Source organism: Miscanthus floridulus, chromosome 1, assembly GCF_019320115.1.
Source record: "Miscanthus floridulus cultivar M001 chromosome 1, ASM1932011v1, whole genome shotgun sequence".
Taxonomy (NCBI): Eukaryota; Viridiplantae; Streptophyta; class Magnoliopsida; order Poales; family Poaceae; genus Miscanthus; species Miscanthus floridulus.
Window position 1 is genome coordinate 110,926,582 of NC_089580.1, and position 72,089 is coordinate 110,998,670.

A 72,089-nucleotide genomic window follows, 5' to 3' on the forward strand; every position below is an offset into this window, starting at 1 on the left:
GCCATTGTCTACCTTGTCCATTTGATGTGGTTCTAACCTACTCCAACTTTTTCTGAAAGTACTTGTCCTCAAGATATCGAGCAGCCTCCTGGAACAGATCAAAATTATCCTTCACACCATCCTTCCTAGAGTAGATTCTCAGCAAGGTATCGAGTACACCAACAATGGTGCAAAGGTGCATACCCCTCTATCTGCTCTCGCACGGCATTAAGTATGCCCTAGTGCCTATCAGATATGACGCCAACCTCCCTACTAGGCCCAACCACATGTATCTGGACAAGCCTCAAGAACCATCCCACATGTTGGGTTCTCCCTGCAATATTCCCATCAACCGCTTGGCAATGAGGGTAGATGTCAACTACTGATGCTTCAGTGTTAGCACATGGTCAGCACAATTGTGTGGCCCGACAACTTTTGTGATCTTCCACTTTTCAGTGACCTTTTGCTTCCTTGCACAAACCCTCCATGGGCAGCGTTTCTTGTCACACACAACTGTGTAATGGCACTCCGCATATGAATGCAAGACCTTGTAAGGTCTCTTTCGTATCACTGCAAATGCCTGCAACCACCTCTTCAATGCAGGGAGGTCCTTGAATACCCTCCCATTCTCAATTACCATGTTAGGACCAGCCTCAGGAGCTTCTAGGAGTTCATCATCATGTCCTTCTACACATGCCTGATCAGAATGAGCAAGATCGCTGAACTCATGAACTCTTGGATTACGGTGGCCAGGAAAGATACGCCTTAGCATCTCCACATCACTCTCTGCCAGCTCTCCAACAGGACGATCATCATCAGAATCAAGAGATCTTGCCATCTCATATGGCTCCGAATCATTCATAATTTCAACACTATTGGAGCCACGGAATCCATCTCCATAGAGCACTTGTGTAGCAATAGTGGGCACATCCACATTGATAGGAATGTCTACTGCAACATAAGTTGAAAAATGAGGAAAGAATGAAAAATTGGATGTAAGGAATGCGGTAAGCTCCCAATAACCATGCAGATAAGACACTTACTCGGATGATTCTGTGTCAAAGGGATCTCATGAGGAGGATTTGCCACAACATCAAGAGTTTGACAAGCATCTCCAACTAGCATATTGGGGGCAGATTGAGCATTAGGAACCGTAGGTGCAACCTCCACATCCATATCAGGTTTCGGGATGGGAGGGTCAAAGTGTGCCTGCTGACCCATTGGTGGGGAAAACCCATGAGGGATGAGATCAACTAATACCCGACACACAACCACGTCCAAACTTTGGAACTGGCACTTCATAGCCGATCTCACATAGTTCTCCCACTAGTCTGCACACCCAATTGGGATCATCTTCCTAAGGATGTTGGGAGGAGAATCTAGGTGAAGTACACCCTCCACTGCGATGCCATCATCATCATCAGCTCTATGGCAATGTAGCTCCTCTCGAGCCCTTGCAACCAACTCACTAAACGATGGCTTCTCATTGAATAACACAGGCACGCTTTGCATCTCAACAAACTCAACATATCCATAGCGATCTCTTTCCACGGTGCCTCCATAATATATGCTCACTAGATTGTCCATCTAGTAGTTCAAACAAAAATTAAAATATAGTTCGTTTAGTCCAAAGTAGCTGCTATATAGTACCTCTCTAATACATACTAACCAACTACACCCTAAATAACTTTGTCACTAGCTATCTAACTATATTTATCTCACTAACTAAATCAACTAGCTATCTAATAACTATATCTATGTACCTATGTCACTGGCTATCTAACTATATTTATCTAACTATATCTATCTCAGTAACTAAATCAATTACCTACATCATCAAATTTACTAGAAACTATCAAATAATCAAAGTAGACTACAATTCAAGCTAACTAAGTACCTACATTGCATATTCACAAATTTTACCTGTCCAAGTCAATGCAACGATGTGACGCGGGCGCAGGGCCCGGTGGGGCGGCAGTGTTGGCGGCGCGGTGGCGCGGGCGTGGTAGAGAGGGAGGAAGAGAGAAAGGAAGGGAGGGCCCATACGTAAGACAAGGCTCGGCGCCAAGATCTATGGAGCCAAGCTCGGCACCAAGATCTACGGCGCCGAGGTGCCTACCAAGTCACCGCCATGTCTGCACCGAGCCCAAGACCTCTGCACCAGAATCTATGGCGCCGAGACGTGTAAGCTTGGCACCATCAATGATGGTGCCAAGCTAAGGGTACAGATTTTGAAAACATACCTCGAGGGGCATATTTATGAAATTTTTCAAAAAAAGTGATAAAAATAAAAAATTCGGGTCGTTCTACCAGATATGAGCTCGTAGTGCTGTAGCTGCTAGCTTCTGGACTGCTGTAGCTCGGATGCTTCATGTAATTTTGGGGAAAAAATAGAGAGCAGAGGGAGAAGTGTGAGCTGCTACTTCTGGCCTGATGTTGATCTGCTTGTGATGAATAAGTAGCAGAGAAAGAGAGAAATTTGCCTAGGTGCAGAGGGGTGTAGGGAGGTGCTAGCTTGCTGTGCTCATGTAGGAGTGGAGAAGGAATAATTGATAGAGGTATATGCTTGCTGCTTGCTTGTTTAGTGCTTAGTTGGGAGCATTTTGGTCAGTTGCTTCCATCGATTTAGATGGTAAGAGAATGGAAAATTGATTTTATCTAGATGGCTAAAAAATTGAAAACAATCATGGTTGTTAGATTTCTCTTAGTCAAAGGTAGCAATGTGTACGGTGCTATGCAAGTCCAGTCTGTATCATTAAAAATCAGTACTGCCATGCGCTAATTTTTGTTATATTGAAATATTCAATTTACTCATTGTGGGGCCTTCAGTTCTGTTAAGGAAGCAAAATATTTTTGTCGAGACACATTGAAGCACACTCCATATGTGATCTTGCATTCTTTAATATATACTAGGTAGCGTGCGCGTGCGTTGCTACGGGATAGCTAACAATTTATACTAAAAACACACGGATCGTAGGATAAGATAACAATACTATAAAAATTAAATATCAACGTTAAAGTTACATTAATCCAAAAAGTAAAGTTTGTGAAATTAATAGTCACGGAGAGCGCGACACCACAGGCTTACAAACTCTACTTTATAAACCTTTCCATGATGCGCCTAAGATAATGTTTTATACCGGCATGAAGAAATCTCCGATATCCATTTTTTCGTGCGCCAATAAATCCACGAATAAGTTCTGCCACATCTCCATACCATCCTGTACACAGGCTCGAGTATATATGTCAATATTAGTGCCTGTCGCATGGGTAATACTGCATTTCTTAAAAAATCTTTCACAAAAACTTAAAACAAAGTGTTATACTCACCGTATAAATATATGTGGCTTTTGGTCTATTTCACACAGACATATACTGTAGAATAAGATATCCACTTAAGTGTCTGTGGCAAGATTCACGATCAGCGATATATAGAAATAGTTAAATCATAGGTATTATTATTGCAAGCCATAGTGACACTGAGTTAGTTACACATCTATGTCCTCTACAATGTTTCATTCTCATCTGAATTTCCATTTGAAGACATCTTCATTCCATCCAGGAATATGTACATTCACCGAGTCCATCGTTCCGTCCACCCTCCATAACACTTCCCGAACCACACCGACAACTTGCTCGCGGCACCTCATGCACTCCCGGTTGGTCCTGCTAGCCTCTGGCTTGCACCCGTGGGCGACGTCCTTGCCCTCCACCTTCCAGATGTACTGCTCGGCCTCGTTGTCCTAGTAGAGGAGGATGCCAAGCATGTAGGCCGCCACCGTGTGGTCAGCGGCGGCCACCTGTCTGAGGCAGGCAGTGCCGACAGGGGTTCATGTGGCCCTACGCGAAGACGAGCCTGCGACCGAGCATGAAGCAGGCCTCTGGGTTGTCGGCGGCAGCCAGTTTGTCGACGAGGGCAAGGTAGCGGTTGGGGTCTTACCACCTCATGGATTCCTCCTGCTCTAGCGCTACGTGGCTCCTCACGACGCGCTCCATGCACGCCATGTGTAGGGTCTGGCTACTGCAAAGACACATGCACGGTACAGGTAGACAAATTAAATGTGTAAGTAATGCGACTCATGCGTGGGTGGACTGCGGACACGTATGTGCCATGGAGGCTACAGAGGTCCTCCATCGTGTGTGGTGAGGTCACGGCGACAAGCCCGACGATCTCGATGACTATTTCATATAGGAGCACCAGTAGTTTTCCGCTATGCCACCCGCGAGGAACTGCTCTAGACAGAATTCGTCAGGGTCTGTCCATACCTTGTTGTTCCTCCTGATCTTGTGTATGTCCATTATGACGCTCGCTGGCATGCTGTCAATGGATGCTGGTGTTCGAGCGATCGCCGCGTCCATGGCACTGACATCGCATTAATGAGATACTACTTGTGCAATATTTAATTGAATAAAAAATGCATTGTATGTGTTAGTAATGTTCTGTTACCTTACCTATGGCATTAGAACCTCCTTAAATACAATATTCTTCATGAAAGTTCCATCCACTATTGGGGTCTTCTTATCCTTATCTTTTTTATTTGACGCATTCTTATTTTTTCCCTCGCCGTTCTTTTTAGCATTTTTCTTCTCCATCTTTTTGGCCTCCTCCTCCTATGCATCCGCATCAGGCGGGAGGGCAAGGATCTTAATATTCGTTCTTGATGTGGCTCTGGACATCACAACGTATAACTGACCATGAGAGAACACCGGTGTGGGCAGGTACACACCCACATTCGAAATAGTTTGGCCCTATGACTTGTTGACCGTCATGGCAAAGCTTAGCCTGATAGGAAATTGCTTCCTCTTAAACTGGAACGGGAACATCTCGTCATCGGACGGGCATAGCAGTATTCGAGGAAGGAATACCCGCTTCCCAGCATGCTACCCCACCACGATTTCCACATCGATTGTATTTCTTTGGAACCCCCGCACCACCAGCCTTGTACCATTGCATAGCCCATTGGTAGGGTCAATATTCCTAAGCAATATGATAGGACACCCGAGCTTGAGCTTCAAGACATGTGGAGGCAGCCCCATTGGGGGTCAGACTGTTAAGGCACTCTGATGGATAGTAGTTATGTGGATCATCTACCGCGGACTCAAAACTATGATACACCGTCTCGCCGCCCTAGAACATATCAATCATTTTGATATTGATCATGTCAACCCAATCATTATGTGTAGATAAAATCACTCTGGTGGTGATGTAGTCTTTGTCCACCATGTTTGCATTTAGATCTAGAAAGATGATGTCAATAAATCTATGAAGATCTTTCTTGGCATCGCCAGAGTACGGGACATAGATCTCATCTAGAATACGTACATTGCCATCTTTGTTAACCTCTTTTGTTCCACCACCAATGCACAATAGATAATCTGCAAACCATGGGTCACTCTAAGCCCTCATGTTGCGGACGAGCTTTAGGTGACACATGGATTCCCAAAGATACGACCTTCATAGAGAAGCACCAACTATTTGAGCCCTAGATCTTTTCCGCACAATAGGGAGGACCTATTTGAAATCCCGACCAAGGACAACAGTCTTCCCACCAAACGGTAGGTCTGATCGGCCCATTATATCCCGTAGGCTATTGTCTAGTGCTTCCACATTTTGCCTCTTTGTCATAGATGCCTCGTCCCAAATTATGAGAGTTGCTTGCTGCAGCAACTTGGTAGTACCACTCTATTTCATGAAAGCTACAACAACCACTCTCTTCAACAGTGAGGGGTATCTTGAAAAGCAAGTGGGCAATCCTCCCGCCTGGCATTATGGATGTTGCAACTCTAGATGTAGCTATAGCCACGACAAGCTTGTCCTGGCTACATAGTTTTGCGAGAAGTGCCCTATACAAAAAGGTCTTTCCTGTCCCGCTAGGTCCATCCACAAAGAATAGCCCACCTTGTTTGCTGTAGACAGTGACCATTATCTCATCATAGGTAGATCTTTGCTCGGTGTTGAGTGAGTCGCATAATAGCACATCTTTAGGATTTTGCTCGATGCTAGCTTCCTCAAATATCTCATGAGGTATATGGCTAGCATCGTCGTATGAGTGATCAATATCTGGAAGAGGAAATGGCCTTATGTCCTTCCCCATAGACTGCAACATGTTTCTAATGTCTATCAAAACCATCTATTGCACCAGATCTAGGGGATGGATTATTGCGGCTATAGTCCTCTAACATTACATCGTAGTGTTTTTTCCATAACCACATCACATCATTCGGCTCGCAGAATACCAATATTTTTGTAAATAGCCTTCATAGAGAGGAAGGCATCTGGAAGAAAGTAGCTTCACTTAGACATTCATCTAGTGTATTGTCTTCTTTGATTAGACCCCTCCTTTCTATAGCTTCACAAACGAAGGCAGTAGCACGCCATCAACCGTCCTAAGGTGTTTGTATGAGGTAGCACCAGCAACATTGTTTAAGAGAACACAAAGAAAGTAGCGTTCTCCCATAGCAGGATGGGCCAAGATGACTCTACCAACTTGGAAAATAGAGTTTTTCCTTTTCTGTCAGAATTTACCATTAGACTACCAAGTAAAATGCTCCGGGAAGTCCTGATACAAGATTCGACGGGCTTCCTCACGCATCCTGTTTGCCTCGAAGTATGCTGTCAGCATTGACTCTTCTACACCTGGCCTATTAACGATCCATTTGACCTTGTCCCGTTTATGAAATTGTAACACCCTAAAATTTGCAACTTTGGAAATAGGGTTAAAATGATCTATTTATGAATTTTTGTGCTCATGAAACATAGGAGAATAAATTTTTTTCCTTAAAATAAAATTCATCATAGGGTTTAGCGACTTGTTTGTGCATTCATGCTGATGCATTTGATTCATTGAGATGGGTGGTTTTATCTAAAACTTCAAAATGAATTCAATTGCTTTTGAAATGTGTTTAAAAATAGCTTTGAAATAAAAGAAAAACAAAATAAAAAGAGAAAATCCCTCCTTCCCCATTCTGGCCAAAAGGCCTAGCCACCCCCCTCTTTCTCTCCCCCTCAGCCTGCTCTCCCTCTTTTCTCCCTACGGGCCTTGTTTCATTTGGCTCGGAGGCCCAGCACCCACTCGCAAGACCAGCAGCAGGCCAGCCTACTAGCTTGGGAGCCTAGCGTGCCAACACCGGCCCAGCAATGCCCACACGGACACCACCCTCCCTTCCTCTCTAACAGATAGGTAGACCTTGTGCCTTGAGCCACTAATGCCTGGGACCCACATGTCGGTGTTGTCCTCCACTTCCAGCCCATGCCCAGACGAGACTATGCCCGAGTAGGGACTCCGCCTCCGCCCAGATTCCTCGTGGCTTGATGTGACCTACACGCCGAGCTGCCCTATAAAACCCAGATGCCTGCACTGTAACCCGCCACCTCCATCTAGCCGCTTTAGAGCCGCCTTCGTGCCCTAGCCGCTGCCTGAGAGCACCATAAATCCTAGGTAGCCGCTGCCGCCGTTTGGTTCGCCGTAGCGTTGCTTCATTGACTTGCCCAGCCGCCTACCTTGCTTTGCGTGAAGGTATGGAAGCTACCTGAGCTACGTGCTTGTTCTCTCTCACCCTCTGTCACTCTCATGCCATCACCGAATTTGCTGAGCCACTTCGCCGTTTAGCTTGTTGCCGCCGTGCCACGTCAGGCCACCCCGATGCCCTGATCAGGGTTGCCATCTCCTCTGCTTGCTCCCTGTGTTTTGCTCATGGTGAACTGAGGCCTCTAGGGCCATTTCCAAGTTCACTAATGAGGTGCTCGTCACCGTCAATGGCGCCAAACCGCGCCGCCCTTCCTGTTTCGGTGGCCAGCTCTCTCTCCCCCCACCCGATCCAATCACAAGCCGTCCATCTCTGATCCAATGGTCTAGATCATCCCGTACCCCTTCGCATGCCATCTTTCTAAAGAGCCCCTCAGTTTCTTCAAAATAGAACCGCGGTCCATTGCGTATTTGATAGATTACGCCTTGTTCTTTTAAAAGCGTATTTTGTTCGGTTGACTTCAAAAATACATTTTCACCTATTTATAGTTTTGCCACTAGTTTTCTTTAGGCCCTCACTTCTCCGTTTTAACTCCGAATTGACCCGTTTAGCTTGCGTTGGGTTCATAATTTCAAAATCTACATGTTCATACTACTGTTAAGTAGGTTTTCAACTTTTAAAATTCGAAGTTAGATTTAATCTATTATTTTAATAAAGGAAAACTTGTTTATTTCATATATTCTGCTGTTTTAGCTCCATTTTGACCCATTCAAGTTGCGTTAGATTCATAGTGATGAGATCTACATGTTAGTAATAGTGTTTATCATATTAGTATTTCTAAAACTTCATGGTTTAAATCATATCTTGATTAATAATTTTAATAATTATGCAACTGGATTTTATAAATAAAATATGATTTGTTTTACTTTATTTTTATAATTCAAATATAAATTTAACTTAATTCAATTTATATAAGCTTTTATATTGTTAAAACACATGAAGCTTATAGTTTTATATTTTCTCTTTACGAGTAGATCTTTCGTTAGCCGTTTCTCTCCAACCGTAGCTCTGATTAGCGTGCCTCTCACGACTATGTGTTTGTAGCGATGCGTAGAATCGTGTTTCAAACTCTTTTACTTATTTTTCTATGATTGGTGTACTATTCTAATCTAGATCTCTTGTTTGCTTCATGTATGATTGCATGGATGCTTATGTGGTGCTTTATGATCTTGTCCAGTCGGTGAGTTATACGTGGTGAATCAAGAAGCAAATCTTTGAAGTTTTGGACTTAAAGAAGGATCTGAGTTTAAGGCAAGTATAGCATAGGATCTTTCTTGTTGTCCTATACACCATTAATCATTTAATTCATACTGCATGTGTCTTCCTTGACTACCACTAAGGATGTCCTAGTACTTTGTACCTTGTGCCTTGATACCTATGGGGTATTGCATTGGGTAGTATGATGCTAGTGCTCAACTGGAACCATGATCTTGTAACTTGACTAATGGTATATGCAATAAACACTAAAAGATGCTTTTTAGCAACATGGAACCAGGGGCTAGAGCATTGAGCTGTTTTATGGTGCTCTAGATTCCTCTCCCTAAGGACTTATCTGTAAGTGATCATCCGGGACTTACAGTACAGTTGTGAGGGCTATATGGCTCTAGCTTTAGCTCAGTATGAGGACATTTTCTAGCTTGTTAGTGGTTACCTTTATAGCGCAAGAGGGGCTCCAATTTGTATGATCTTGGCCTGCCAAGAGGGTGCACTTTGGTTTCTTGGTATTTTGTTAGTCACTCCTTGGAGGGGGGGCTCATGCTTATTGATGGGGAAACCTTAGCGGCCCTAACTTGTTAGATGAACCTTTGAAAGGATTCATAGTGAACCCTACCGACCTTCCTTGGTAGTGGGTCAAGGGGCGGATCACCTCGGGCGAAAGGGTAAATCACAACTCACAGTGAAAGTGTACAACCTCTATAGGGTATAAAACTGGTATATCAGCCAGTGCTCATGGTCATGAGCGGCCTTGGAACATTTACAAAATAGATGATGAACACTAATGATATGGATGATGAAGATGCTCACTAATAGTTAATTGTTTATGCTATTCATTATTCATGTTTATCTAATCATGTGTTATATGGGCTTGAGATAAACTTGTTGCTACTCCTATGCTAAAATTGTGACCATTAAAAGCTAATCACAGTTAAACCTAGTGTCAGCCTTTTGAGCCTCACGAACCCCATGTTATATTTGTTGAGTACGGCATGTACTTATGCTTGCTTTTTTTTAGATATTTGGATAAAAATCCTGGATGGGTACCAGATTGCTAGTTTGGAGGAATTAGGCTTGTGATCAACCAATTCAGTTGTCCCTATGGAATTGGAGTCTTCACCCTGAAGATCAGAGTTGTCTTTTCGCTTTTTGCTGTCTAAGGTTATATCCTTTATACTAAGTACATTTTATATTGAGCATTGTCTTTCGATATTACCCTTATTTGTAGCTATATGTGAGATTTGACTTCCTAGGGCTCACATATGGTGTGTATCTAGTTTTGTCCTTAAAACTGGGTGCTACAGAAATGTCTGCCATGTGCAAGTCGGGTAGATGAAGCTGCAACTGCTGTACTGGTGGATGGTTCTTGCTCAAGTCAAAGCCATATATCCTCCATAGTGCTTCTGGAGGCATCACCCACCGGGCGTCTCTATACTACTTGATCTCATCAACGTTGCCTTTCTCGTCTACTTTGTCAGGTCTCCCTCATCACCACCGATGCCCTATCATGTCCCTTGTATATGTACTTGAACAGATACTTTATTGATTTGATGCTCCCACATGCCTCAACATTTATATGGTAGTTGAAGGTACATAGTAGGCAAGGGTTGTAAGGAACAACCCATTGATTGTCTAGGTAATGGCCTCAAACTTTTTGCGTATGACCGTAATTGCGTCGCCGATAGATGGGGTACGAATCCTTTCCCTGTAACGTGGCCTCATAGAATGGGCACGGGTAACAGTTTTTGCATGACCCGCGGCCCATTGTGCATGGAAAGTATGGATTAAGCATCCCACAAGGACCATGCATCATATGCTTTGTGACCATCTTGTATAGCTTAGGGTACATTTTCTTGTTTGGTAGCTTTGCAGTGATGATCATGTCATATTGCTCAGGACCTGTGAGTTTGTACTTTCGTTCTATTATTAGCAAGAAGTGTGCATGCAATGAGCCCCTCTTCTAGAACTCCACTACATATACATAGCCCTTCACCTTCCCAAGTATGTCTTTCTCCATCAACATTTTTCTCATCACCTCAAACTTTGCTCTGAAGACTCGTGTGATGAGATCTAGGTGGTCCTGTGGTGTCTGGCATGGATAAAGTTCATTCTTGATCTCATCCAGGTTAGGGTTGCATGTCATTGTGAGGAAGATATCAAGTTTACCATACTTTCGCACCAGAGCCATTACATCCATGTACCGACGCCTCATATCACAGGGTCCTCCGATGAATGACGAAGATAGGATAGTACACCTTCCGACATTCTTAGCAGATCCTTCATGTAACACCCTAGGTGTTAAGCTTGCATAATTTGACTTGCATTGCATGAGCATGAGCATCGAGCATTCATATATAAGCTCTTACAATTGAAACATGGGGTTGAAACATATGAAACATGCTTGATATTTTATGTTTCTTTGTATATATGCATATGATCATGAGTGAATACATGTAAATGGTTGATGTGAGTCACTAAAACTTATTAGCTACACTTAGGATGACTAGTGAAACAATGTTCATGAAGATCACTTTGCATGATCAAGTACTTAAGTGATGCCATGCATGTTGACCTGGAAAGCTTTATGTGTAACCCATGTATGAAATGATTGTGTGACCTTATCAATAGCTTAAACATGTTTAGAGTGTCATTATGAATAACTTTGGTATTCATGGCTAGGGTTAAATTGGTCACTAAGTGATAGTTTAAGTACAAGTCATCATTTGAATGTAATGGGTTTGACCAAGTTTGAACTATATGATAGAGACCTTGCATGGATGTGGTCACTAAAGCAAAGTTGTAGTATTTGATAAGGGGAACAACTTTTGTTTTTGGGTCATAGACTAGTTTAGCTCCTAACATGTTTGAAATTGGCTCACAAAATCAGCTTTTCATTGTTTTCAGCACTTAGCAAAAAATTTCTAAGTCAGTTATCTGACAGTGCTAACAAGCTCACCTTTGAGATGATTTTACTCACTAACCAATTAGAATTAGGCCTTGATCCTTAAATACAAATTTTAGCTGGTACATAGAGCTACAACTTTGGTTTAGATCGTTGGCACTAATTCTTCACGGTTTAGGTGATCGAACGCTTTCAAATCACGCTGTCAAGCTTGAATCGGGACAATGATGACTGAATTGAACTGGCCTTCAGTGGCCGACCGACACTAGAGCATGGCCGCCGTGTGGTGGAAGCGAAGCCGCACGTCACCGGTGTCCTGCCCAGCGCGGCCGTGTTGGGCCAGAGTGCACTATATCGTGCCCGCACTCGCCCACTCCATCCATGCGCTCACATTTGCATTTCCCTGCTTCCTCCTTTGCCGTAGAGCTCATCCGCAGCGCCGCCGAGCACCGCACCACCTCCACCAAGCCCACCTGCTCTCACCACCGCCCCATTCTCCAATCGGCTATGCTCGAGGCTCCGCCTCACTCTGCTCTACCTTTCCCACCTTGTAGCGCCCACAGTCGTGCCTTTGGTTCGCATTACGCCACCACAGGTGTGTCCCGCCTGAGCTCCGCCATGGCTGTCGCCGTGGCCATGTCTCCTCAGTGCACCTCATGCCTTTATTTCACTTGTCCTAGAATCACCTATGAGCCGTGGTACTTGTGGACCTCACTGACCCCATTATTACTGTGCGGTTCCGCTGGAACATGCCACCGGCGCCGTCGTAGTAGCCATGCCCGCCGTGGCATGCGAGCTTGCCATAGTGCAACTTCCCTGCCTTTGTGTCCCCCTTTCATGAGCACCGAACTGAGTAACCCTAGGCCTAGTTATTGGCATGACAGAGACCCTTGTGTCGCCGCCGATTAGCCAGAACGGCGACGTTGCCATTGCGCTCTATGCGCCGCTGTGCAGCGGTGCGTGTGGCCGAGCTCAACCGTAGCACCCGCAACGTCCTAGTCGCCTCCTTAAGATCCGTTGGAACTCCTCATAGGCTAGTACACCATCACTTTACTGGGTCTTGGCCAGAGTTGGCCGGTGTACCACCGTGCCATTGCCGCCATCCACCATGGTCGTCGGTGAAGGGCTTTCATGCTTCTTCTGGCCATGCAAAGGCCACCACCGGGTGCGGGTGGATGAGTAGATCATTTAGGTGTAGTCGCTACCACCGGTGAGCTCACCGGCGATGAGCTTTGGCCGAGCCACGTCGATCCAGTGCTGCTACCCTATTTTGTCTCGCTGACATGTGGGGACGACTGATCAGCAGGTCCCATCTGTCAGTGACTATAGAGTTATAGGATAGCTCAATTATTTCCAAATTTCATGCTATTTTGAAAAATTTATATCTGGAGTTTGGTAGATCCAAATTTGGTGGTTTAAATTTTGTTAGGATCTTGGTGAAGTGTAGTATTTAGGAAAAATATAATATTGGCACTTGTAGTAGAGTTTCTAGAAGAATTAAATTGAAACTTGAAATGTGTTTTTAAATGTATGCAAACTTGTGTAATTTATATCTAGAGTTCCTCTGCTCCAAAAATTATGAAATTTATATGGTGAGCTTTTCTTGATAAGTATAAGCTCTGGTAAAAATTTAAGGGTCAGTGCATGAATAGTTTTTGAGTTATATATTTTCCTTTTATAATTAGGTGATCCTTGTGTGAATTGTTATAAATTATCTATGAATCCAATACTCATGAAATTTATTGGAGGTTGTCCTAGTACCTTATGGATGCTACAAAAAATATAAAATCTGTTGCTTGACACTTTTCACTAGGGTTTCCTATTTATGTTATTTTAAGCCTTTATGCCTTGTCATTTTTGCATAGGATGTTTTACTTGGTAAAATGGCATGAAACCTTTACAGTAGTCTACTGGCAGCTCTAGTAAGCTACTGTAAATTTCTAAGAATTTATGATGTACATTTGGTATATGTTTATTATTTAACCTAAGTATCTTAGTAAATTGATAAAGGCAATTAAATAAATAGTTTGGGCATGGCCATTATGTTTTCTTGAGTGTATTTGATGTCATTGTACTATTGGTATGATTGGTGAGGTCAAATTTGGAATGTTTATATGCAATAGAAATATTGTTGCTTTATAATTTGGGTGAGAAGGGTTTTCGGACAGATTCTGTGGTTTGGTATGTTGCATAGCAAGAATGATGCTTGCTGTAAAAATGGTTAATAACAAAGTTGTACGTAACTTTTTTATATATCTTGTGTCAAAATTTCAGGACAATACACTACTAGAGAACAGACTTTAGAACGATGTCCCAATTTGGCATTAGCCTCGGCATTTTTTGCCCCTGGGACTAAAGGACCCTTTAGTCCTGGTTGGTAATACCAACCGGGACTAAAGGTCCCTGCCCAACGGTCGTCCGCGGGGCAGGGGCCTTTAGTCCCGGCTGGTATTACCAACCGGGACTAACGGCTGGTAATACCAGCCGGGACTAAAGCTTTTAGTCCCGGTTTGGGTGATGCCCCGGGAATAAAGATTAATCTTTAGTCCCGGTTTGGACCCCTAACCGGGACTAATAATCCTGGCCTATAATTCAGCTCATTTCTTCCTCCCCGAGCCTGAGCCATTCCATTCAAACTCACTGTCTCTGTTTTTCAGCTTGCTGTTGTTCTTGCTCTCTCCCCCTCCATTGGTGTTGCTCTTCGATTTTGGAGGTAACAAACTTAATCCTCTTATGTTTTATCAGTAGCTTATCTCATTTTGCGATGTAGATGCATGTGTAACTTTATATGTTGGACTTTATTATGATTTTATATGTAAACTTAGAAAATTGTAGAAAATCCGTACTAGTTGAACTTGCGGACCATGTTCAAGTCGGCGAGCATGTTCTCTGCCGAGCGGTAACGGACGTCAAGGAGGAGCTTTGATTCTACGAGGGAGAGCGGCAACGGTCGTGGAAGACCGTGTTCCCTTTCTCGTAGAATTGGAGCTCTTCCTTGGCCTAGTACGGTGCCGTCCGGTGGAGAAATGCTCACCGAGTTGATCACGTAAGCAAGGTCAACTAGTACAAATGGTTATTTATTGAAACATGTTTTTGAGCTATAATTTGATGGATATTTAATAACTTCAGACCTACAAATGTCATCTACAAATGTTACTATCCTCGGCAACCTAAACATCCGCGAGCTCACCGATATCGAGCAGGTCACTTAGAATTATTTTTTCCATGAAATAAACTACTTAGAAATTATGTCTTTTTTTAGAATTAAATTTTCCATGAAATGAAAAACTTAGTAAATAGTTAGAAAATTATAGAAAATCCATACTAGTTGAACTTGTGGACCGTGTTCAGCTCGGCCAACATGTTCTCTGCCGAGCGGTAACGGACGTCAAGGAGGAACTTTGATGCTATGAGGGAGAGCGGCAACGGTCGTGGAAGACCGTGTTCCCTTTCTCGTAGAATCGGAGCTCTTCCTTGGCCAAGTACGGTGCCGTCCGGTGGAGAAATGCTGGCCAAGATGATCACGTAAGCAAGGTCAACTAGTACAGATGGTTATTTATTGAAACATGTGAAATCCGTACTAGTTTTGTTTAAATATATCATTTTAGAAAATATGAAATTTACACTAGTTTGCAAAAATAAGTATAGAAAGTAGATGACAACTGGTACCGGATCATCGGTCTCTTGTTCGGTTGCGAAACGACTGAGGCCAGAACTCCCTCTCATTATCTGCGGCAAGTGTAAGCAGAAGATTGTGATGGAGTACCGAGTCAAGAGACAGGGACCCAACAAGGGTCGTGTTTTCTACAAGTGCTCGGATCGCGATGTGAGTTTCTTACGCATTTTATCTTTATGGCTAATTGACCTGCTTTTCTTGAATATTTTTGACTAAATATTTTTTGGCTTTAATTACAGTGGGAGGGCAATGGATGCGATGGTTGATACAGGGAGGAAGATTATGCTACATACGTGCAGAATTTGGGTGCGCTTGAGGTAGCGGCTGCTGCTGATGAGGCAATGAGCCAGCAGGAGAAGCTTATTGATATTCAACAGAAGAATGATTTGTCTGTTTTAGTTGCGTACGATCACGAAATAATTATGTTACTGAAGTGCATTGTAGTTTTAGTTTGTTTAGTGATAGTTGGGATTGCTTACGTTGTAGCCAGACTTAGTTAATTAATCAACCGTGTGTGTGTCATTTATGTTGTGTAATAAAATACTAAATTATGTTCAAGGTTTTCATAATTTGTCGTGTAATACAGATTATGTCACGCTATTGGATGTACAATGCCGATCGCCGCTCCCAAGACTTTATTGAGGGCTTGCACTATTTCTTAGGTGTGGCCGAGGCAAATAAGCGGGATGGTTTCATGTGCTGTCCATGTGCCCTATGTAAGAATTTAAAGGAATATTCAAGCTCAATGAGTCTTCATTCACATTTGCTTAAGTCAGGTTTCATGTCAAACTATATATATTGGACTAAGCATAGAGAAAGCGGGGTCATGATGGAAGAAGGTGAAGGAGAAGATTTAGACATTGATGACATTATTGCTTAGTATGGTGCCTTTGATGATACTACAATGGGGGGAGATGAAGAAGAGGTAGCGGTAGAAGATGATCTCGGTGATGCTCTTGGTGATGCCATTCGTGATGCACAACAAGAATGGGAAAGTGAAAAAGAGAAAGTTAAGTTCGAGCGCATGCTTGAGGATCATAGGAAGTTGCTATACCCGACGGCCGAAGAGGGGCAAAAAAAGCTAGGTACAACACTGGAATTGCTACAGTGGAAGGCAAAGAATGGTATATCCGACAAGGCATTTGGGAATTTATTGAACCTCATAAAGAAGATGCTTCCGAAGCCAAATGAATTGCCCACCACTACGTACGAAGCAAAAAAGGTTGTCTGCCCATTGGGATTAAAAATCCAGAAGATACATGCATGTCCTAATGACTGCATCCTCTACCATGGCAATGAATACGAGAATTTGGATGAATGCCCGGTATGTAAAGCATCGTGGTATAAGATCAGGCGCGATGATCCTGGTGACATCGAGGGTGAACAACGTCCTAGAAAGAAAATCCCTGCCAAGGTTATGTGGTATGCTCCTATAATACCACGCTTAAAATGTTTGTTCAGAAATAAAGACCATGCAAAGTTGTTGCGGTGGTATAAAGAAGACCGTAAGGTAGACAATATGCTGAGACACCCAGCTGATGGGTCCCAGTGGAGAGCGATAGATAGGGAATTTCTAGAGTTTGCAAATGAGGCTAGAAACTTAAGGTTCGCCTTAAGTACAGATGGTATGAATCCTTTTGGAGAGCAGAGCACTAGTCATAGCACTTGGCCAGTTACTCTATGTATCTACAACCTTCCTCCATGGTTATGCATGAAGCGGAAGTTCATTATGATGCCGATCCTCATCCAAGGTCCGAGGCAACCTGGCAACGATATTGATGTCTATCTGAAGCCATTAGTTGAAGAACTTCTAGTTTTATGGAACAAACCAGGTGTACGTGTCTAGGATGAGTACAAACAAGAACACTTTGACCTACGAGCAATGTTGTTCGTAACAATCAATGATTGGCCTGCTTTAAGTAATCTTTCAGGTCAGACAAACAAAGGATATAATGCATGCACACATTGTTTTGATGACCTTGACAGTATATATTTGAAAAGATGTCGAAAGGTCGTGTACCTTGGCCATCATCGATTCCTTCCGTTGAATCACCAAGTAAGAAAGAAAGGGAAGCATTTTAAAGGTAAGCCAGACCATCGGAAGAAGCCTCATAACCGAACCGGGGAAGATGTACTCGCAATGGTCAAGGATGTGAAAGTAGTATTTGGAAAGGGACAAGGCAGTGAATCTGTTCCCAAAGATGCTAAGGGACACGCACCCATGTGGAAGAAGAAGTCCATCTTTTGGGAGCTACCCTATTGGCAAGTCCTAGAGGTCCGCAACGCAATCGACGTGATGCACCTAACAAAGAATCTTTGTGTGAACCTATTAGGATTCATGGGTGTGTACGGGAAGCCAAAGGATTCACTTGAAGCACGCCAGGACTTGCAGGGCATGAAAGAACGAGACAACCTTCATCCAGAGAAGATAAATGATGGACGTCATTACTTAAGTCCTGCTAGCTACACGCTTAGCAAAGAAGAGAGGGACAGCATGTTCGAATGTCTAAGCAGCATCAAGGTCCCATCGGGATTCTCCTCCAATATAAAGGGTATAATAAATGTGCCAGATAAGAAATTCCTAAACTTAAAGTCCCATGACTGCCACGTTCTTATGACGCAATTGCTTCCAGTTGCTTTAAGAGGAATTCTACCTCCACATGTATGTCTAGCCACCGTGAAGCTATGTGCATTCCTCAATGTAATTTCTCAGAAGGCAATCAATCCAGTGGAACTAGCTACTCTACAGAATGATGTGGTTCAATGTCTTGTCAGCTTTGAGTTGGTGTTCCTTCCATCCTTCTTTAATATCATGACACACATCCTAGTTCATTTGGTGAAGGAGATTAGTATTCTTGGACCTGTGTTCTTACATAACATGTTCCCCTTCGAGAGGTTTATGGGAGTCTTGAAGAAATATGTGAAAGTCCGTTCTAAGCCTGAAGGAAGCATCGCCCAGGGCTATGGAATAGAGGAGGTCATTGAGTTCTGTGTTGACTTTATTCCTGACCTTGCCCCGATTGGCGTTCCCGAATCACGACACGAGGGGTGACTCAGTGGTAAAGGAACTTTAGGGAAGAAAACATATATCGGCATGGAAGACGATTATTTCAATAAAGCACACTACACAGTTCTTCAGAACTCGTCATTGGTGCATCCGTACATCGAGATACATAAGGAGTTCTTACGATCCAAATTTCCAGGGAAGACTGAAGCTTGGATTAGGCGTCAGCACATGGAAAGTTTCAGTGGTTGGTTGCGAAAAGAATGTCAAGGCGATGACAATATTAATGAGCAACTGTATTTGTTGGCTAGGCAGCCATCGTGGCATATCCTCACGTACCAAGGGTACGAGATAAATGGGAATACATTTTACACAGTTGCCCAAGATAAAAGGAGCACCAATCAAAATAGTGGTGTTCGCATAGATGGAACAGATCCAAATGGGAATATACAAACATATTATGGCCACATAGAAGAGATATGGGAACTAGACTATGCACCTAATTTTAAAGTCCCTTTGTTCCGGTGCCAATGGGTGAAGCTGACCGGAGGAGGGGTAACAGTCGACAAAGAGTATGGAATGACAACAGTGGACCTCAATAATATTGGGTACAAAGAGGAACCATTCGTCCTTGCTGCCGATGTGAGTCAGGTGTTCTATGTGAAAGACATGTCTACAAAATCAAAGAGAGGAAAAAAACGAAGACATCAACTCAATGATTAATGAGCCAAAGCGCCACATAATTCTTTCTAGGAAAATAAATATAGTGGGAATTGAAGACAAGTCAGACATGTCAGAAGATTACGAAAGAAATGTCCGAATTCCACCCTTCATAGTGAAGAAAGATCCAAGCATCATGTTAAATGATGAAGACACTCCATGGTTACGACAATATCATAACCAAGGGTCATACGTCAAGAAGAAATTCACTGTTGTGCCCGCATGATACAATGATGCATGTTTAATATATTATGTTTTAGAGACGGATATTATGTAATATGTTATGACTTCACAATTGTAGATCTTGCTGAGATGATCAAACTTGGTATTTAGAGTTTTTCATCTGAGGTCATTTAGTGTCTCATTTGAGCAAGTTTGACCAAGTCAAATTTGGTCAAATAAAAAAACAACACTTTGACTCTAGTATTATGAACTCTAAATGACTTCAAATTGAAAAGTTTTGAATACCAAATTTGTTAAACTCAAAAAGATCTACAATTGTTGTTTTGGTCAACTTTCCATTTGAGAAATTTTGGATGGTTCAAATTTGTGATTTTTAAATTTCGACGCCTACAAACTAGTTTTCGGGACCCTAGATTGTCTCAAATTGAAAAGTTTTGAATACCGAGTTTGTTAAGCTCATCAATATATACAATCCTTATATAGGCCATTTTTTCATTTGAGAAAGTTGTAGAACAAAAAATACTACATTTTCTCTATTTTTATAGGTTCAACAAAAAATTCCTGTCAATTTTGGTCAAAAACCGAGAAAAAATTGAAACATTGACGTTACAATAATGTGATAATAAATTTCCTATCGAATAATATTAGTTTTATTAATTTTAAGTTAGAAATATATTTTTGCATTAACAAAATACTTAGTATTAGTAACATTTATATTCTATATTCATAAAAGAAATTAAAAACTTTAGGTTACAAAATTTTCCTATTTACAATAAATAATTAGTTAATCAATAGTATTTTTTAAAATAAATATTGCAAAGTATTGAAGTTGCTATGGAATTAATTGATTAACCTAGTATTAAACAAAAACAAAATCCCAGGCCTTTCCAATTACGCTGGCGGGTTGGCAAATTTTTCAGGGCTTCAGTCCCGGCCCAGACCAAGAACCGGGACTAAAGGGTGGGCGGCAATTTCGGTGCCCGCAAAAAAAACACCTTTAGTCCCGGCTGGTAACACCAGCCGGGACTAAAGGCCATTTAGTCCCGGCTGGTAAGACCAACCGGGACTAAAGGGTTGTACCTTTAGTCCCGGTTGGTATTACCAGCCGGGACTAAATGTCCTTTAGTCCCGGCTGGTGTTACCAGCCGGGACTAAAGGGTCGCGGGCTATATATATCAAACGTCTGTTCTGTTCATCTTCGATCTCGCCTCCGTCGCTCAGCCCCGCCTGGCCGCGCCATCCACCGTCGTCGAGCTCGTCTCTGCCGCGCCGCCGTCGTCGTGTACCCCCGTCCGGCCGCGCCATTCTCCAGGCCCGCATCGCCGCATCCCGTCTCCCCCGCCGCACCCGACCCCACCCTCCGTCGCCGACGCTTCCCACGCGCCCACGCCGTACGGCCTCCGTCGAACTCGCGATCTTGATCTGTGCTCTCGATCGGCCAAGTTTTTTAGATTTTTTTTACAAAGTCTCGGCTGTACGTTAGATTAAAATGTATTCAATTTTAATTAGTAGTTTATTGTTAGTTTTTAGTTATTTTTAGATAGTTTTTGATATATTAGATTTAAATGTATTAAAATTTAATTAGTATTTTATTTAGATAGTTTTTTAGATAGTTTTTTATTATAGTTTTTGATATATGTTAGATTAAAATGTATTATCTTACTAGTTTATCTAATTTCATGTTAGATTTATTTAATTGGATTTAGTAATTATATATTCTATCTCTCTATATATATTATATCTAGAGAGAGATTCTATATATATGTATACATATGTACTTAATTATTTCTATATGTATATATACATGTATTTATTTTCATGTGTTGAGAGAGAGAAAATTGTATCTAGAGAGACATATATTCTATGTGTATCACATGCATATCTAGAGATATAGACATATGCACTTATTTCTATGTGTTGAGAGAGAAAATATATTGTATCATTCTATGTGTATATATATACATGTACTTATTTCCATGTTGATGAAATATTATGTGTTATTATATTTAATTGGATTTAGTAATTCTATATGTGTTGTCACATGTACTTATGTTATGTACCATAGTAATTCTATCTATGTGTTATCTTGAAGATACAAATGGCTGCTCCGAATGATAACTTGAGTGATGACATAATGGCGGATATTATCAACGCTGGCACCAATGTGGATGTAGATGACACGAGTCAGTACTTTGCTGATTATGAGGATATCCTGAATATGCCGGTGGTTGAAGATCAACAAATTGTCACGCAAGAAAATACTGGCGAGGTATATTCGATTATCTATCATCTCTTATAGATGCATGCGTACGTATATTTGTTGTTAATCGTTGTGTTTCTACTCATGTAGCCGGTCTCTGGATCTACATCAACCACCGACAAAAGTAGGAAAGTCCGAGGGCCAAAAAAGCCATTAGAGGGCCGTTTCATAATATCAGAATTCGACACCGACACCGGCAAACCATTGGGACCACATGCTCAGACATATGTCAATCAATGTGGGTTCGTTGTAAGGGATAGGATCCCAGTTAGTGCTCATGAATGGAAGCAGAAGATATCCACTCCTAATGTTAGTTTTGTATCTAATCGTGACAAGAACCTAGCTTGGAGAGATATCACTCAGCATTTCACATTACAAGCAGATGATGCTTTGAAGGAGCTAGTGAGGGATTGGACAATGAAGATGGCAACATTGTTCCAGAGTTGGAAGAAGACATTGTATAAAAAGTTTATCTTGAAGAATGCTACGCCGAATTTCAATGCTAAGGCGTTTGTCAAGTTGGAGTCCCATTGGGATGCCTTCGTAGAATACAAGACATCCCAAGACAGTGAGGAACGTGTGATGAGGAATCAGCAGAATGCCCGATAGAAGCAATACCATCATCGCATGGGATCAGGTGGTTATAAGAGTGCTATTCCCAAGTGGCAGAACCTAGAAGCAGAGATTACTACCAAGGGAATCATACCTGAAACAATAGAGAAGAACTGGCCTGAACACGCGAAGAATTAGTTCTACGCTCATGGGGGAAGCCTAGACCCAGACACTGGCAAGCTAATTTTTGGCCAAAAATTGAGAGAGCAACACAGAGACTAGCTCGTGCTAGGGAAGAAGCTGATAGTGGTGTTTTCAAGCCCAACAGAGAGAAGGATGAATTGACATATGCCCTAGAGAATCCCGAACACGGTGGTCGAACAAGAGGCTATGGGGCGGTTCTGTGGCTACACGCATTCCCAGCAGACAAGGATACCTACAGAAGCCGCCAAAGAAAGAAGGATGAGGAGGCAGAACGAATCCGTGCATTGGAGCAATTTGTTGATGAGTCACGACAAGCATTGCTTGAATCACGTGAACGAGAAAAATCTCTTGAGGCAAGAATGCAGGAGGAGATCAAGAGGCAAGTGCAGCTAGCAATGAGTCAAATGCAATCGCAATCAACGCCGGGAGTCACCATTAGCCCCGTTGGTTAGATGAAAAGCAGTTGTGCTTCTACGGAGCTGCCAGTTATTCAAGACGATGCTGGGTTGCACTTCCCTGTTGATGACATTACCGAGCCTCTAACAACATGTGAGCTGCACATTCCAGATGGTAATAATGCATCAATCATGGTGGTTGTCGGGGTTGTATCTCCAATAGACCGAACGAAGACACCAAGAATCCATGGGTCAGTTATTCAACCTGGATATGCTAGCGTCTCGGTCGATAGAGTGCTCAAAGGTTACAGCAATGTTCCTCTTGACATTGAAGGCGGTGATGGGGAGAAGACACTAGGAGAAGCAGAAAAGACATTTATTCAATGGCACAAACGCTTCATCATCATTCCTAGGGCGCCACCGCTTCCCCTACCTCACCCTAGGTACGAATGAAAGTGAATGAAATATTATTTTCCATTAATTTTCTATTGGCTTAAAAAATAATTGACACACAACTTGTTTTTGTAGCAGGGTCTCCCCCACCTAGCCTAATCATTCATTCCCCATCTCATCACAGCATCGCGGGGGGCGAGACGACTTCATCCCCACGGCGATCGCCAACTCCTACACCGGCCCCATCGCCTCCACAACGATCTCCAACTCCTACACCGGCCCCACCGCCTCCACAACGATCTCCAATGCCTCCACGCCGGTCTCCACCAACACCGGCCACATCGCCTCCATGCCGGTCTCCAACACCGCCCCCACCCCCTCCACAGCGACGCACTACAAAGATGTCTAAGGTCCCAGCGGCAAAGAAGACCCCGAGAAAAAGAGTTATTTCTCAAGAAATACTTTCTGAAAAGACTGATGAGCAAATAGCAGCTGAAGAAGACAAAAAAGTGAAAGATTTTTTATAGATACCAAAAAGAAGAGTCAAGCGAAGCTTAAGGAGAAGCCGTACTTTTACCTACCACGAGAGGTGCTGAGGCAGAAGGTCGATGCTCACAAGAAAAAGATGATTAAACTTCGTAAGCCTTCGCCACTATCAGACTATGACCGCTCCCTCGTGAAGTCACATGATGCAGATAAGAAAAGGAAAAGAGCATCAGGGAAGGATGTCCCACAGCTAGGACAACAGAAGCAACCAATGCAAAATCTTGTTGTTGCTAATCAATATGGTTCCAACATAGAAGTCTATCGACCAGACAACTCTGGAGAAGTGTCGGTTCAAGCCCTTAATGCTTTTTTTCAAGATACTGGTTTAACCTTGGATCAATTGACGGGCAAAGCTCCAATCTAGAACCTGGAAGTTGATACCTGGAAGACTTATAAATATGGCAAAAGTCTGTACATCCCTACGGCTCTGAATGAATTGGGTACACAAATGTACTTGCTCAACAAGTGGTACATGCAGGCGTGTGGCAGGGGTGAGCAGTGGATCTTTGTCAGATTTAGAGACCATCATTACTTCCGTGGCGATGACATCTTACATATTAGTTTCGAAGAATTGCATCAACTATACCACATGGACGCTCTGGACAAATCAATCATTAGCTCCTTTTGTTTGTAAGTGATTCTTACTTTTATTTAATAAACTCACTTCCATGCGTACGTGTATATAATTATCCTCACATGTAACTTATATTTATATACAGATTCCAGATGTCAGAGCTCCAAAGAATACAAGACACCAGTGTTGGCTTCATTGATCCTTATATCGTATTCAAAACCGGTATTATTGTCAAGGAGCGATGGGTATCTGAAGCACAGGGAAATATCATGATGTTCTTCGTGAAGCAGCACGACAAGACAACAATACTTTTCCCATACAACTTTGAGTAAGTGTTAATAATAATGTAGTCTACATATTTTATGTAATATCAATACAACTTATATGCATGTACGTGTGTGTATAAACCAATGCAGTTTTCACTGGATACTCATTGTCATTGAGTTAAACTCAAGTTGGTTACTAATCTTTGACTCGTTGAGAAAAGAACGGGCACTATACCAAGATATGATAGACATTATCCAGGGGTAATTTCGATCTCTCGCGCACAACTATTATTGAATAGACTTTGCCATAATTTATTAACGATCGTACATTATTGGTCGCACAGGGTTTGGAAAGAGTTTATTCGGCAACATCGCAAGGATTGCAAGGCACCACTTAATGTAGTTGAAATACCAGTAAGTTGTACTATATACACTTCTCCACGTGTTTAATTACTATATCGTACTTCAATTTACGTGTGAGATGATGAGAATAATCTTCTTCTCGTACAGTGGTGTTTACGGCAGGAACCAGGTAATAACTTGTGTGGATACTATGTTTGTGAATTTATCACTGCGCACATAAGAAGAACTCCTGAAGATGTCCTCAGAGTACGTATATATCAATTTTTATTTATTTTTAAATGAATATATATACATATATGTGTATTAATACTTTTCCTTTTATTTCAAATGCAAGACTGAATGGTTGAAACGAAGGGTCATGCAAAAAGACCATCTGAAAGCAGTTCAAGAGTCAATAGCAGGATATCTTCTAGAAAAAGTGCTAAATCCCAACGGCGAGTTCTACTTTGATCCTAAGGAATAAATGATGTAAATTAAATGTTTATTGATATCGTTATTTTTGAGAACAAGATTATGAAAGTGTTGTATATATACATATATATATCTATAATATTTATAGTTTCATACTTTATTCGAATATAATAATGCTCAAGATGAGAATTAGATGTAATTATACGCATGCGTGTATTTATATTAGCAGCGTAGAATACATACATAAAAACATATTATATATTAAACAAATACGTGTAACTGAACTGAAAACAAATTAAACAAAAAAAATGAAAAAGAAAAGGAACCTTTAGTCCCGGTTGGGGTTACCAACCGGGACTAAAGGGTGAACCGTTAGTCCCGGTTGGTGTTACCAACCGGGACTAAAGGGTACGCCAGGTTGCTCGGCTGGAGGGCCTTTAGTCCCGGTTGGTGTTACCAACCGGGACTAAAGGTCCCTCTTTAGTCCCGGCTCGATGACCCGGGACTGAAGGTTCCACCTTTAGTCCCGGGATCGTTGTCCCAGCGCGGTAACCGGGACTAAAGGCTGTTACCGCCCAGGACAACAAGTCCATTCTATAGTAGCGATAGGCCAAGGGGTTTAGGAGTTATAGCTGTTTAAAGTTAGTATTCCGAAATGCTCGCTCTCTGGAATTTCTGGACAGCACTAGTTTGATTGTCTGTTTTGGTTAATATAGATTGCGAACTAGCTTTTGGTGATTAAATAAGAGTTGTAGACAATTTTATAAGCTTTCCATAAAGTTCAAGATCACAACATTTGGATAAGTATAACTTTAGTTATGAGTAAAACAAGTAGCTACTATTTTGTGGTATAGTAAATGAATTGTTGAAGTGTTTAATTAAGTAATCAAGAAGAGATATGCACATACTCAGTAAAATGTGATGCACTTGTTATTACTTTGACACCATGCTATTAAGAATACTTACAAGAATCCATTCATCATGTATCATCATACTATATTTGTCAGCATGTATGCATTCACAATATCTTATGCCATATCCATGCATATAGGATCGACAGAGGAGATAACGTTGCTAGAGTTCAATGAAGGAGAGGAAGGGGACCAGTAGGAGATTCCTCAAGCCACAGCTCCTGAAGAAGAGGAGCAGGCCCTAGACGAGCTTCCGGAGTGCCCTAACCACCGTCCCACTTCTTTTCTGAAAGACAAGCCCCGGAACATTCTAAGTCTCCTAGTATTTTACAAAATATTGCTCGAGTCCTTTATGATTGATGCATTAGGTTATAAGAATTCATTGGAACCCCTCGATGCATATATTTTCCTTGTCTAGAAATATACCTTTAACCCTATATAGGTCTAGGATTGAATATATGCTTAGCCATGCTTAGATCGGTAGAAGTCGGGTGATTTCTTGTCACCTGCGAGATATAGGTGGATACCGAAACACGGTTGGCTATATTTGCTATCGTGAAAAAGAACCATGGGGTAATGTAAATTGAGGCTGGGCGGAGTCTATGGTAGGTTGACTCATGTGATTCCGTCTATGCCAATTAAAGACTGTACCATTGTTGGACCTTTTGACAAGATTGAACGCATGCCTATCACTTAGCTGGCCGGCTAACTCGTTCCGACCGCAAAGCCGAGTAGCTCAACTCAGGCCGAGCCCCGCTCTATAAGAGTGCACACTCTGGATGGTAGTAAGGATGTGCGGGGAGCCAGACTGAGCCCAAGGGCAGGCTAGGCCTAAACGTCCTGGCATTTGGTGTCCCTGATTATGCGGCGCTGGGCGAACCCACAAAATATGTACTTGAGTTGTACCAAAGGTGACCTAAGGCTACCATGGTTGGTAGACCCAGGTTTGTATTAGGAATAAATTCCCAGCTGGTTGAAATTGATTTGAATCGCCGTCTTTCCCGGATAGTGAGAAACTTGGCTAGCTCCAACCTCATAGTAAGTGTATTATGGAATATGATGGTTTAGATAAACAGGGAATTATAATACCTGCTATGGTTACTATTGTATGCTCTTAAAATGATTTACCACATGTTTGGCACAGGATAGTTGCTAATTTAGAGATGGATTGTCATAATTAACTTGATAACAGAATTATAATTGTATAACTGAGTTAATTGCTTTTTATGCAAAATGTTCTCAAGCTACCTCCACTTATACAGCCTTGCATAATCCTTGGTTTGTAATAACTTTGTTTCATATTCTGATGATAGAAATGTATCTGCAAACTTTATGTAATATATGACATGTATGTTGAATCATGTACGATCTTGGTTGTTGTGGATCGTTTATCGAGACCCATCGTGGTACTCGACAGACTACTGGGTTTATATGGGCTCAAGTATAACAGTGCGACTGCTTGTGGGCTGTCATTGTACTTGTGCTCTTATAAATTGGTCGGTTCTGCGACACTTCACCCGGATGCATGTTGTCCACCAAGCCTTGGTATAGGTTAGCCCTCAAAGTATCTTGATTGTTCCTCATGTAGTCTAAAAGCGAGCTCTCAATCTTGATGTAGGTGTCAATGGCGAATTGCTGGAAAAGACACCAGCCATAGAGTATTGGATTAAATATCTCTGGCCACATCTAGAACTTGTAGCAGTAGTAGTCGAGCACAGAGACACATGTTTTCATAATAGGTTCTATAGGGAGACATTGTTCGAATTAGTATCATGAGTTAATAGAAAAGAGTTTATATTGCATTATTGAAAAGAGTTCAAGTTACCTCCATCATCATCGTCACCATTCTCAGCACGTTTTTTGCGGATTGCTCAAGATCGATCAACTTGAGCCATAGTCACACCCACTTTTGGAATGTAGGTGTGCCACCCAAGCTCACCCATTGGAAAGAACACCAGGTATGACAGTGGGTCGTAGCATGCATTATATGAGCGGATGCCGTGTATAGACCGATCCTTCCCTTGCAGGAGAACACTATGCTCGAATTGGCCATGACGCTCACTCCTCTCAACCCAGACGGTTGTTGGGTCGAGATGACAGACTAGAGGGGGGTGAATAGTCCTTTCTAAAATTAATTGCGCCGACTAACCGAAACAAGTACGGAATTAAAACTATCGGTCTAGCCAAGACTACACCCCTTTATTTATGTTCTCTAGCACCTTCCAAAGATACTAATTAAGCAACAAAGGTGTCAGGCTAGCTAGAGCTCACCTAACCAATTCTAGAAGCAAGGTCACACAAACCTATGCCACTAGTACTTCAAGCAACAAGGGAGCTCCTACACAAGCTAGTAAGCAAAAGCACAAAGCCACCTAAGCTCACTAGCAATGCTCAATAACAAGGCAACCAATGCCAAATTAGAGAGCGCAATTACTTAGCTACACAAACTAAGTAATGTGACTAACAAGGTTACACAAACCAAATTAGCCACTGCAAGGGAGCTACTTCTATGCTACACAAGCAAGAAGGTAACTAGTAAGCTACACAAGCTAACTAATTACAAGAGCAACTACACAAGCACAATGTAGATGAAATATAAATACAAGCTTGTGAAAGGGGATTGCAAACCAACGGGAAGAACAAGGTTGACACGGTGATTTTTCTCCCGAGGTTCACGTGCTTGCCAACACGCTAGTCCCCATTGTGTCGACCTGCTCACTTGGTGGTTCGGCGGCTAATTGGCATCATCCGCCAAGCCCGCAAGTCGGGCACCGCAAGAACCGACCCCAAAAGTGAGGGTAGCTCAATGACACACTTTACTAGAGTTGCTCTTCGTGGCTCCCATGGGGCGAGCACAATGCTCCTCACAAAGCTCTTCTCCGGAGCACCACACAAGCTTCTTGCGGGCTTCGACGGAGACCACCACCAAGCCATCTAGGATGTGGCAACCTCCAAGAGTAACAAGCACCACTGGCTTGCAACTCGATCACCTAGTGCCACTCCATGCAACCTCATGATGTAATCGCACTAGAATCGCTCTCTCACACAATCGGATGATTACTATCAAGCATATGTGAGATGGAGGGCTCCTAAGCACTCAAAAGCATGGATACAAAGTCCCTCGAGGTGCTCAACACCAGCCATGGACAAGACCATCTTCTATTTATAGCCCCATGGGCTAAACTAGCTGTTACCCCTTCACTAGGCAAGTTTCGGGATGACCGGACGCTCTGGTCAGATCGACCAAACGTAGGACCTCAGCGTACGGTTGCCCGATGCTTGCCACATGTCATCGTCTTTAAACGCTGTTCACCCGATCTCAACGATCAAGTGATGACTAGACAAAACTATTCAAGTGACCGGACGCACCAACACCAGCGTCCGGTCGTTTCCAGTAATCATCCAGTCGCGACCGGACGCGTCCGGTCGGTCACGATCGGACGCAGCACCAGCATCCGGTCCTTCTCCAACTTTTCTACATCGCCTATGTCACCATACATCAGCCTGACTGGACGCACCCTGCCAGTGTCTGATCACTTTCAGCGCCAGCATCTGATCGAAGAACGATGCCCACGCGCTCTCTGTTGCCACTGACCGGATGTAGGACCCCAGTGTCTGGTCCACTCTATGAGACCCTGTCTTTTTTGTATAGGGCACCGGTGGCACCGTCGGACTATCCGCACTCTATGGGTGGACACTCTACCGGTGGAGTTTCGAACCCTTCTTGCCTCTGTTCCATCGCCGAGTTGATCCACATCAACTCCAACTTCATCTCCTTTATAAATGTGCCAACACCATCAAGTGTACACCACCATGTGTATGTGTGTTAGCATTTTCACAGTCATTTTTTAAAGGATTAGCCACTCAACTTGCCACACCACTCAATCCTAGCGACGATGCAAAGTTAGATCACTCGAGTGGCACTAGATGACCGATATGCAAACAAGTTTGCCCCTCTTGATAGTATGGCCATCTATCCTAAACCTGGTCATAAACTTCTCTACACACCTATGACCGGTGAAATGAAATGCCCTAGGTTATACCTTTGCCTTGCGCATTCCATTCCATCTCCTCCAATGTCGATGCAACACATGCACCAACACAATCAACAATGATATGATCCACTTCATATCATCACGTGATCATATTGGTTCATCGATCTTGACTTCACTTGCTTTTCACCGTTGCCTTCATCCATCGGCGCCAAGTCTTGTTTAAGCTTCACCGCCACGCGGTCCATCGCTCCAAAGCCTCCAACTTGCCCTTCACACTTGCAACCGGTCCATCAAGACAAGTTTTGTCTTGATCTTCTCCACCTTGATCACATGACTCAATGTCATGTCTCATGTGCAATAAGCTCCTTCATTATCACATGTGTGAGCTTTGCAACATCTCCAAGCCATTTTCACCTTCATGGCATATGTTGCTCACACATATGTACCTATAGACTAATCACCTATGTATCTCACATAAACATAATTAGTCCATCTAGGTTGTCACTCAATTACCAAAACCACACAAGGACCTTTCAATCTCCCCCTTTTTGGTAATTGATGACAACTCTACAAAGATATGGAAATTAAGCTCCTTTGGATTCATGTTGCTTGTCCAAGCAATTTTACCATGTGAGAATGATTTTGGTCAAGTACCACAAACCCGAGATGGTAGTATTAGCTCCCCCTACATATGTGCTAGAGTGTTTGGTTTGAAGTTCGCACATATGCATAGATTGGAAATGTGGGAGAGTAATTACTACCAAATGATGCTAAGGTGTATAGAGTAAACCTTTGAAGTGTGATACCAATCGGAGTTGCACCTTTAAGTTCATCCTTAGCACCATGGTTAGCTAGATATCACTTGGAAATAAAATCACTAGATACCTTGTGAGATCAACTATTAAAAGCAAGGTACTAGCATTACTTGAAGAACATACCAAGTGTCTAGCTATCATCCTATTCCTGCTAGTTTTCATTTCATCAAACAAATTCTACAACTAGCATACACCACACAAGCATGCATATTGAATTTAAAAACTTATGCAATGCAAGCAAGCACATGAATATGCACATATCAAATGTAATCAATCAAAGTTCATGAGCTTGCTCCCCCTACTTGTGTGCTTCTCTTGTCCAAGAATTTTGATCCATCTCTTTTCTTCAATGTTGCTCCCTCTTTGTCCATGTCCATGTCCAACCTCTACTTCTTTATCTCAATCTCTCCCAAAGCTTTCATATCTTATCTTATTTCTCTTGTACAATCTTAATCTCAAGGCTTTCATATCTTTGTACAATTTCTCCCCCTTTGTCATCAATTTTCATAAAAGGTGTGCTTCTCATTGATGCAAAGGTATGCATTTGGGGTAGATGGTTGAGGCTTGAATCTTGCATTTTTTATGGACATCACTTGATTGTTGGAATGACACCACTTGTAGATACCACTTGTAACTTGTACCACTTGTATCTTGTGTAGAACTTCTTGAGATACCACACATAGATCTTTGATCTTGATATTAATTTGTGGGACACCTCCCCCTATGTGATAGCATGGGTCATCCATTTGATACACTTGAGCTCTTGTAGGTGAGGGATGCATTCTTCATTTGATGATCACTTAAAGTTGAGGATCACTTGTGGAACCATCAGTCTTGCATGATTGATACCATGTGTAGATGTGATACCACTTGAAAGAATCTTCTAGTATGGAACCACTTGTTGGATTTATCAATAAAAACCATTTCTTGAACCTTTGCTATCTTTACGAGTACCACTTATAGGATATCACTTGTGAGTTGATCTAGACATCACTTGTGAATTCTTGATGAAATACTTGAGTCTAGATACCATTTGAAACAAACAAACTAGATATCCATTTGCATTGTTGTCTTGTGCTTGTACTCTTATCACTATCATGAGCTTCTATGGTTGACTTGAATTAAATTGATTTGCCTAAGCTTTCAAGTCTGGTTTGAACCAATGACAAGCTTCTTCACACCTCTTTCAAGGGTTTTCTTGCCAGTGTTGTACTTGTCACTTGTTAGCAATCCAAATTAAGTCAAGTAATTGGATTCACTAGCTCATGAACAAATTCATATGCTAACCACTAGATCAAGTAATCATTCAAGCAATAGTGGTAGGCTATGAATTTAAACATTTCATTTGTTATGCATGATCCTATGAAGCATGTACTATATGCACTAACTAGCATACTAGTAAGAGATGAAATGATCATGCATATTACAATGATACCTTTGCTATGTTGGAGTAGAGGATAGTCACATAGATTCCAATTCATTACTCCAATAGCAATGTGAAGTCCAATTATAAGCTTGGTGAAGACCAATAGACACCATTTTGAATTCCACTCTTCACCCATATAAAATGAATACCACTTATGATCAAGTGCACTTTCTTGTTGTGGTTGGCTTGCTTCATCTTTTGATCTTTGCTTGCATGAGAGAACTATTTGGAATACCACTTGAAATATCATGATTAGCTTTCTTTTGGGTGTTGCTTGCTTTTCTTGATCAACCCTTTTGATTGCTTCAACTAAGCATCTCAAATGTCCCTCGGATCACCACTTCCATGTTAGCCTTCCAAGTACCACACTTGGTTTACCTACACATAGGCGGCAAGCCCCTACACTAGGGAGAAGTGACGTCTTTCCAAAGAACCATTCTTGATACTCACTTGAAATAGCTTGATTGATTGATCCAAGTGATGGACTTAACTTGATGAGTAACCTTGATTCCTTCTTTAAGTCCTTTTCTTTCTACTTTTTAAGTCCTTTTCTTTCTACCAAATGATCTCTAATCATATCTAGAACTTAAACTTCATCTTCAACTTGAGTTTGATCTTGATCTTCATCTTGAGTACCAAAAGTGTGCAAAGTACACTCCACAACCAAATGGCCTTGTACTCTTTGCTTGTCATGCTTCTAGATCATCTCAAAACCAAACTTAGGTACCTCAAACACTTGTAACCATGTTTCCAACTTGAGGACCTTTCAATCAAAGTGACTCTAGATCAATCCAACATTTGTCACTTTTCTGGTAGATTCTGTACCCTTCAAAGAAATAAGCATATTTCCCAAAGTACAAATCCAAATACCATGAAATTTGGTGGAGGTGTGCATTACTAAGTTATCTAGCAGTTGTAAAAATTTGAAATTCATTTTACTTCTAGATTGCTACCAGATTTCAATTCTTCCACCACTGCTACTATGCTAAAAACTGCTGCACTATAGCTAACAAGAACCACTCCAAAACCGAAGCATTTCTTATCCAATTTTTATGAAATTTCTACAGCATCTCATACCATAAGTCTAGAGCATGTACACCTAATTTTTATGCCAATCCAATAAGTTTTGATCACTCAAACATGGCTAAGATCACAGCTCACTTTAGATTTTCAATATAGGACAGATTTCAATCACTTGAGCTATACTTCATCAAATATGAATCACACTTGAAACTAACTTGTTTGAATACTTCCATAAGACATATATCCATTTAAACCACTTACTAAATGTCATCTTATGAACTTATCCAACACAAATCAATCCAAACTTGACTACTAATCAATTTTCCATTCAATCATCTCATAGCAAGCAACATTGCATATTTATCCAATTCAATCAACTCATATGCACCCAAATGAAATAATCAATAAGAGATATACCTTGGTTAGCTAGCAAGCTTTAACTCAATTATTTGCAAGTCATCAAATATATCCAATGAGTCACCAACAACTTGAATTATAGCACTTGTATGTTGATTAACTTGAATTATAGCACTTGTATGTTGATAGCACTTGGACTTCACTCAATTTTCTCTTGGCATTGGGTTTGGATGTGCACTAAGCTTCGTATCTTGACTCAACATATGATGATCAATATGAAATCAATTGAATCAAGTCTCCAATGCCAATGGTACCTACAATCAATCATCCACTTTTTGATGATACCCAAACAATTTTGGGTCCTCTCAAGTTAGGAGCAACATACTTAGGCATAGCCTTAGTATGAATAGTGGAATGTTTTATAATAGCAACCATAGAGGTACCATTACCATCCTTACTAAGCATAGAATCATCATCAATTGAAATAATCTTAGGAGTGTTACCTTGGGGACATGAATGTGCCATGTGTCCCCTTTCCCGGCATAAGTAGCACTTTCTCTTTGCTTGAGCCTTTTCTTCCTTGCTCATGTTGTGCTTCTCATTGCCTTGCTTCTCCTTATTTGCTTGAGCCTTCTTCTCAAGCTTGTTTGGACAACCCAAAGCTAGGTGGCCCAATGTGTTCACAACTATAGCATCTCATGTGAGCAATCTTCTCTATTTTATCTTCTTTGTTCTTGCTCATTTGCTTTGCATCTTGATTCATTCTTGGACGCATTGCTCTTTCTCTTGCTTTTCCACCCCTTCTAGTTTTCTTCTTCTTTATCATCAATTTACCACCATCTTTGGTTGATCTTGATTTGCTCTTGGGGTGTCTTCTTTTGCTCAACTTGTGGCTTTAGTTGAGGCTCTTCTAGTTGCTTCACCAATTGCTTGGTTGGGCACATTGAGGTAAGGTGACCCTAAGTGCGGCACCACTTCACATGCTTGAGCCTCTCTTCTTTTTTTATCTTCTTGAGCTTCTCAATGCTAGGGCAACCATTTGCAAGGTGTCCCGCTTCATGACATCGGTAGCACATGGTATGAGAGAGCTTTCTTTGTTGTAGCTTCTTCATCTTTCTTTCTCTCTTTATTTCACCCTTTGTCATCTTCTTCTTGAAGCCAAGGCCACACTTGTCACCATAGATTCTTTGAGTCTTCAACATGTGCTCAAAGATGACTTTTGAGTTGTAGCACCTCTCTAACTTGTTGCTCAATTTCTTCACTTCACTTTTGAGCTCAATGTTCTCCTTCAAAATGTTAGTCTCACAAGACATAGAAGTAGAACAAGCATCTATATGTGAAGAGCATGGCATATCTAATAAATCATCACAAGAGGTGGATACATGTTTCTTGCCTACATCACAAGGGTTAGCAACATTTTGCAATTTATCATTTGATCCATGTGATGAGCTCTCATTATTTTTAAGTTTCTTTGTAAACACTTTAATGAGAAAAGCATGTTGTTCTAATAATTCATCATGAGATGCAAGTAGTGTCTCATGATTCAATTTTAGCTCATCATGTGAAGATTTAAAAGCATCAAGTAATTTCTTATGTTCTTCACAAGAGTTCTTTAGAAATGAGTTTTCATTTTCCAATTTCAATGTTTTAGCTTTCTCATTTTCTAAAGACATGGTCATGCTAGCAAGTCTACTAACAAGCTCATCATATGAATCAACATGATCAACCACATTATCATTTGATACCTTGGTGTCACCTTGTGACATGAGACAATGTGGTGTAGTTTGAGAACTTGTAGTAGCATCATCATCATAGCTTGAGCATGAACCAACATCACCATCAAGTGTGCATGGGATAGCATCATCATTTGCAACACTTGTGGCATTGTCATCACCCTTGTCAAGTGATCTTGTGGTGTGATCATCATCATCATCACTTGACCATGAGGTGGAGCAATCTTCCACAATTACCAAATTGTGGCTATGCTCAACACACTCATGCGCCTCCTTCTTGGGCTCATCCTCCTTCTTGAATTTGCCATCATCCCACATAGAGGAATCACCGTAGGTGTGCTTGATTGACTCCCATATCTCATGAGCGGTTCTCACATAGTTTATCCTTTTCATTAAATCAAACCTCAAAGCATCCGTTAGATAACAACAAGCATGTGCATCAAGTTCATAGAGAACTCTTTAAGCTTTGGTGAGATTTCTATGGTCCAAGACATGGGTGAGACCACTAGTAACAATCCACCAAAACTTAGGTCCATTTGCATGAAAATGATCAAGCATGTGATTTTTTCAAAGAGCAAAGTTTGTTCCATAAAAAATGTGTCTCACAAACAGTCGAGCCCACTAGACGCCATCCTCTCGGGTCGGTGAAGACCACAAATGAGAGACCTAGCTCCTGATACCACTTGTTGGGTCAAGATGGTGGACTAGAGGGGAGGTGAATAGTCCCTTTGTAAAATTAATCGCGTCGGCTAACCGAAACAAGTGCGGAATTAAAACTATCGGTCTAGCCAAGACTACACCCCTTTATTTATGTTCTCTAGCACCTTCCAAAGATACTAATTAAGCAACAAAGGTGTCGGGCTAGCTAGAGCTCACCTAACCAATTCTAGAAGTAAGGTCACACATACCTATGCCACTAGTACTTCAAGCAATAAGGGAGCTCCTACACAAGCTAGTAAGCAAAAGCACAAAGCCACCTAAGCTCACTAGCAATGCTCAATAACAAGACAACCAATGCCAAATTAGAGGGCGCAATTACTTAGCTACACAAACTATGTAATGTGACTAACAAGGTTACACAAACCAAATTAGCCACGTAAGGGAGCTACTTCTATGCTACACAAGCAAGAAGGTAACTAGTAAGCTACATAAGCTAGCTAATTACAAGAGCAACTACACTAGCACAATGTAGATGAAATATAAAAACAAGCTTGTGAAAGGGGATTGTAAACCAATGGGAAGAACAAGGTTGACACGGTGATTTTTCTCCCGAGGATCACGTGCTTGCCAACACGCTAGTCCCCGTTGTGTCGACCACTCACTTGGTGGTTTAGTGGCTAATTGTCATCACTCGGCAAGCTCGCACGTCGGAGTACCGCAAGAACCTACCCCGAAAGTGAGGGTAGCTCAATGACACGCTTTACTAGAGTTGCCTCTTCACGGCTCCCGCGGGGCGAGCACAATGCCCCTTACAAAGCTCTTCTTTGGAGCACCACATAAGCTTCTTGCGGGCTTCGACAGGAGACCACCACCAAGCCATCTAGGAGGTGGCAACCTCCAAGAGTAACAAGCACCGCCGGCTTGCAACTCGATCACCTAGTGCCACTCGATGCAACCTCATGATGCAATCGCACTAGAATCGCTCTCTCACACAATCGGATGATCACTATCAAGCATATGTGAGATGGAGGGTTCCTAAGCACTCACAAGCATGGACACAAAGTCCCTCGTGGTGCTCAGCACCAGCCATGGACAAGACCATCTTCTATTTATATCCCCATGGGCTAAACTAGCCATTACCCCTTCACTGGGCAAGTTTCGGGACGACCGGACGCTCCAGGTCAGATCGATAGGACGCAGGACCTCAGCGTCCGGTCGCCCGATGCTTGCCATGTGTCATCGGCTTCAAATGCTGTTCACTCAATCTCAATGGTCAAGTGATGACCGGACGTAGCTGCTCAAGTGACCGGACGCACCAACACTAGCGTTCGGTTGTTTCTAGTAAGCATCCAGGTCACGACCGGACGCGTCCGATCGGTCATGATCGGACGCAGCACCAGCGTTCGGTCCTTCTCCAACTTCTCTGCATCACCTACGTCACCGTATGTCAGCCTAACCGGATGCACCTTGCCAGTGTCTAGTCACTTTTAGCGCCAGCGTCCGGTCGAAGACCGATGCCCATGCGCTCTCTGCTGCCACTGACCGGATGCAGGACCCTAGCGTCTGATCACCACGTGACCAGCGTCCGGTCCACTCTGTGAGACCCTATCTTTTTTGTATAGGGCGTCGGTGGCACCGTCGAACTATCCGCACTCTATGGGCGGACACTCTATCGGTGGAGTTTTGAACCCTTCTCGCCTCCGTTCCATCGCTGAGTTGATCCACATCAACTCCAACTTCATTTCCTTTATAAATGTGCCAACACCATCAAGTGTACACCACCATGTGTATGTGTGTTAGCATTTTCATAATCATTTTTCAAAGGATTAGCCACTCAACTTGCCACGCCACTCAATCCTAGCGACGATGCAAAGTTAGATCACTCGAGTGGCACTAGATGACCGATATGCAAACAAGTTTGCTCCTCTTGATAGTACGGCCATCTACCCTAAACCCTGATCATAAACTTCTCTACACACCTATGACCTGGTGAAATGAAATGCCCTAGGTTATACCTTTGCCTTGCGGCATTCCATTCCATCCCCTCCAATGTTGATGCAACACATGCACCAGCACAATCAATAATGATATGATCCACTTCATATCATCACATGATCATATTGGTTCATCGATCTTGACTTCACTTGATTTTCACCGTTGCCTTCGTCCATCGGCGCCAAGTCTTGCTTAAGCTTCACCTGCCACGCGGTCCATCGCTCCAAAGACTCCAACTTACCCTTCACGCTTGCAACCGGACCATCAAGCCAAGTCTTGTCTTGATCTTCTCCACCTTGATCACATGACTCAATGTCATGTCTCATGTGTAATAAGCTCCTTCATTATCACATGTGTGAGCTTTGCAACATCTCCAAGCCATTTTCACCTTCATGGCATATGTTGCTCACACATATGTACCTTTGGACTAATCACATGTGTATCTCACATAAACACAATTAGTCCATCTAGGTTGTCACTCAATTACCAAAACCACACAAGGACCTTTCAACAATGGCCACCTCTGATGTCAACGGCACGTTATATGTTCTCTGGTCAAGCCGCTGGTCAAGTTTCAACTCGACCTGGTAATCCTCTAGGTTTCCAACGTGTCCCATACTCCTTAGTTGCTAAGAGTAGGGATTCCCATTAAAGATACTAACCAATTGCTCTATAACTTCTCTGTCTTTTAGGGTGCATTGCTCATGGCACTTGCTCATCCGATGCTCGAGGGACGGATTGTCATTGTAAAAATAAAGCTCGAGGTGTCTCTTTTTTACACCCTCCTCTTTACCAAATGATCGTATGTTGTTGTAAATCTGGCCATGGGCATGGAACATGTAGACACTATAGATTCGCATGTTAGTGGTGACATAATCTAGGTGGCAGTACAGAGAAGTGAAAGAGAAGTGGCCATTGAAATATCTGATGTTTGCACAAAAGTGCCTAGCATCAGCATCCGAGCTTGACCACAACCTCATGAGCTCTGGTGGTGTCCTAGGAGTTAAAAGATGAATCTTTCCACCCCAACAACAGAATCTAGGCAGTTCACCCTCAAATTTCTTTGCGTTGCAGTGCTCGCAATTCGGCACCAACGGTAGCATGTGCGACTCTGACGGGACATTAGCGTACATCCTATCATATGGATCTAGGACATTAGGCTCACTATTCTCTTGCTCATCCGTGTCGAGATCTAGCTCGATGTCGGTTCCCTCCTCGTCGTCTTCTGACAAAATGTTGATGTGTTATGCGTTGAAAGAAAGTTTGTGAAAAAAATGTTTTGACTATTACGCGGCGTACCTTGTCCGGCGAAAAAGTACGCCTCATCCTCTTCCTCATCCTCCTCAAATATCAGATCCTCATCATAGTCTGTGCAACACGACCACATATATGATGAGACAAACATAATGGCATACACAAAGAACAAAAAATGGATAAATTTAATAAGAAAATACTATCCTCGACCATAGAGTCTGGTGTATCAGCTTGTGCACCATTTGGAGGCATTGAAGAGGTATCGTCAACTACAGATGGTTGCGTCTGTGTACCTGTGCAATTATTAGGTGGTGGAACTAGAGTTTCCTAGGTGACACCACCTGTAGTAACAAAAGGTATGAGTTTTTGGAATAGAAGAGCGAAGGTGATAGTACCGAGAATATATACTGATCAAGGCTAATTAGCGTTGTAAACCACACTCGGTTGAGTTAGGTCATTCAAATCATTGCACTTTCCATCCGCACACCCTCTAGCCCTTCTTCTAATGTTTGCTTCAAAGGCCTGATTACAATGGGATAGAAGGGCATTTCTCTCTCTAGTGGTCACTCGATGCCTATGTATGGTCTGTGTCGTAGCCATTTTAGGGGGTTGGACTTCTGGATTTTGAACTACAGACGGCGCGATGTCAATAGTTGTGCTCCTCGGGTATTTTCATATCGTGTGAAGGCGTTTCAGGAGATTGAGGTGAAGAAGGGAAAATAAGCTGAGGGTTAAAGTGAGGGCTCTCCATGGCTAATGAGTCCGGATGCAAATTATTGGCTCGGTGTTTTGTCACCATCCTATTATAGATTTTTCTTCATCTCTTTTTGCTTCTTCTTCTCTTGTGGAGTTATTTATAGTTTTCTTGCTGCATTTTTTGCCGCATACAAGTCATGTCGCCTCTTATTTATTAGCGCCTTTTCTTCAGGAGACAGTGCAGCTCGTCGTGCTCTATCTAGTTCACACTTACGCTCTTTTAGACATGTGACAATATTGTCGATGGAATTGGATGCATTTGCAGCACCTATATATTGATAAAAAAAGTATGATCTCAAATAAATTATAGAAGGGCACATATTGCAAGAACATTAATTCCTTATTACATTGTCATGAACGACATTTGGGTTACCCACTATATTTTTTCTTCTCAAATAGATAACATTAATGAAAAAAATAATGTACCTGGGCTTAGATCAGGTGATGCATCAGTCAAGTCAATTATGCCACTATGATCTATACATCTATCGGAGTAGTCATCTACATATATATAATAACATGATATTAACATTGGTCTCGGTATCATACAAACACAACAAAAAATAATTAGTATTAGGAAACAAAAGAAACCAAAATGGTACATGTGTTATCTTTATCAATCTGCATGAGTTCGTATGAGTTATTTCGATGTAGCCAGCCACTATCTTCATAGCCATCAGTGTTTTCCGTGGTTGATTCAACTCTAACTGGTACAACATAATTACACAACAAATAAGCGAACCAATGACCGATGCAAGTAGGTGGTATCATTCATACACAACAAAAAAACTTTTCTTAATTTGCAAAGTTTTAGTCCATCTGATTTTTTTCCTAATTTGCACAAAACTTTTAGCTCAATGTATATACATTTACAACGTATACATCACTATACATTAAATAAACTAAAAAATGGTAATACTAAATTTAGAAATAGAAAATCAGAATGTGGTGGACCTCTCGACCCAGCAGCTAGTGCAGTTTCCGCCTTTCTCAGAAGATACTTTTCTCTACATTTTTTATTTTTTTCATCCCTTTCTTCTTGAGTCATTGCTGCATGTTGTGCTTTTTCTCTTTCCCCTTTACGCTACGCACGTTCATCAACTTGTGCTTGTGAATTTGATGTTGTCTGACCAGCTGTTTGTAAATAAGTTGATAGATATTTACTTAATCACCACAAATAATACAAGTGAAAGCGTCTATGGACATGTGTATAAACAATTACCTCTATTGATGGTGTTTGTCAAGTTTGCAAATGGTATACAACCTTCATTATTTTGCATATGTTCCATTACGATGAAACTAAACACAAAATTAATCCCTAGTTTCAATCAGAAATTAATCTCTAAAAGTAGTCGAAGTTAGCCAGCATAATACATATTCAGGTCAGACCACAAGACTTGGTTCCAAAACAAAGCAATTAACAAACTACACTATTTAAAAAATCAATAGGAAATGCTCTAACTGGTGTAATTATGAACTAAGTAGCTATTGAAGTGCCTGAACCATGACTTGGGTATCTTGTTGGGTTTCAACTAACTGAGATTAATCAGTTCAGAATAGACCAATTTCCTAAGCTTTACTACTATTGCCAGAATCTTGGAGAATGAAAGAGTGAATTAAAAGGCCTTTCAAGATGATAACCATTAGAACATATTGTCAATAAGCATTCTAAAAATACACATGCCTACGGTATGTAGTGTTTATTTCTTTAAATTTTTTTATGCAAGACCATTAGAACGGCTTTGATTGTTTCTACAGCTTATGAATCTTTTATACAAAAGAAATGAACAAGAAAACACTAATCCACAACCAGCAAGACTGGCAGAAAACGAGAAAAAAATTGAGGATCTAAACAACAACATAGATTTCAAACCTACCCATCCCAAGCATAGAAAAGCATGGCTGAATCTTTTGCTTTTTATAGGTGGTTGCAATAGCCAGGGGCAGATGAGGTATATTAACAACTAATAATTTGCCAGTGATCACAACTTTGGATTAAAATCAATTTCAGCAGAGAAGACTTATTGCAGTCAATTTTGCATATTTTTTATCTGAAGGTATTCGTCTCAGTCATAACATTACTTGCTCCTAACTGGATTTTGATAGAAAAAATGGAGGCCTCAACAAAAAAATGAAAGCTGGAGAAGCAACCTGAATACTATAGGGAACGAAACAAAAGGTTGAAACAAGGAAGAAGAGTCAATTTCAGATTGGCATTCAGATGTTCGGAGAGCACTGCCAACGATGACTATGTAACTAACAAAGGATGTACCAAAGACTATGAAAACTATTAAAGTCGTCTGCAACAAACAAATTAAATTAATTCATAGCTATACACGTATGGAGTGGATTGTATAAGCAAAAGTTTAGAATAGATATGCTGACTCTGGTAGTCTGGATGGCAGATGGCTCTGTTTTTTTGGAATCATATACGTATGGACAGAGGAGTAGTGCATTCTCGAACATATAAATTGCTCATGAAGCTAAGCAATTACACAAGTACACAAGAAACTTTGCCTTGCCTGTGGGCCCTGGCGGTGTAGATGACTTTTTGGAGGTGGACAACAGTGAACTGGTTACTGGATCTGTAGGTAAAGAAAGCAAATTTGAAATGTTCCCCTTGGTGAAATCTGAAGGCAATGGATATTAATCTGAAGGCAATGGATATTAATCTGAAGGCACATGACAAATAGCCTGTAAATTTTCCTTGTTTTTCAAAGCCTTTTGTTGATGATATATATTAATATTCGCATTGCACTTTTACTATTTTAGATATAAAAAAGGGCAATTGATGATATTGAAACAATCACAGCAAAAATAGGGAATGCACATATCTAAAACATGGTCATGTGCCTCTTTGTTGTAGGATTAAGCATATCAGGTGAGGTTAGAGGATTAAGCATATCAGGTGAGGTTAATTAATAGAGAATGCTTTGCTTTCCTGAGAAGAAATTTATAGGTCCACAAAGGATTATTTGCAGCAAAGCAAAGGTAATTTAAACTAACACACACAAAATTTACTAAATCGGGTCCAGATGCTAGAAGCCATGCATGCTATGTTTGAGAAGTTAGTCTACATGCTATGTTCCACACCAAAGGTTAAAATGTTACACGAATAAGTAAAGGAGAAGATTAGAGATGTTAGTCTGCTAAAACCATCCCCTTAATTAGATTGATGGGATGTTGTATTATTTGGGGGCAAAATTGATCCTTGGAGAGAAAAAGGACCAACTATTGCGGTTTTCCTATCACTGTTCTTATCTTTTGAGGCTGGATAAAAATAAACATACTCCGTTCTAATCTCCATGACGACGGTTCATACATAAAAGAAATAAATGCAGAGGGAACGGAATATCCAAAGAAGCATGCTTGTGAATGTTTTTTTACCTACATGCTTGTGAACAGGGCTTTGAGAATAGAGAAGTGACATATATTAGCTTGTCCTAAATGTCATATAATTACAAACAAAGGGTGTACTTGGCTAGAAATATATAGTCAGTTTCTTTCACTAAAGGAAGTACCAAGAAAGAATGACCTAGAAATATGCACCAGACTATAACACCCTGTGGTAATACATTATTTCTAGAAAATAATAGATCATTAGAGTACAGTAGTGAATCGAAGACACATCAATGAAACAAACATTTCTATGTCGACCAAAAATGGAGTTTTAAGCCTCTAGCACATTTCAGTCCTCTTAGCAGCAGGTCGACCAAAAATAGAGTTTTAAGCCTCTAGCACATTTCAGTCCTCTAGCAGCGGAAAACACACATCAGCAACAACCTATTGTTCATTACATCTTCATTGAATTATGCTGCACTACAACTTAAGGAAGCTCAACCGTAACTGCAAAATCAGATTGCATTTAAACTCTATATGTATATTGTAGTCCTAGACACCAAACGATGAGCTCCTAATTTCTAAGAATGCATCCCAATCCAATTCCCATCTTGGTAGCCCGGTCACTTCTAGAACAGCGCCCTTCAGATATAAGCTGCTCAAACTTTCTAGTGAGTACAGCTCCATAGACATAAGAGCTGATAAACTAAATCATATGGCCCTTAAGATATGATTACATGAAAATTTAGGTGGTTTGCATATGATGCATGACATATTAATCCTGTAATAGATCTAAAATGGTCCATCTTGTTGCGATGCAAATATCTCATGGCTAGACACAAAGGTCTCTTATTTTAGTGCCAGATTGAGTTTTCTTCATCAGGTTGTTACTAAAGGGCACATACCAACACAGAAGGCAGTATATCCACATTGACAATGTTATCATCAGATGAAGCATAATTTACCACCTGCCCTGATTTGGACTTTTGGTGGGTAACCATAAGGGATCAGTAGTGCAAATGAGAAGCAAACATTTAGTAGGGCTGTAAGCAATCAACTATAGACAGGTCATGGAACTATTACTTAGTCGCAGGGCTGAATGGATTTAGTAACTGCATGAGAAAAATGTTTTCAGCTAATGCACCAGTATACTGAATTTGGAACTGTTACTTAGCGACAGGAACTGTTACATAGGTAGGTTTGCTCTAGACAAATATACTGAATTGTTAAAAAATCATATAGGTCAATCTTATTTTGCATTCAGTGCATTAGGTACTGATCAGTTTCAGAAACCAATTTCTAAGTTGGGCTGATTGGGTATGGTAATCTACAGAATAATATAGACCAAGCTACTAATGCACTGCAAGTCTGCTAGTAAAACCATTTTAGACAACAAAAATGGTAAACTAAAACGTTTGTGATGCCTTGAATAGCAACATTGATCTCATACAGTAAACCCAAGTTCTTAGATGTTGTGCCCTACAACTTTGATCAAGTGATGAAGTGAATGATGATAGTTATACAATTATTTCCATGGCAGGATAGTTTCATATAGCAACTAAGCATGCAGTAATTGAAGCTGAGAGAGTACCTTATCAGAAAGACACAACTTGCTACGGGTTAATCCCTTAGAAACAAAGCAAAAATTAGCAGTTAAAAGGAAGCACACATCTAGAAAGGTCAACCAGGAACCCTGTGTCAAGCGATAAACAGAAACAATCCTCTTGAGAAGCAGTGCAAAGAAATGTACACAATACTTGAATCATCATGATAACCTTTCAAAGGGATTGAAGTTAGCAGGCATAATACATGTACACACATGTAATTAGATCGAAGTTAGGTAGGGTTTGGGTGCTCAGTTTTGCACAGTAGAAAGGGAAGAGAAGGGATTGGCACACCTAGTGGTGCTCCTCGCAGGACGGGAAGGAGGTGGAAGTGTAGTAGGAGCGGAGGATTTTGCAGCATAGTAGGACTGACGAAGACATGAGCCGATGCACGGGCGCCCTCTCGGCTTCTGTTGCCATGGGTCTTCGTCGCCGGTGAAGGTCCTGATGAAGATCTGGCGACGCAGATGCGGGTGAGCCGGATCAGGGACGTAGATATGGACACCGATGTGGATGCTGGTGGTCGGCAAGAACCAGGAGCCAGGAGCGATGGTGTGGCGGCGTGGCAGCGGTCCTCGGTGGTGGCGGTCTGGCTCCCTGGTCACGTGGGGTCGCAGGTGTTGGTGAGTGCGGTCGGTGGAGGGGTGCTGCGGGGAGGATTGGAGGAGAGCGGGGAGGAGATCGCATGGGTGGGCACGGGCGGCGGCGGCGTGGCCAGCTACGAGCGGGCGCGCGAGCAGGGCAGGCGCGTGCAGCGGCGGCGTGGTGAGGGCGACGATGGGGCGCGGTGGGTGCATAACCGTGCAGATGAATCATGGGAGCGATCCTTCCTTTTCAAATCACGAGAGTGAGGTTTGAGACTGAATCACAGCAACGGTTTCATTTTAGCTTTTTCCTTTTAAATATCGCAAGGGACGGTCATGCGTCGGAGCGAGGATACGGGAACGCAGCAGGCAGGACATTGGACCCACGTTTGAATGTCACACCAAAAAGTGTCCACGCTTTGTTCTTTTTAGTTGTAGGAAGGAAGTAGGAAATCAGCTCCATACTAAAACTTTCAGAGTATTATCTGTAGCTTGATTGACATTTGAAGGACACATTGAAGGGTCTAAATTTGATTTCTTGAGTTATGTAGGTGGATAGATTATGCACTACTCGTACTGGAGTGATACATCAAGCTAGCTTTACCGGTTGACATCCATGTTCTAAGGTGGTTTTGCTGGTGCAGTGCATCATCAGGATTATATTCAGGCATACACATGCAGTAGTGTCTTCTGGAAACAACACTTTGCATCATCTCTTGGTTTGACCATCTGCTTGCCAATGAAATAGTAATGCATTATTTTGTTTTTTAGTATTAGAAATGCAACTACTTCGGTTGTCCTATTCTGTTACTACTGGTAACGTTCCTTTCTCTAGTTCCTGGTACCTCAAATATATGAAACAATGGAATGTTCCTTGTCGTTCTGTTGAATGTTTTATGTTTAATGAATTTGGTCACAACTCATAAGGACTAGGAGTTCTCCACTTGCTGAGGATTACCTCTACTTGCACTTGCTATTTGTGTCTCAGTATTAAGTAAACTCTAGCTGAGCGAAATCCTATATTTTTAGTCTGCAAGTTTGGACTGACATTATATCACCTTTTCGGGAACTGAGTTATCCTTCTATTTAAAAAAATATTCAGATTTCAGTGAATAAACTCTCATCCATTATTTAATCCATGGCCCAACCAGATGATCCTTTGTTTGAGCTTTTTTATTTGGCTTTTTGTTTGGTGGGTAAGAATCAGGTTCAGGTCTGTAGGATGTGTTCTGTCTTGTAGACTAAATTTTTAGTTTATGTGTTGGCTGCTTCCTTAGTTTCTTGCAGACTAAATTGAGCTTCTTCTTTGTTTTAAAGGCTTGTGAGTTGTTATCATCCTTTTTTTAAGAAGAAAGGTAGGACCTCTTTAGCCCTGCAATTCATTCATTGGGTTTAGTAGGGTCTGTAGCTTGGTCATTTGTTTCTGTACCTTTAGTTTTCTAAAGCTCTACATTAGTGTTGCTGCTTTGGTTCAAAACATGTTGCATTAGACATGTGGTAATTGTGTCGGCCTTTTTCTTATATATATATACTTAGACCAAGTTATAAACAGTTTATAAACACCCTATAGCTGACAGCATGCATTAGACATTCAAAACAAACTCAACATTGGTATTTTTCTGCACGTAATTGATTGATGGCTGCCTTTTTTTCCAGTAACAACCACCGGTGACAGTAGTAGCTTGTGGATTTAGTCATCATCATCCAAACACAGAAAACACCATCGATTTTGGTTGTTGCCACCTTTTCTTGATTTTTTTGTGCAGTTAAAGGAGAAGTCTTTTAATCTATGGGACAACCTCTGTTATCTTGGTGTAGATTTTAGATAGAAAAGTGAGAAGATGACAAATAAATGTATGAGAAGAGCCTAGTATTGTCATACCGAATCTTTGAGGTTTCGCAACAATAGGAGATCTGTATGTAAACATAGGTCATCAGTGTCCATGGCAAGTAAGAGATGTCCTACTATATGTAGATGAGAGTAATTTTAGATTGCAGTAAGCAAGTGGACACAAGCCGGCAAGTAGGTTTCACCAATCGACAAGTCATCATGTGGTTAGGAAAGCAATGTCTGAAAAATTTAGACCGAATGTTGTGATTAGTTTGAGAAGTTACACGAGACTCAACCCTTCTAGAACTTACCATTTCCATCTATTTGTTCCAGGCATGCAACCAATGTTTGCTGTGATGACGTGACAAAACTAGTGAAAGAACTAAAGACATGGAGCCAATTCTCTTCCAATGTTTGTTCAGGTGCTGGTTTCAGAGGTCTCTTTTGTAAAGACTCATAGCTGGGTATTTATTTTCAGTTTATTTGAAAGTATACGATGAAGATTCAAATATGTTCGTATGTGTATGTAATGAACATGCATGTGAATTCAGGCCAGTTTGAAAGTCAACAGCACCGATGTGCAATGTTTGTTTGTGTGGACTTGTAAGGCGTGTGCAATGTTTAGTATATCAGCGATCCAATCTAGGATGCATTAACTTGATGAATGATTGATGCTGAAGTGAGGAAGGTTTTATTCCTGTGCAGCCGAACAATGATTTTAAGAAGGAAAGATTCCTTGTCTGAAATTGAATCCAACATGATTGAGTGAACCAACCGGATTCACTTGATCCTTGCCCTGAAAGCATTTAGGCTGGGATTGAAACCCTGCTGCTGAACGAGCCCTAAAAGATCCTAGAAGCGGTTACTCCAATCCTATTTAGCTTTTTCTGTTTAGATCTTGGTGTATCTTGTTTTTGAGTACCTTTGGTTGAGTGATTGTGTTGACTCATCAGTTGTAGCTAGGGAGGGAGCTACATGTGTGTTTTCCCAATACTTTGTAATGAGCTTTAACTAAACAAAACTAGTATTATTAACTTATTTACCGTTATTATTACTACCAAAGTTACGATAAGCTAGGACCTGGAGTACCTACTACATGGACACATATAGTAAAAGCAGAGAACACACTTTGTCCTAGTCACGCTCAAGCCACCTCTCTGGAAGCGGGTTGGCCATGGCGACCCTCAAGCGAGAACTCCGTGGACCTACAATATAATTGCCTTTTTTCCGACAGAGGCACTAGAAGTAATTAATTTACCAATACAGACATGGATATAAGCTACTTTCTTTATTTTAAATTATAAGACATTTTAGTTTTTCTAGATTCAAAATGTCTTATAATTTGGAACGGAGATAGATTATCATACATGACACAGTCCAACCAATGAAGCAATCGCGTAAACAGGGCCTCCTCGCCTGCACTGCAGCCGCCTAGTCTGTTGCTCTGGGGACGAGGCGTGCCTGGAGCGGGTTGGCCATGACGACGGTGAACTCGGCCTTCTCGCCCTCCACGTCCACCTCCTCCCCCTCCACCTGCCGCCACTCGAACTCACGCACCAGGTTCACCACGAAGAACTCGAGGTGCAGCGTGGCGACGTTGAGCCCGGGGCAGATCCTCTGGCCAGCCCCGAACGGCATCATCCTAATCTCCCTAGTGCCCGTGATGTCCACGCCCTTGCCCTCGCCGCCCGGGAGGAACCGCTCCGGCACAAACTCCATCGGCCGCTCCCACGCACGCTCGTCCATGCCCATGTCCTGATGTCCACCACCAAGAAGTTCACCGTCGTGCCCTTGGGGATCACGTACCTGCCCAGCTCCATGTCCTTGGTCAACGCATGCGGCAGCACCATGGGCCCTGGCGGGTTCCGCCGGAGGCCTTCCAGTGTTGGAACCGGTGGTGACCACCGAGTTCTCGATCTTGGAGCTGGCTTGTAGCCGGCCCGGCTCGTTACGAGCCTGCGCTCCCACAGGTCCTAGGTCCACCGAAGCTGACAACATATAAGGCCTTTGGGCCTTACTCAACCCAAAAGACTAGCCTGATAGGTGAGGGTTCTCCCGCCTTATATGTTGTGCTCCCCCACCAACGCTACACGATGTGGGACTAAACCCCAACAATCTCCCCCTTAGTCACACATCGGGGTGCCCCCACCATATGTGTGACGCTCGAGATTTTTTTATTGGGTTTAGCTTTTCTGACCATAGTCTCTGATACCAATTGTTGGAACCGGTGGTGACCACCGAGTTCATGATCTTGGAGCTGGCTTACAGCCGGCCTGGCTCATTACCACAAGCCTGCGCTCCCACAGGTTCCAGGTCCACCAAAGCTACAACATATAAGGCCTTTGGGCCTTACTCAACCCAAAAGACTAGCCTGATAGGTGAGGGTTCTCCCACCTTATATGTTGTGCTCCCCCACCATCGTTACATGATGTGGGACTAAATCCCAACAATCTCCCCCTTAGTCACACATCGGGGTGCCCCACCATATGTGACGCTCAAGATTTTTTTATCGAGTTTAGCTTTTCTGACCATGGGCTCTGATACCAATTGTTGGAACCGGTGGTGACCACCGAGTTCTCGATCTTGGAGCTGGCTTGTAGCTGGCCCGGCTCATTATGAGCCTGCGCTCCCACAGGTCCCAGGTCCACCGAAGCTGACAACATATAAGGCCTTTAGGCCTTACTCAACCCAAAAGACTAGCCTGATAGGTGAGGGTTCTCCCGCCTTATATGTTGTGCTCCCCCACCATCGCTACACGATGTGGGACTAAACCCCAACATCCAGAACCACCGCTTTCAGGTACGGCATCTTTTGCACGTGCTCCTCGGAGATGTGATCTGAGCCGCCGCTGGTCGCCACGGTGGCTTTGATCTCATCGTGGAGCTTGTCCTAGATGCCCAGGTTCTTGACCAGCTCCGCCATGATCCACTGCAGCGTTGTGGACGTGGTGTCTGTGCCACCATTGAGGAACTCGGAGCACAGCGCGATCATCTCGTCGTCCGTGAGCTCACGGCCGCCGTTGTCGTTGAGCCGGATGTCAAGTAGCGTGTCAACGTACGAGTGCGGCAGCGTTGTTTGTGTTCTGGGCTCCGCGGCTCCTAGGTTATTCTTGCGCTCCCTAAGTGCATCGATCAGTGGCATGTACATGTCCTTGAGCCGTTGGTGCATCGCGATCATGGCCTGCAGGCGACCGCAGAAGAGTCACCTCATGACAGTGGGCAGGAAGGTGAAGACACTCATCTTGGTTGACGAGTATAGCAGCAGGTCACGCTGCGCTACGGCGATGTCGCACACGGTGTGCTCGTTGAGCTGCTCGCCGAAGCACATGGCCACGAGGAGGCGGAACATGGTGTACTGGAATGTTTGCACTATGGTGCAGTCCCTTTCCTGACGATGGCGTAGCTTTTCCGTGAGCTCGGCGAGCACCGTTGTCCGAGCCAGTGCAAACAACCGGAGGCGCGCCGGGTGCGTGACCTCGGCCATGAAGTTACGGCAGAGAAGGCGCCACAGCGGGCCGTAGCTGGAGGTGGTGATGGCGTAGGCGTCGAGGCCTAGGATCTCGCGCGATGCGAATTCCGGGCGGTCGGCCATGGCGACGCCACGCTGGACGAGCGCGACATGCGCGAGGCGGCGGTCGGAGACGATGACCTGGAGGCGAGAGCCAATGCGGAGCGTGATGAGCGGGCTGTGGCGCGCGTGGAGGCTGCGGATGGCACGTAGGAGGTCCATCCCCTGGTTCCTGAACCACAGCAGGTTGCCGAGCACGGGCACAATAGCTGGACCCGGAGGCAGGCGGCGCCAGGCTTGTCGGCCGCTGTTGGCATGGGAGATCAGGAGGAAGGCAAGCAGCAGGAGGAGAGCGACGAGGAAAGACCATGCAAGCTCCATGTCTGCTTGCTAGCTTAGTATGTTGGGATTTAGTCCCACATCGTGTAACGATAGTGGGGGAGCACAATATATAAGGCGAAAGAAGCCCCCACCTATCAGGCTAGTCTTTTGGGTTGGGAAGGCCCAAGGCCTTATATGTTGTAGCTCCGGTGGACCTAGGACCTATGGGAGCGCAGGCTCGTAACGAGCCGGGCTAGCTGCAAGCTAGCTCCAAGATCGAGAACCCGGTGGTCACCACCGGTTCCAACATTTGGTATCAGAGTCCATGGTCAGAAAAGCTAAACCATTGTTGGGGTTTAGTCCCACATCGTGTAGCGATGGTGGGGAGCACAACATATAAGGCGGGAGAACCCTCACCTTTAAGACTAGTCTTTTGGGTTGAGTAAAGCCTAAAGGCCTTATATGTTGTAGCTCTGGTGGACCTAGAACCTGTGGGAGCTCAGGCTTGTGGTAATGAGCTAGGCCGGCTATAAGCCAACTCCAAGATCGTGAACTCGGTGGTCACCACTGGTTCCAACAATTGGTATCAGAGCCCATGGTCAGAAAAGCTAAACCCGATAAAAAAATCTCGAGCGTCACATATGACAGGGACACCCCGATGTGTGACTAAGGGGGAGATTGTTGGGGTTTAGTCCCACATCGTGTAGCGATGGTGGGGGAGCACAACATATAAGGCGGAAGAAGCCCCCACCTATCAGGATTGTTGGAACCGGTGGTGACCACCGAGTTCTCGATCTTGGAGCTCGCTTGTAGCTGGCCTGGCTCATTACGAGCCTACGCTCCCACAGGTCCTAGGTCCACCGAAGCTGACAACATATAAGGCCTTTGGGCCTTACTCAACCCAAAAGACTAGCCTGATAGGTGAGGATTCTCCCGCCTTATATGTTGTGCTCCCCCACCATCGCTACACGATGTGGGACTAAAACCCAACAATTTCCCCCTTAGTCACACATCGGGGTGCCCCCACCATATGTGTGACGCTCGAGATTTTTTTTATTGGGTTTAGCTTTTCTGACCATAGGCTCTGATACCAATTGTTGGAACCGATGGTGACCACTGAGTTCTTGATCTTGGAGCTGGCTTGTAGCCGGCTCGGCTCATTACGAGCCTGCGCTCCCACAGGTCCCAGGTCCACCGAAGCTGACAATATATAAGGCCTTTGGGCCTTACTCAACCCAAAAGACTAGCCTGATAGGTGAGGGTTCTCCCGTCTTATATGTTGTGCTCCCCCACCATCGCTACACGATGTGGGACTAAACCCCAACATAGTATCTTGTCAGTCGTTGGGGCTGTGACTGCTGAGATGGAGATGATGATCCGATGACCTATGTGTAATGACGAGGCTTTTATAGAGATCAAAGACGCCCCTCTCGCCGCACGTGGAGGACTAGTAGATACTCGTGAGTTGAACCAAGAGGAACTCAGTTGACAACTCGCGAAACAAAGCTGCTGAGCATCTGCGGTGTGTCAACTCTAGGAAGCCAAACACATCAAATACGGCCTAGCTTTGTCCAGTGATGCTGTCACTTGCGTGTGATGGTTTTTCTTAACCGGTGTCTCACACTGATCCCAGCTGCTAGCGGCGAATAAAGATGAGCAAACGGGCTGCCCGGCACGCCCCGTGCCAGGCACGGCATCGGGCCCGGCGGGCACGTCGGGCCGTGCTTCCCTGGCCTCCGTGCCTGGCCAACGGCCCAGGCACTGCCCTACGGGATATTTTCCGTGCCGGGCTGGCCCGAAAAGCCCGACCTTTTTAGCTGGCCGGGCTGGCCCGTGACCCACCAAGTGCCAGCAGCGCCGGGGGAAGGGGACGCCGGCGAGGCTGCCCCGCTCGATGCCGCCGCTGCGGAGAGGGGGCTTGAAGACGCCAGCGGCACGCTCGAAGACGCCACAGCGATACGAGACAGGGTAGAGGAAACGTCCGCCGCGCTCAACTCCAGCATCCGCGGCCGACGTGCTCGCCGCCAAGGCATTCGAGGCCGGATCACCGTTGCCGGCGGGCTCCAATCGAGCCACCGAAGCCATATGGAGGAGCAGGTCAACCGGCGGCGCGTGCAATGTGGCTGCAAGGCGAGGTCGAGAAGAAGGTGGTTGCGGGCGGCGGTGCTGGGGACGGAAAGGCGCGAGTCGCTCGCGACGCTACCACGAGGTGCCGAGCGAGAGAAGTGCGGCGCGGGAGAAGTGCGCCGCGGGGAGGGGAAACACAGTTAGGGTTAGCGTGGGAAGGGGTTGCGGTGCTGTGGGCTCTTAGCAGGCCGCTATGGTTATCGGGCCATCACCGGGCCTTCCTTAAAATACCGGGCTGTGCCGTGCCGCCCGCCGTGCTTAAGCAGGGCCCAAGCATGCCTTGTTCACCTGGCCAGGCTGGCCCGGGCCCGTACAACACCGGGCCGTGTTGGGCTTGGGCCGGGACAAAAATCCATGCTTCGTATCGGGCCACCGGGCTGCGGGCTGCATGCTCATCTTTAGCGGTGAAGCTTCTTTAGATCCAAAGGGACCCATGACCTCCTTGCTTAAACAAAGAAGGTCACGTACACGTACGTACGCACACGTATACTCACTTTTAGACGAGTGCAAACACTTTATTTCTATTTCTACGTGGGCCTCCGAAACATTGAACCAAAAAATCTCCAAATTGACAAAAATTACTACAAGCATCTCGCTATAGAAAAGAGGCACATACGTCAGCTACCACTAAAAAAAATGGCTCCGTTATAAATTCTAAAGTTAATTCTAAAAAAATTGAGCATCTGCATCAAAACTATGACTTAAATATGCTGGGTGAGTATGTTGACCATAATGAATATAATTAACCAGCCAAGCGACGCCCAATTTACTTACTTATCTAAAGAAATTATTTATTTTTGCGAGTAAAGAGAGTTGTATTAACTAGACATGATTGTTTTCGCAATTGGTATGATTGTCTCAACCAAACCGTGGAGTGTTGTTCAGTCTAGCTAAAGCATTCGCTGCTACCTGGTTACGATCTCTTTTTACTTGAACTAACTTCCACTGGCATAGGAGCTGGGTGAGCTCCTTTGTTCTGGCGATCACAAATTCAATCTTGAACTTCTCATCGTGTTGACAATATATACACGAACTATCCGATCCAACGATGATTGGAGAGCGACACTATTGCTTGCCTAGCTAGGCATAAATCCCTCGACGTAGGCCAAAGCCTCTGCTTCTGGTGCACCACTGCATCTGAAGTGAACGCGCATGGGTGTTGTCAATGATTTCTACGGTGCGTTTTGAGAGGTCATGTTTTAAATTAGTTAAATCAAATAAATCCTTAGACCCATATTAAATATGTTGGTAATAAATAATTACACAAGCATCGATGAGTGGATTTAACTCAATTGCATCAGAATTTCATGTCCAGGAAAAGGTCATGCGTGTGCGTGATTGTGCACGGGCCCGGCCTGTCACAGGATGTGGTGCGGGCAGGTCGGTTTTGCGTCCATCTAACGACAGGTCTCCGACGCCTGATCTGCAAGACATACAAGAGACTTCTGGTCTTCTGGCAACCTTTTTTTTCTCTTGCACACATAATTCTAGGACTTATGCTGCAATCCGAGGATCCCCGTTCTGGTTTCTGCACGCACAGGAACAAAAAGAGCAGGTCTCTGAAACCAAAGCTGTTTTTGAGTTCATCTGCTCGTGTGAAGACCGACAGTTAGGTTTTTGCGGAGTCCAGAGTACTTCTTGCTTACTTCCCGACGACTCTGTTGGTGGTGATCAGAACTGCGACAAGCGGGACGACTAATCAACAAATGCTACGTTGACTAGCGAAAATCAGGAAATGGCACTACGTATGACACTCTAGCGACCCGTCTTTTATTTTCTATGTTTGAATCCATGATTAGTATTATGCTTCCTAACTTGCTTGTGACTAGATCAAACAAGCGCCTTTTCGTTGTTACAAACATGTTAACATTTTCTAGATTAAATTAGTACTGAATTTGCCTAGTTTTCCAACAGGTTACTATCAAAACAGGCTTTCCTTTATGATCTTCACATATATGAGACGTGCTTCCTGATTCAGCCCATCTAAGGAAATTCTTAAAGAGGTATTCTCTATTTTTCTTTTTCTTTTTTTGTGTGCACTACGGTTTGATCGTGTCGAACACCCACTTTAACCGTTAATACTCAACAACAATTATTGTAATTATATTATGACTGCAAAGTTGACATTTTCTTTTTAGATAAGAAAGCAATATTGATATTAGACAATTACATCAATATGATACAACCCTTCCAAAAACACCTGCGACCTGCTACAATGCACACAACTTGGACAATTATTATTTTAGTTTTGCCCCAAATCAAAAACTTGTACTAAGCTTATAGAAAAACCGATCAACATCCAGTGCATCAAAAGTAGTTTTATTAAATCAAACTTGAAATATGCATTGATAATACATTTATTTGGTTTTGCATATGTCAAAATATCTGTCTATAAACTTCTTGAAACTTAGGTAAGTATGACTTATAAGACAGTTAAATTTAGATAAGTATATTTTGAGATAAGTATACTTCTAGCATTTGACATTTATCTCATCAAATTTAGATAAGTGACGTAGAAGACCGTTAAACTTAGATAAGTACAGTGTGGGGTTATAGCCCTTCGCTCGTACCCTCACCAACCAGGACGAAGGTTCTTTCCTCCGGGGCAAGGGGAAAGCTCGGGAACTAGTCCTGCACAGGAAAGAGAGTAAATGCTCCAATAATAGGGTTTGGGGAAAAGTCCGGAGCGCCTTAGCCCTTGCCCCTTGAGTTGTATTTATAGGGGAGGTGGGAGGAGGCAATCTTCCTCCCAACCCCCTTTGGTTCATAAATTCACATACAAGTCCTTAGACTAATTAGGCGTGGGCCTTTTTACATGGAGGGGGATAGACATAGCTGTCCCTACCCCAACAGTGCAGTTGAGATAAGTATACGCGTAACATTTGAAATTTGTCTCAAAATTTGTATACCTATAGATATGATCTACATAGTACTAATATGTTTGTTACTTTCTATACTTCCAAAGTACAATTATTAGTACTTCAAATAGCTTTTGACAGAAGTAAATATGTAATTTTCATATAACATTGATCTTCTCTTAAAAAAATCTTAAAAGTACACTTATTTCATGACTCGAGGGAGTACTACAGTAAACTACATGGTGCAGGTTCGAATTATATAAAATCATCGTTCCACGCACGTGCTAGTGGACTGAGAAAATGCTAACAACGCGCTGGTTGGTATGCAGACGAGTGAGTACGTCTTTTAGGCAGGTCAACATACATGTATGATGGTTCGGTAGGGTCCTGTGTATATGTGTTCCTAGCTCTATACTAGTATATATTAATTGACTCGCCAAAAATCCAAATAAAGCTTGGTTTCGTGTCCAAGTATTATCTTGGACTAGATAGCTAGATGCCTCGCAAAGAGAATTGTTCTAGATTTAGAATTTAGCGTACATTCAAAGGAAGCGGTGGATGATGAAGTCAACCAGGAAGACGCTTGCTACCAAAGTAATCAATTTGTCCCTAACATAACTACCTCCTCAGTTCCTCCGTTCTGGTGGCTCCTGTACCAAGCGTCGCGCTTCACGGTGGCTTCAGGCGGCAAATTACTAACGCCGCCGCTACTTCCTCTCTCCTTCCTTTCTCTCCTTGTCGATATCTAAGCCGTCATCAACCTGTAAATCAATTCAGACGGCACCAATAAAGATGGTGGCAACTGGCAAGCCGTTTTCTTCTTCTCTGAGTTTCACTAGAGTTGGCTATCTCTCTTTACCAAATTGAGCCACTTCCTTGTAGTATCTAGCCTTTTCACTAACGGCCGGATCTTGCCTCCTCCTTGCCGATTTGGGACGAGGTGGCATTGACAGATGCAAGGGTATATGTAGGCGATGTCCATGGGCAGTACAGAGTAACTACGACGGGCATTGGCAGCGGAGCACGTCGCGAGGTGGGTTGGTCGTTCCCACGGGCATCAGGGTACGTTACCATTGTACCTCACTTATGGCACTAGATGTGGGTCTTCACTTCACCGTGCTTAGATCTACCGAACGCCTTCAGCCAATGACATTTATCAGGCGCAAGTTGGTCCTTGCAAGTAATCAGTGCTAGCGATGGTGGTAGCGGTAAGTGCGACTACTCCTCTCAATGGCATTTTCATCTTGTTCCTATATTCTTTCATGCAAGCTCTAAGACTAACGCCAGTTTGGCATTGGTTCATGAAATTTCTTACTCAGGCAATGATGCATTCCTGTTTTAGATCGATCATATAGACTCTAATCATATGCCTATTATATTGGTTAACTCACGACACTATCATCTTGTTGTGGAACACCGCCTAAAGATCATTTGTTGGTTGTAGAGTAAGTGCCCATTGGTTATTAGCCAATGCTGAGGGCTACTGTTTCAGAAATAGGGTGGAGGCAACATTGGAGAGACCTCCAATTAGTGGTAATCGCCGGTACTAGTTCTTTGACTCCGGGGATATATACCTAGGTCTGACCTTGGTTGGTTTTACCTGCCAATGGCCATGCTGAAGGCATTGCTTGAAGAACGAGGAATTTCTCTTCAGAGTGAAAACCTATGGTCTGGTCTCCACTGGTTGGATTATGACAATGAGGGTGCTCATGCGTGCTATGTCCTTCTTGGAAGCATTGTGTTTGGAGAGCCATCACCACGAACTAGTGTTGCCATGATAAGGATTGACTTGAGGAAGGTTATGTGGTAGGGAATTGGATAAAAACTAGAATCACTCAGAAATCACTCAACAAGATCAACCAGCGCTGAAGATTACTCTATGGGTTTCTCAAAGGAAAACCATATGTTCAATTATCATAACATAACAATATCAACCCTTCTCCCAAATGATGGATTACATGGATTATTTATACTAGGAATTGTTGAAAAACTAGGCAATTTCTAGATTAAAACCAGAACACAAAACATGACAATCTCATATACAAGCATGAACAGTCTAACATACTAGTTAGATCAAACAACATGAACAGTGGCAAACGAACAGCAACATGATCAAGACAATAGGTATACTGTAATAATGGATTAGATCACGGGGTGTGTACCTTTTGTTTGTAGAGGGAGATGGCGTTGGTGGTGGTGGAGACGCTATTGGTGGTGGTGGTACATGAAGTTATCGAGGAGCAGTGGAGGAATGTTATTGTTGATGATGCGATGAATTTGCTAGCGACATAGACAACGTTCCGACACAGCCTTTGAAAGACGAGCCGTCATGAAGGTTGGGAGCAGTCGCGTGAAAGCGCTTCCCAAAAACCTTATTTGTCTTATCTCAATGCAGAATCGCTAGGATGAGGGTTTCGGAGACCTGCTCTCCCGAACGTCGATATAAGCCTATAGCGCATCAGCGACAAAAAGGCAAAACCCTGCCTTGATTAGATGTGTTTTGGCATTGTCCGATAGGCTGCATATATAGGACTGTCCGACCTGACCTTGCTTTTTTTAACACTTTTTGTAAACTAATTTTAAATCTAACACTGTTTATTTTTTTTTAAACTAACACTTTTGGCTGTGCCTATTGCCTTGGCACGGCGAAACGCATGTGCCGCGCCATGCATGGTGGCGTGCACGAGAGGAGTGACGTGGCGACGATCGGGCGCTGACCGGCGACCTGGCAGGGTCTGCCGCGCCATAGCCCACGGCACGGCACTGACGCGCCAAGGCACACGGCGTGTCAGGACCTGGACACAAACAGAAGACCAGCCTCAATTGCAATTGAACGGGAGCTGCTGTCAGTGAGGATGGCCTTGTTGTCCCGGGCGGTAACAACCTTTAGTCCCGGTTACCGTGCTGGGACAACGATCCCGGGACTAAAGGTGGAACCTTCAGTCCCGGGTCATCGAGCCAGGACTAAAGAGGGACCTTTAGTCCCGGTTGGTGTTACCAACCGGGACTAAAGGCCCTCCAGCCGAGTAAACGTGGCCGCACCCTTTAGTCTCGGTTGGTAACCCCAACCGGGACTAAAAGTTCCTTTTCTTTTTCTTTTTTTTGTTTAATTTGTTTTCAGTTCAGTTACACATATTTGTTTAATATATAATATGTTTTTATGTACGTATTCTACGCTGCTAATATAAATACACGCACGCATATAATTACATCTAATTCTTATCTCGAGCATTATTATATTCGAATAAAGTATGAAAATATATATATTATAGATATATAAGTATATATACAACACTTTCATAATCTTGTTCTAAAAAATAATGATATCAATAAATATTTAATTTACATCATTTATTCCTTAGGATCAAAGTAGAACTCACCGTTGGGATTTAGCACTTTTTCTAGAAGAAATCCTGCTATTGACTCTTGAACTGCTTTTAGATGGTCTTTTTGCATGACCCTTTATTTCAACCATTCAGTCTTGCATTTGAAATAAAAGGAAAAGTATTAATACATACATATATATATATATTCATTTAAAAATAAATAAAAAAATTTGATATATACGTACTCTAAGGACATCTTCAGGAGTTCTTCTTATGTGTGCAGTGATAAATTCACAAACGTAATATCCACAGAAGTTATTATCTGGTTACTGCCGCAAACACCACTGTACGAGAAAAAGATTATTCTCATCATCTCACACGTAAATTGAAGTACGATATAGTAATTAAACACGTGGGGAAGTATATATAGTACAACTTACTGGTATTTCAACTACATTAAGTGGTGCCTTGCAATCCTTGCGGTGTTGCCGAATAAACTCTTTCCAAACCCTGTGCGACCAATAATGTATGATCATTAATAAATTATGGCAAAGTCTATTCAATATTAGTTGTGCGCGAGAGATCGAAATTACCCTTGGATAATGTCTATCATATCTTGGTATAGTGCCCGCTCTTTTCTCAACGAGTCCAAGATTACTAACCGACTTGAGTTTAACTCAATGACAATGAGTATCCAGTGAAACCTGCATTGGTTTATACACATACGTACATGCATATAAGTTGTATTGATATTACATAAAATGTGTAGACTATATTATTATTAACACTTACTCAAAGTTGTACGGGAAAAGTATTGTTGTCTTGTCGTGCTGCTTCACGAAGAACCTTATGATATTTTTCTATGCTTCATATACCCACTGCTCCTTGACAATAATATCGGTTTTGAATATGATATAAGGATCAATGAAGCCAACACTAGTGTCTTGTATTCTTTGGAGCTCTGATATCTAGAATCTGTATATAAATATAAGTTACATGTGAGGATAATTATATACACGTACGCATGAAAGTGAGTTTATTAAATAAAGTAAGAATGACTTATAAACAAAAGCAGCTAATGATTGATTTGTCCAGAGCGTCCATGTGGTATAGTTGATGTAATTCTTTGAAACTAATATGTAAGATGTCATCGCCATGGAAGTATTGATGGTCTTTAAATCTGACAAAGATCCACTCCTCACCCCTGCCACACGCCTGCATGTACCACTTGTTGAGCAAGTACATTTGCGTCCAATTCATTCAGAGCCATAGGGTTGTACAGACTTTTGCCAAATTTATAAGTCTTCCAGGTATCAACTTCTAGGTTCTGAATTGGAGCTTTGCCCGTCAATTGATCCAAGGTTAAACTAGTTAGTTCAAAAAAAGCATTAAGGTCTTGAACCGACACTTCTCCAGAGTTGTCTGGTCGATAGACTTCTATGTTGGAACCATATTCATTAGCAACAACAAGATTTTGCATTGGTTGCTTCTGTTGTCCGAGCTGTGGGATATCCTTACCTGATACTCTTTTCCTTTTCTTATCTGCATCATGTGACTTCACGAGGGAGCGGTCATAGTCTGATAGTGGCGGAGGCTTACGAACTTCAAGCATCTTTTTCTTGTGAGCTTCGACCTTCTGCCTCAGCAGATCTCATGGTATATAAAAGTACGGCTTCTCCTTAAGCTTCGTTGTCTCTGCTTTTGGATATCTATAAAAAAATCTTTTACTTTTTTGTCTTCTTCCGCTGCTATTTGCTCATCAGTCTTTTCAGGAAGTATTTCTTGAGAAATAACTCTTTTTTCGGGGTCTTCTTTGCCGCCGGGACCTTAGACGTCTCTGTAGTGCATTGCTATGGAGGGGGTGGGGCGGTGTTGGAGACCGGCATGGAGGCGATGAGGCTGGTGTTGGAGACTGGCATGGAGGCGTTGGAGATCATTGTGGAGGCGGTGGGTTCGGTGTAGGAGTTGGAGATCGTTGTGGAGGCGATGGGGCCGGTGTAGGAGTTAGAGATCGCCGTGGGGATGAAGTCGTCTCGCCCCCCGCGACGCTGTGATAAGATGGGGAATGAATGATTGGGCTAGGCTGGGGGAGACCCTGCTACAAAAACAAGTTATGAGTCAATTATTTTTAAAGCCAATATAAAATTAATGGAAATAATATTTCATTCACTTTCATTCGTACCTTGGGTGAGGTAGGGGAAGCGATGGCGCCCTAGGAATGATGATGAAGCATTTGCGCCATTGAATAAATGTCTTCTCTACTTCTCCTAGTGTCTTCTCCCCATCACCGCCTTCAATGTCAAGAGGAACATTGCTTTAACCTTTGAGCACTCTATCGATCGAGACGCTAGCATATCCAGGTTGAATAACTGACCCATTGATTCTTGGTGTCTTCGTTCGGTCTATTGGAGATACAACCCCAATAGCCATCATGATTGATGCATTATTACCATCTGGAATGTGCAGCTCACATGTTGTTAGAGGCTCGGTAATGTCATTAATAGGGAAGCATAACCCAGCATCATCTTGAATAACTGGTAGCTCCGTGGAAGCACAACTGCTTTTCATTTGACCAACGGGGCTAATGGTGACTCCCGGCGTTGATTGCGATTGCATTTGACTCATTGCTAGCTGCACTTGCCTCTTGATCTCCTCCTGCATTCTTACCTCAAGAGATTTTTCTCATTCACGTGATTCAAGCAATGCTTGTCGTGACTCATTAACAAATTGCTCCAATACACGGATTCGGTCTGCCTCCTCATCCTTCTTTCTCTGGCGGCTTCTATAGGTATCCTTGTCTGCTGAGAATGCTTGTAGCCACGGAACCACCCCCTAGCCTCTTGTTCGACCACCGTGTTTGGGATTCTCTAGGGCATATGTCAATTCATCCTTCTCTTTGTTGGGCTTGAAAACACCAATATCAGCTTCTTCCCTAGCACGAGCTAGTCTCTGTGTTGCTCTCTCAATTTTTTGGCCAAAAATTAGCTTGCCAGTGTCTAGGTCTAGGCTTCCCCCATGAGCGTAGAACCAATTCTTCGCGTGTTGAGGCTAGTTCTTCTCTATTGTTTCAGGTATGATTCCCTTGGTAGTAATCTCTGCTTTTAGGTTCTGCCACTTGGGAATAGCACTCCTATAACCACCTGATCTCATGCGATGATAGTATTGCTTCTGTCGGGCATTCTGCTGATTCCTCATCACACGTTCCTCACTCTCTTGAGATGTCTTGTATTGTACGAAGTCATCCCAATAGGACTCCAACTTGACAAATGCCTTAGCATTGAAATCTGGCGTATCATTCTTCAAGATAAACTTTTTATACAATGTCTTCTTCCAACTCTAGAACAATGTTGCCATCTTCTTCATTGTCCAATCCCTCACTAGCTCCTTCAAAGCATCATCTGCTTGTAATATGAAATGTTGAGTAATATCTCTTCAAGCTAGGTTATTGTCACGATCAGATACAAAACTAACATTAGAAGTGGATATCTTCTGCTTCCATTCACGAGCACTAACTAGAATCCTATCCCTTACAATGAACCCACATTGATTGACATATGTCTGAGCATGTGGTCCCAATGGTTTGTCGGTGTCGGTGTCGAATTCTGATATTATGAAACAGCCCTCTAATAGCTTTTTTGGCCCTCAGACTTTTCTACTCTTGCCGGTGGTTGATGTAGATCTAGAGACTGGCTATATGAGTAGAAACGCAATGATTAACAACAAATATACGTACGCATGCATCTATAAGAGATGATAGATAATCGAATATACCTCGCCAGTATTTTCTTGCGCGACAATTTGTTGATCTTCAACCATCGGGATATTTAGGATATCCTCATAATCAGTAAAGTACTGACTCATGTCATCTACATCCGCATTGGTGCCAGCGTTGATAATATCCGCCATTATGTCATCATTCAAGTTATCATCCGGAGCAGCCATTTGTATCTTTAAGATAACACATAGATAGAATTACTATAGCACATAACATAAGTACATGTGATAACACATATAGAATTACTAAATCCAATTAAATATAATAACACATAATATTTCATAAGGATAAACAATAATAAGGTATAGGCTTTGAAATCGAATCAAAAACACTTTTGATCCAAAAACATGGAAATAAGTGCATGTATATATACACATAGAATGATATAATTTTCTCTCTCTCTCTCAACACATAGAAATAAGTGCATATGTATATATCTCTAGATATGCATGTGATAACACATAGAATGTCTCTCTAGATACAATTTTCTCTCTCTCTCAACACATGGAAATAAGTACATATGTATACATATAGAATCTCTCTCTAGATATGCATGTGATATAGATAGAATTACTAATAAAATATCCAAGTGATATATAGATAGAATTACTAAAATAAAATATGCATGTGATATAGAGATAGAATTACTAATAAAATATGCATGTGTCAATTACTAAAACAAAATTAAATTTAACATATATAGAGAGAGATAGAATATAATTACTAAATCCAATTAAATATAATAACACACATATATCTAGATAGAATTAATTACTAAATCTAATTAAACCTAACATATATACATAGATAGAATTACTAAATCAAAATTAAATCTAACACATATATATAGAGAGATAGAATAATAATTACTAAATATATAAAAAACTATAATAAAAAACTATCTTAAAAAATTATCTAAATAAAGTACTAATTAAATTTTAATACATTTAAATCTAATTAACATATATAAAAAAACTAACTAAACAACTAAGAATAAACTACTAATTAAATTTTAATACATTTTAATCTAACATATATCTAAAAAACTATCTAAAAACTATCTAAATAAACTAGTAATTAAATTTAACATACATTTTAATCTAACATATATATCAAAAGCAATCTAAAAAACTAGAAACTTTGTAAAAAAAATATGGCCGAGAGCAGCTAGCTAGTAGGCTAGCTGGGGCGGATGGCGGGCCGGGCAGGGCGTGCTCGCCGGCCACGGGGCCGAGCTGAGCACCTCACGCGAGGACGACTACGGCGGAGACGGCGAGATCGCGCGGCCGGGCGAGGGACGACGACGGCACGGCGCGGCAGACGAGCTCGACGGCTGCCGGGCGGGACTCGACGATGAGGCCGGGCGGGAAGCGATGCGGGTGGATTGGCGCGGCCGGGCGGGGGTAGACGACGGCGGCGGCGCGGCAGAGACGAGCTCGACATGGCCGGGCACGGTAGAGACAAGATCGATGTGTAGATCGAAAAGTAGAAGATGAACAGAATAGAAACCGTTCGATATATATAGGCCGAGACCCTTTAGTCCCGGCTGGTAACACCAACCGGGACTAAATCTCCTTTAGTCCTGGCTGGTAAGCTGAACCAGGACTAAAGGTCCAACCCTTTAGTCCTGGCTCGGCTTAGCAGCCGGGACTAAAAGAGCTTTAGTCCCGGTTGGTGTTATCAGTCGGGACTAAAGGTATTTTTGGGCGGACATTTCACCCACCCTTTAGTCCCAGTTCCTGGCCTGGGCTGGGACTGAAGGCCTGAAAATTTTGACAGCCTACCAGAGTAATTGGAAAGACCTGGGATTTTGATTTTGTTCTCCTTGTTTAATACTAGGTTAATCAATTAATTCTATAGCAACTTCAATACTTTACAATATTTATTTTAAAAAATACTATTAATTAACTAATTATTTATTGTAAATAGGAAAATTTTGTAACCTAAAGTTTTTAATTTCTTTTATGAATATAGAATATAAATGTTACTAATACTAAGTATTTTGTTAATGCAAAAATATATTTGTAACTTAAAATTAATAAAACTAATATTATTCGATAGAAAATTTATTATCACATTATTGTAACATCAATATTTTAATTTTTTCTCGGTTTTTGACCAAAATGACAAGAAATTTTTGTTCAACCTATAAAAATAAAGAAAATATAGTATTTTTGTTCTACAACTTTTTCAAATAAAAAAATGGCCTATATAAGGATTGTAGATCTTGATGAGTTGAACAAACTTAATATTCAAAACTTTTCAATTCGAGACAATCTAGGGTTTCGAAAACTAGTTTGTAGGCATCAAAATTTAAAAATCACAAATTTGAACCATCTAAACTTTCTCAAATGGAAAGTTGACCAAAACAACAATTGTATATCTTAATGAGCTGAACAAACGTGGTATTCAAAACTTTTCAATTTGAGACAATCTAGGGTTCCGAAAACTAGTTTGTAGGCATCAAAATTTAAAAATCACAAATTTGAACCATCCAAACTATCTCAAATGGAAAGTTGACCAAAACAACAATTGTAGATCTTGATGAGTTTAACAAACTTGGTATTCAAAACTTTTCAATTTGAAGTCATTTAGAGTTTATAATACTAGAGTCAAGCGTTATTTTTTCATTTGACCAAATTTGACTTGGTCAAACTTGCTCAAATGAGACACTAAATGACCTCAGATGAAAAAACTCTGAATACCAAGTTTGATCATCTCAGCAAGATCTACAATTGTTACATAGGTCATTTTCCCATTTAAGAAAGTTTTATCAAACACTAGTCACAAATTCTTGAATCTCATATAGACTTTCTGAAACTATGTCACACACTTGTGAAATTTAAAACATATATTAAACATATTACAATGTGAAGTCATAACATATTACATAATATCCATCTCTAAAACATAATATATTAAACATGCATCATTGTATCATACAGGCACAACAGTGAATTTCTTCTTGACGTATGAACCTTAGTTATGATCTTGTTGTAACCATGGAGTGTCTTCATCATTTAACTTGATGCTTTGATCTTTTTTCACTATGAAGGGTGGAATTCGGACATTTCTTTCATAATCTTCTGACATGTCTGACTTGTCTTCAATTTCTACTATATTTATTTTTCCAGAAAGAACTATGTGGTGCTTTGGCTCATTGATCATTGAGTTGATGTCTTCGTTTTTTCCTCTCTTTGATTTTGTAGACATGTCTTTCACATAGAACACCTGACTCACATCGGCAGTAAGGACGAATGGTTCGTCTTTGTACCCAATATTGTTGAGGTCCACTGTTGTCATTCCATACTCTTTGTCGACTGTTATCCCTCCTCCGGTCAGCTTCACCCATTGGCACCGGAACAAAGGGACTTTAAAATTAGGTGCATAGTCTAGTTCCCATATCTCTTCTATGCGGCCATAATATGTTTGTATATTCCTATTTGGATCTGTGCCATCTATGCGAACACCACTATTTTGATTGGTGCTCCTTTTATCTTGGGCAACTGTGTAAAATGTATTCCCAGTTATCTCGTACCCTTGGTACGTGAGGATATGCCACGATGGTTGCCTAGCCAACAAATACAGTTGCTCATCAATATTGTCATCGCCTTGACATTCTTTTCGCAACCAACCACTGAAACTTTCCATGTGCTGATGCCTAATCCAAGCTTCAGTCTTCCCTGGAAACTTGGATCGTAAGAACTCCTTATGTATCTCGATGTACGGATGCACCAATGATGAGTTCTAAAGAACTATGTAGTGTGCTTTATTGAAATAATCGTCTTCCATGCTAATATATGTTTTCTTCCCTAAAGTTTCTTTACCACTGAGTCTCCCCTCGTGTCGCGATTCGGGAACGTCAATCGGGGCAAGGTTAGGAATAAAGTCAACACATAACTCAATGACCTCCTCTGTTCCGTAGCCCTGGGCGATGCTTCCTTCAGGCTTAGAACGGACTTTCACATATTTCTTTAAGACTCCCATAAACCTCTCGAAGAGGAACATGTTATGTAAGAACACAGGTCCAAGAATACTAATCTCCTTCACCAAATGAACTAGGAGGTGTGTCATGATATTAAAGAAGGATGGAGGGAACACCAACTCAAAGCTCATAAGACATTAAACCACATCATTTTGTAGAGTAGCTAGTTCCACTGGATTGATTGCCTTCTGAGAAATTGCATTGAGGAATGCACATAGCTTCACGGTGGCTAGACATACATGTGGAGGTAGAATTCCTCTTAAAGCAACTGGAAGCAATTGCGTCATAAGCACGTGGCAGTCGTGGGACTTTAAGTTTAGGAATTTCTTCTCTGGCACATTTATTATACCATTTATATTGAAGGAGAATCCCGATGGGACCTTGATGCTGCTTAGACATTCGAACATGATGTCTCTCTCTTCTTTGCTAAGCGTGTAGCTAGCAGGACTTAAGTAATGACGTCCATCATCTGTCTTCTCTGGATGAAGGTTGTTTCGTTCTTTCATGCCCTGCAAGTCCTAGCGTGCTTCAAGTGAATCCTTTGGCTTCTCGTACACACCCATGAATCCTAATAGGTTCACACAAAGATTCTTTGTCAGGTGCATCACGTCGATTGTGTTGTGGACCTCTAGGACTTGCCAATAGGGTAGCTCCCAAAAGATAGACTTCTTCTTCCACATGGGTGCGTGTCTCTTAGCATCTTTGGGAACAGATTCGCTGCCTTGTCCCTTTCTAAATACTACTTTCACATCCTTGACCATTGAGAGTACATCGTCCCCACTTCGGTTATGAGGCTTCTTCCGGTGGTCTGGCTTACCTTTAAAATGATTTCCTTTCTTTCTTACTTGGTGATTCAAAGGAAGGAATCGACGATGGCCAAGGTACATGACCTTTCGACAACTTTTCAAATATATACTATCAAGGTCATCAAAACAATGTGTGCATGCATTATATCCTTTGTTTGTCTGACCTGAAAGATTACTTAAAGCATGCCAATCATTGATTGTTACGAACAACATTGCTCGTAGGTCAAAGTGTTCTTGTTTGTACTCATCCCAGACACGTACACTTGGTTTGTTCTATAAAACTAGAAGTTCTTCAACTAATGGCTTCAGATAGACATCAATGTCGTTGCCAGGTTGCCTCGGACCTTGGATGAGGATTGGCGTCATAATGAACTTCCGCTTCATGTATAACCATGGAGAAAGGTTGTAGATACATAGAATAACTGGCCAAGTGCTATGACTAGTGCTCTGCTCCCCAAAAGGATTCATACCATCTATACTTAAGGCAAACCTTAAGTTTCTAGCCTCATTTGCAAACTCTGGAAATTTCCTGTCTATCGCTCTCCATTGGGACCCATCAGCTGTGTGTCTCAACATATTGTCTACCTTACGGTCTTCTTTATGCCACCACAACAACTTTGCATGGTCTTTATTTCTGAACAAACGTTTTAAGCGTGGTATTATAGGAGCATACCATATAACCTTGGTAGGGATTTTCTTTCTAGGACATTGTTCACCCTCGACGTCACCAGGATCATCGCACTTGATCTTATACCGCGATGCTTTACATACCGGGCATTCATCTAAATTCTTGTATTCATTGCCATGGTAGAGGATGCAGTCATTAGGACATGCATGTATCTTCTGGATTTTTAATCCCAAAGGGCAGACAACCTTTTTTGCTTCGTACGTAGTGGTGGGAAATTCATTTGGCTTCGGAAGCATCTTCTTTATGAGGTTCAATAAATTCCCAAATGCCTTGTCGGATACACCATTCTTTGCCTTCCACTGTAGCAATTTCAGTGTTGTACCCAGCTTTTTTTGCCCCTCTTCGGCCGTCGGGTATAGCAACTTCCTATGATCCTCAAGCATGCGCTCGAACTTAACTTTCTCTTTTTCACTTTCGCATTCTTGTTGTGCATCACGAATGGCATCGCCAAGAGCATCACCGAGATCATCTTCTACCGCTATCTCTTCTTCATCTCCCCCCATTGTAGTATTATCAAAGGCACCATACTAAGCAATAATGTCATCAGTGTCTAAATCTTCTCCTTCACCTTCTTCCATCATGACACTACTTTCTCCATGCTTAGTCCAACATATATAGTTTGACATGAAACCTGACTTAAGCAAATGTGAATGAAGAGTCATTGAGCTTGAATATTCCTTTAAATTCTTACATAGGGCATATGGATAGCACATGAAACCATCCCGCTTATTTGCCTCGGCCACACCTAAGAAATAGTGCATGCCCTCAATAAAGTCTTAGGAGCGGCGATCGGCATTATACATCCAATGGCGTGACATAATCTGCATTACACGACAAATTATGAAAACCTTGAACATAATTAAGTATTTTATTACACAACATAGATGACACACGCATGGTTGATTAATTAACTAAGCCTGGCTACAACGTAAGCAATCCCAACTATCACTAAACAAACTAAAACTACAATGCACTTCAGTAACATAATTATTTCGTGACCGTACGCAACTAAAACAGACAAATCATTTGTCTGTTGAATATCAATAAGCTTCTCCTGCTGGCTCACTGCCTCATCATCAGCAGCCACTATCTCAAGCGCACCCAAATTCTGCACGTATGTAGCATAATCTTTCTCCCAGTACCAACCATCGCATCCATTGCCCTCCCACTGAAATTAAAGCCAAAAAATATTTAGTCAAAAATATTCAAGAAAAGCAGGTCAATTAGCCATAATAATCAAATGCGTAAGAAACTCACATCGCAATCCGGGCACTTGTAGAAAATATGACCCTTGTTAGGTCCCTGTCTCTTGACTCGGTACTCCATCACAATCTTCTGCTTACACTTGCCGCAGATAATGAGAGGGAGTTCTGGCCTTAGTCATTTCGCAACCGAACGAGAGGCCGAGGATCTGGTACCAGTTGTCATCTACTTTCTATACTTATTTTTGCAAATTAGTGTAAATTTCACATTTTCTAAAATAATATATTTAAACAAAACTAAAATTATTTATTTATCTAACTAAACCATGAAATATGTACTATGTATAATAGTAAAATACCAAACTATCAAGTGATTTTACTATTGTAAATCATCATGTGATTTTGAGCTAAAAATGACATAGAAATCATAATCAAATCCGCCATATCAAGTTACTTTCTATACTTATTTTTGCAAACTATTGTAAATTTCTCATTTCTAAAGTAGTATATTAAAAAAATATTTATTTATCTAACTAAACCATGAAATGTACTACATATACTAGCAATACTAAACTATCAAGTGATTTTGATGAACTAATTTAACTTTTGTTTATCCAAACATATATGCAAATCATCATGTGATTTTGAGCTAAAAATGACATAAAATCATAATAAAGTCCAACATATAAAGTTACACATGCATCTACATCGCAAAATGAGATAAGCTACTGATAAAACATAAGAGGATTAAGTTTGTTACCTCCAAAATCGAAGAACAACACCAATGGAGGGGGAGAGAGCAAGAATAACAGCAAGCTAAAGAACAGAGGCAGTGAGTTTGAATGGAATGGCTTGGGCTCAGGGAGGAAGAAATGAGCTGGTCTATAGGTCGGGATAATTAGTCCCGGTTAAAGGGCCAAACCGGGACTAAAGATTAATCTTTATTCCCGGGGCATCACCCAAACCGGGACTAAAAGCTTTAGTCTCGGCTGGTATTACCAACTGGGACTAAAGGTTTACCTTTAGTCCCAGTTGGTAATACTAGCCGGGACTAAAGATCCCTGCCCCGCGGACGACCATTGGGCAGGAACCTTTAGTCTTAGGGGCAAAAAATGTCGAGGCTAATGCTAAATTAGGACAACGTTCTAAAGTCTATTCTCTAGTAGTGATAGCTAGATGCCTCGTAAAGAGAATTGTTCTAGATTTAGAATTTAGCATACATTCAAAGGAAGCGGTGGATGATGAAGTCAACCAGGAAGACGCTTGCTACCAAAGTAATCAATTTGTCCCTAACATAACTACCTCCTCAGTTCCTCCGTTCTGGTGGCTCCTATACCAAGCGTCGCGCTTCATGGTGGCTTCAGGCGGCAAATTACTAACACCGCAACTACTTCCTCTCTCCTTCCTTTCTCTCCTTGTCGATATCTAAGCCATCATCAACCTGTAAATCAATTCAGACGGCACCAATAAAGATGGTGGCAACTGGTAAGCCGTTTTCTTCTTCTCTTAGTTTCACTAGTGTCGGGTTTATAAACCCGGGGTCTTTCATGGACCTGCTTCCCAGCAAAAGCTCGGCCCAGCAGACGATGTTGCGAACGACGCGTAGCTTCTGGGCCGACCCAAAAAGCTCTAAGACTAATGCCAGTTTGGCATTGGTTCATGAAATTTCTTACTCAGGCAATGATGCATTCCTGTTTTAGATCGATCATACAGACTCTAATCATATGCCTATTATATTGGTTAACTCACAACACTATCATCTTGTTGTGGAACACCGCCTAAAGATCATTTGTTGGTTGTAGAGTAAGTGCCCATTGGTTATTAGCCAATGCTGAGGGCTACTATTTCAGAAATAGGGTGGAGGCAACATTGGAGAGACCTCCAATTAGTGGTAATCGTGGGTACTAGTTCTTTAACTCTAGGGATATATACCTAGGTCTGACCTTGGTTGGTTTTACCTGCCAATGGCCATGCTAAAGGCATTGCTTGAAGAACGAGGAATTTCTCTTCAGAGTGAAAACCTATGGTCGGGTCTCCACTG

General features: G+C 42.2%; 2 pseudogenes; both read right to left on the reverse strand.

Moving 5' to 3' along the window:
* Nucleotides 1-27,747: 27,747 nt before the first annotated feature.
* Nucleotides 27,748-41,384, reverse strand: LOC136491098 (uncharacterized; annotated as a pseudogene).
* A 7,453-nt stretch (nt 41,385-48,837) lies between these two features.
* LOC136491105 (cytochrome P450 89A2-like) lies at nt 48,838-51,341 on the reverse strand (annotated as a pseudogene).
* Between the last annotated feature and the right edge of the window lie 20,748 nt (nt 51,342-72,089).